A 69872-nucleotide genomic window follows, 5' to 3' on the forward strand; every position below is an offset into this window, starting at 1 on the left:
AAGAGGAAGCCTGGGTTTGCGCTCAACTCAAGTGTTCAGGAGCAGAGATGTACAGAGAAGTGATGAGGGGCATGGAGGGGGCCAGGCTGGGGTGGGACGAAGGTGGCAGGAAACCCTGGGCACGTTGGCAGGGGCTGCTCGGTGCACACTGGCTTCGGGGGAGGTGGGTGCCCCGGGCCGAGCCAGCCCTCCTCCCTGAGCTCCGCCTTGGCTGCAGCAGTTCCGCTTGGTGGGATGGAGCAGGTGCACCTGTCTCTGCCCAGGACAGGGCAGCAATACCCCTGCTGGCAGGTGTGTGGCCTCTGGCGCCGTGACTTCTGCCTCCTGATGTGTTTTATGCTCATGAAAGCCCAGCCACAGGGCTGGCTACGGACTGGCGGTTTCTGAGGAGAGCGCCCACGGCCACTGGGAAGTTATAGACTCACCCAAGAGACGATATACAAAATATCCAATAAGTTTTTTGTGGGGTACTTGGGATTGAACCCAGAAGCACCTAGCCTCTGAGCTACACCCCTAGCCCTATTTTATTTTCTCTTGAGACAGGGTCTTGTTAAGTTGCTGAAAGCCTCACTAAGACTCTGAGGCTGGCCTTGAACCGGTGACCCCCACCCATCTCAGCCTCCCAAGTACTGGGATTACAGGCTTGCATCACCATGCCTGGCTAAAATAGGCAATCATTTTTTATGTGTATGTTTTAATTTGCTTTATTAAAAGCGAATCCCTCCAGTTGAGTCAGTATCCAGTGCGGCGGGCCGGGGTTAGCCCTCGCCGATCTGTGCGCGTAACTGAGGATGGCTCGCTGCCTGCATCACTCCATCCAGAGCTGTCCGTCGCTTTCTTGTGTTTCCTGTGTCTTCCCTTCTCTCCCGTGGCGTCGCCATTGTCCTGGAGCCCCCTCAGCTGTCCCCGCAGTAGCCTTCTCATCCCTGTGAAATACAGCAGGAAACGGCAGGACCTCCGTGAGAAGGCGTTGGGCCACTTGCCTCTGAAATTAAGTCTTGCCCTGTTGTTGCTGTTTGGTAGGATGGGGAAAATGGTCGCATAACAGTCTTTCTGCAAGGTTCAGTGTCACAATTCCTCTGCACCTCTCCTCTGCAGAATGGAGGAGGAGGTGTCGCTCCCAGGGAAGACAAGTGAGGCAATGCAGGCGAAAGCTTTGCGCACCTCGGGCAGGAGGCTGTGCCGGCCCGTGAGCCTTGGCCGCAGGAGGAGGGTCGGTCTGCAGACTGTCCTTCTCCAGGCCGGCCTTCTCTTTCCCCAGCTCACCCGGGCCGTCCCTCTGGCAGTCAGGGAGAGGGGCTTTCTGGGCTCCTCGCCCAGCACACTCGGCTGTGCGGGGCTGCCCGCCAGTGTGCCCTGCAGCTCCTTCTGGGAAACTAACAGCCAACACTCCTCTTAAGCTTTGTGCAGTGAGCCCCATAAGCCCCAAAGCCCCAGAGGGAGGGAACGAACGTTTCCCGCACTTGCTCCAGGTCGCACAGCTAGCCAGTGACGGCCTCGGACACCATCTCTTCCGGAGTCTGTGACTGACCACCGAGTCACGAGGCCTCCGGCCGGCGGTCCTCGCTCAGGCTCCACGTAGACCACCTTGAGCGACCGTCCCTCCGGAGCGTGTAGACCTTCTCCTGCGGTGCCTGCAGCTGTGAGGCTGGCGGTTTGGATTAAGAAAGGCAGGCTGGAGGGCCGTCGCCCCGGGGAGCCCGGGCCGCCCCGGGGTCTGGGTCCTGGCCTGCAGGACTGCTCAGAGCGCCTGCGTCCCGAGAGCCCTGCGCGCGGCTGCTCCCTTCACGGGCGCCCATTGATCCAGCCCTCCTGTCCTTCGCTCTCTTTCCTTAGCTAGGGTTCTCATCGCACCGAGCGTCCAGCCCGCGGAACAGTGCAAAGCAGCGGCTCAGGGGCCCTGCGGCGCCCAGGCTCACCGCGCTGCTTCTCCTCGCGGTCGCGGCCAGACTTAAACTATCTAGATGCTTCTCTCTCTCTCTCTCTCTCTCTCTCTCTCTCTCTCTCTCTCTCTCTCTCTCTCTCTCTCTCTCTCTCTCTCTCTCTCTCTCTCTCTCTCTTTCTGGGTTTCTCCACTTTTAACAGAGCTTATTGGTTTTTCCCCATAGAAGAGGAAGAATTTAAGTCCTATATTGCTTTGCGTTTTTCGTTGCACACCTGTGTTTATTTTATTTTTGGTGTGGGCTGGACTTGGTGCTGTGGACATACGGAACTTTTGCTCCACCTCTGAGCTACACCCCAGCTTTACTCTATTGGATTTTAAATCATATGTTTTGATTTATATGTTTGGAGAGCGCCCTTTTTTACCATCTCAACCATGGGCAGTATTTTTAATCTGCTCTATACAATGAGGAACTTGCTCCCAGCCCCAGCCCAGCATTTCTACCACTATTCTTTTTTTTTTTTATTCTGGAGATTGAACTGAGAGGCATTCTTCCTCCGAGTTACATCCTCAGCCCTTTTTTAAAATTTTTATTCTGAAACAGGTCTCACTAAGTTGCTGAAGCAGGCCTCAAACCTGCGGTCCTCCTGTCGCAGCCTCTCAAGCTCTGGGATTACGGGCACCGTCATGCTGGCGTGCTCTACCACTTGTATGCTGTTTAGGTTGGTGGTGCAGACATCCATTATGCACGTTAAGCCCTCTGTGTTTTGTTTATGCTTACGTTGAAAATCAGTGAGTGTTTACATTAGGGTTCCGTGATTGTTACTCTCTTCAGCAGCAAGGAGAGTGATTAGGCCACAGCCCGGCTGCATTCGCAGCTTGTTGGGTCTCCTCCCCTCGGGCGGCCGCCCAGGGGCTCTGCTGGGCTGTTTCCTGTGCTTGCTCCAAGCCCCGAGTCAGGAGGTGTGTTTTATTTTCACATATTGGCGCTGTGAATTTCACTTACGGTGCACTGTTCATCTTCCCCGGGACTCCTCACCGGCCTCCCGCTCCTGTTCACAGCATGATGCTCTCGGCCACTTGCAAAGGGCCATCCGGCCTCTTCTTCCCACGGCTCACTGCAGGAAGGCCCTGGATCTGAAGACACTTTCCTGGGTGCCCCGGCTTGCCTGCATCCCGCTGGCACTCCATGCATCCAGGCTGCTCTGGGGTCGGGTCTGGGCGCCTCCGCTGCTGCTGCGCCCCCGTGGGCTCTGCAGGGGCTGAACCAGTCTCCCACGTCTGTGTCTGCGCCCGGTCCCACCCCTCGATGGGGTGGCTGGAGCTCCAGCGGGGGCCGTTCTCCCTCTGAGCTTTGATTTGTAGCAGTCAGTGAAGTCCATCTGATCGCGGCTGTTGTGTGGGAGATTGGTACCGTTTTGCCGTCTCTTGGGAGCTCCCAGTGCCTTTCACTTATCTTTCTTTCAACCACTGGGATGTGTTTGGAGCGGGCGGTGCACGCTGCAGCACTGGGAGGCGGAGGCGGAGGGCTTGCCGTCAGGCCGTTTCTTTGACTTGTCTTCCAGTTGTCCCGTTGACCTTTGTCCTTGACAGTAGACTGGTCTGCAACCCAGCTTTCTTCCATTTCTTGCTGCCCGATGTTTTATTTTTATAGCAATGGTTTTTGTTTTATGGATATAATACCTCTCTGGAGCTCTCTGAGCACACCATGAGAATGATTGTACAAGTGCTATGTTTTCTCTGGGGCCAGTGTGTGTGTGTGTGTGTGTGTGTGTGTGTGTGTGTGTGTGTTGTGTGATGTCGACTTTTCCCAAACATCTAGAGATCTTTGAAAGCATATTCACCATTTTTAAGTTGAAGAGCAAGTTGGTTAATTTTGGAGGCCAGCCCCGGTTTCCTTTGTGGCTGTTTCTTCACGGGGCCTCTTTCCTGGGGAAAGTCAGTTAACGTCACAGAGTCCTTGCACCACGCGGCCTGTTGTCTTAAGATCACAAGTGTCATATTCATTATGGGATAACCCACAGAAATATGCCAAGAATTATGAGGGAAAATGACAAGGAACGCAGTTGGAAGACCCAATTTCGACGGCAGCTTTAGAGATGGCTTTCTGGGGAAGTGTCATTTATTTTACACTGGGGCCTGAAGGGTTGGTTGTAGCTGCCCGGCAGAGTAGATGTACAAGTCTTCCAAGCAGAGGAGACAGTGTGTGTAAAGGTCCTGGGGCAGGAAAGAGCATGACACTTCTAGGCACTGAAAGGAGGCCTCTGTAGGTTTTTTTTTTTTTTTTTTTTTTTTTTTTGCGGTACTGGGGATGGAACCAGGGGCATTCAACTCTGAGCTACACCAGCAGCCCTATTTTTTATTCTTTATTTTGAAACAGGGTCTCACTGAATTGCAAAGGGCCTCACTAAGTAGCTGAGACTATCCACGAGCCACGATCCTCCTGTCTCAGCCTCCCGAATGCTGGGATGACAAGTGTGCGCCATCACGCCCAGCTGCCTTTGTAGTTTTGCTGAGGTGACCAGGGGTAAGAACACCTCAGCTTAGGGTAAAAGTAGGCAGAGGCCGGACGGGGCTCTTGAGGGCTGGCCCATGGGAAGAGCGCTTCTTCCTCAGTGCCGTGTAAATCGCGTAAGGACTTGAGCACGGGGTATGCCGTAAAAACAACATCCCGGCCATTGTGTGGCTGAGGGGATGGCCTGGTAAGAGTGGACAGGGGAAGAGCCGGGAGGTTTTCCAGAAGTCCAGACATAGAGGACGGCGGCGTGAGGCTGAGCATAGAGGAGAGAGGCGGCGAGCAGGCGAGACGCGGCCCGCAGGAGCGGGGAGGAGGTTCAGGGCGACTCCTGGGCTTCTGGAGGGTGGAGATGGCCCGGAAGACTGAGAACCCTAAAGGCAGCAGGCGTGGAGGGCGGCCGTGGGTCCTGGCGGGTCATGGCTGTGGACAACATGTACGCGGCTGGCCGCCCAGGACACCTCCTGTGCTTGGCCGGGGAGAACCATGTGGCGTTGGGAGGGCAGGGCCGGCTAGCTGCGGTGCGCGGTGGAGAAGGCCGCCTCGGTGGGTTGAGTGTGGCTAGCGCAAGGAGCGCAGGCGCCTTGACCGGAGCCATTTCATCGCTTTCACCTCCCTCGGGATGCGCCCCAGGGTGCCTGCTGGGTGATAAGTAAAATAAAAAATTAATGTGAGTAAAATAAAAAATAATGTGAGCATGGCGGAGTGTGAAAAACACGAGAGAGGTCCGGTACACATGGCATGTAAAGTTTTAATTGCACGGCTCTCCCGGGGATCAGGGCAAGGTACCATGGGGCCTGTGTGCCTGTACGAAGCTTGAGGACGCGGGCTCTCCTTTTCAAGGTATGCATCTTGCGAGATGAGGGTTTACTCGCAGGAACGCCCAATTCTCGCGGGGGTTTCAGCCCCTCCCTTGCCCTGCAGAGGTCATGTGACACAAAGTCACATGAGTGCAGGACCCAACTTATCATCCCAGCCTTTTGATGGTAGGGATAATGGATGACGTTGGACCCTCTAACTTCTTCCTGCTGTCAAGGGGCGTCATCAGGGGCCCCAGGCCGGGAGGAGTCGGGAGTCCAGTCCCCCAGAAGGGGGTGCAGGTGGGTGCATAGCTGCAGTGCGAATTGGAGGTTACCCTGGACAGCTTAGTGATGTGCGGTTGAGGAGGCTTGAACAGGCAAGGGCTATTAAAGAAAAAAACAAATCATGAGATTGAGCAGGCGACCAAAAAGGAGACTGGCTTACTCAGTACCTGGAGAGCTACCCTAAGCTGGCAAAGAGGATGGAGGTTGAGGGATCCAGGAGCCGTCAGTCTTCAGCCAGGCTGAGTAGGGCCAGAGGCAGGGCCTGGTCTGGAAAGGTGCTCCCCCTGTGTTGAGGCACCTGGGGCTCATCCTTTTCCAAGGGGCACAGTCTGATTGGTGGGTGTGGCTTTGCCCCACTTCAGGCAGGCTCCTGGAGGTAGTCGTCGTTGCAGTCCTCCACACCTAGGTGGCGCTCCAGAGGGCTGAGCCGCCACCGCCAGCCGAAGGGCAGCTACCAGGGATCCGCTTTTTGGCAAAGTCGGAGTGTACACTCCATCTCCGCCTGTTTCTCTTCCATGTTAAGGTTCTGTCAGCTGCAACGGACCTACACTCACACACAAAGAGCGCATCCCGGGGCGGGCATCCGGCAAGAATGGCAACGCGGACTCCCCAAGGGCAAACAGAGGGTGTTGCCCCAGCCCTGGCCTGGCCCCGGCATTTCCTGCAGCACCTAGGGCGTGCCCAAGCGGGCCGGAAAGGGAGCCAGAAGCCAAGCGCATTTAGGACCGTGCGGAGCGGCCGGGCAGCCGCCCAACAAAATTGCCGTCTGGTGGGGGCCAAGATGGCGACTGTGATGTCACCAGGCAGTGACTGCGCGCCATCACAAAATGGTGGCTGGTGGGAAAATAAATGGCAGCTGATAGAGGAGAGCATTTGGAGGGATACCAGACCGCTTAGAAAAGTTCCCAACTATTCCTGGGCCACCGCAACCTATTTCCCAACTCGTATCAAGGCAGACAGGCGCTCAGGGCATCTGCTAGTATAAAGGTTCAACTTCCCATAATTGGTTCGCGGGCAGAAATGAAGAACAGGAAGTGGGCGTGCCCGATTTCCCTGCTCAATCATTTGGAAACAGAGGTTAAGAGATAGAGAAGAACGTCTTCATCCCTTCTCAAAACCGGAGGATGACCTGGTCATCCGGAGGGTGGTCCCAGTGGACCGGGGGACAATGGGTCACCAAGCACTTGGATTTTGGGGTCCCAGTGGACTGGAAGACCCAAGTCCGGAACCCGCTAACCAAGGGAAGGAGGCAGTTTACCAGAGTGAAGCGTTGCCGGCCAGTGCTGGCTGCAACAGAAGCGCTGAGAAGTTGCTGGGGGCACGGTGGAGCTGGGGCTCGTGGATGCTGGTGGCTGGTGTGGATGGCACTGGCGGCTGGCGCAGGCGGGATCAAATGGTGGCACGCAGGCGGCATGGCTTGCCGGGTTTGTGGCGTGGAGACAAAATGGCTTCCAGACATGCAGCGGTCGCTGAGGCTGGGCCCCGAGGAGCACCACCAGTGAGCCTGGCTTGGGCGGGCGAAACGGAGCAGCAGCAGCGAGTAGAGCTACGCCTGGTGCGGGTGACTGTGGCAGACACCGAAGCCTGCTGTGCGCCGCCCAGTGAGCCTGGCTCGGGGCAGGCGGGGCAAATCGGCCAGAGGTCCCGGCAGTGACTGGAGCGCCGAGCTGGAACGGCGGTTTTAGGAGGTCCAAGCGGCAGGCAGAGGTACTGGCCCGTGCAGGAGGTTGCCAAGCAGAGCAGGTGCCAGCATCACCCAAGGAGCCTGGCTCCGGGCAGGTGGAACTGGCAGCCTGGTGGCCGGCGGAGCCTGCACGCCCCGGCAGTGGTGGCCGCGGCCGCCGTGGCAGTGGAAGATGGCCGCTGGCACTCCGGAAGAGAGCACGTGGGCGGGAAAAGATGGCCACTGGCTCTCAGCAGAGCTTGGGGCTGGAAAGATGGCCGCAGGCTCTCAGCAGAGCTCAGGGCCAGAAAGATGGCCGCAGGCTCTCAGCAGAGCTCAGGGCTGGAAAGATGGCCACCGGCTCTCAGCAGAGCACGGGATCAGAAAGATGGCCACCGGCTCTCAATAGAGCTCGGGGCTGGAAAGATGGCCACCAACTCTCAGCAGAGCGCGGGGCTGGAAAGATGGCCACCGGCTCTCAGCAGAGCGCGGGGCCGAAAAGATGGCCGCAAGCTCTCAGCAGAGCTCGGGGCTGGAAAGATGGCCACCAGCTCTCAGCAGAGCACGGGGCCCGAAAAGATGGCCGCGAGCTCTCAGCAGAGCTCGGGGCTGGAAAGATGGCTGCGGACTCTCAGCAGAGCCCAGGGCGGGAAGAAGGCCGCCGGCTCTCCCAGAGAGCGTGAGGCTGGGGAAGAAGGCTTATGGTCCGGGCAGGCACGAGGCAGCAGCGGTGGCAGTGGTGGGAGCAATGCCTGCAAGCGGAGCGCTGGTGTGGGACCTCACAGTCGAGCTGCTGGCGGGTCGGAGAGTCCGGGGCTCAAAAAGAGAGTAAAAATAAAAAGAGAAAAAAGAAAAAAAAAAGAAAAGAAAAAAATGGGGAGGGACCCAAGAGTTCTCCTGGGTCTTGGCACCAAATGATAAGTAAAATAAAAAATTAATGTGAGTAAAATAAAAAATAATGTGCGTACGGCGGAGTGTGAAAAACATGAGAGAGGTCCGGTACACGTGGCATGTAAAGTTTTAATGGCACGGCTCTCCTGGGGATCAGAGCGAGGCACCGTGGGGCCCGCGCGCCTGTCTGAAGCTTGAGGACGCGGGCTCTCCTTTTCAAGGTATGCATCTCGCGAGATGAGGGTTTACTCGCGGGAATGCCCAACTCTCGCGGGGGTTTCAGCCCCTCCCTTGCCCTGCAGAGGTCATGTGACACAAAGTCACATGAGTGCAGGACCCAACTTATCACTGGGTCTTAGGCAGTTTTATTTCTAATGTCTTAGGGAGCGCCGTGCCGCTCCCACAGTGGAGCCCCAGCTGCCTCCCTCCCGCTGCCCCACTCCTGGTCAATGCTTGTCGTCTTCTGGCGTCGTGGCTCTGTCTCCTGGATCTTCACCACGGCCCTTTTTGTTCACTTATTCTGTGGTTCCTCAGCTCCTTGCTACATAAAATACAATGTACAGAGAACATGGACTGTGGCTTGTGGTAGAGCAACAGAAAAAACTTCTGAAAACTAAAGAATGTTTTTGTGGTTGTTTAAAAATGTAAAATATTGCTGGGCATGGTGGTGCGGGCCTGTAATCCTCGTACTTAGGGGGCTGAGACAGAGGGTCACAGGTTTGAGGCTAGCCTCAGCAGTTGAGTGAGGTCCTCAGCAGCTTAGCCAGATTCTGTTTCAAAATAAGAACTGCTGGGGAGTATAGCTCAGAGGTCGACTGTCCCTGAGTTCAATACCTGGTACCAAGAAGGCATGGCTGTGCACACCTGTGATCCCAGTACTTGGGTGGCTGAGATAGGAGAATCGCAGGTTTGAGACCAGCCTCAGCAACTTAGTGAGGCCTTCAGCAACTTAGCCCTACTTCAAAATAAATAAAAGTAAAATAGGGCTGTGGTGTAACCCAGAGACAGAATGTCCCTGGATTCAAACCCCAGTACCACACACACACACACACACACACACACACACACTCCAAAAAAGTAAAATATTTTAATTATTCTTCCGATGAATGAAGTGGTAATGTAAATGTAATAGAGAACCTGTATAATCTTGAGAGGTTTGCAGAAGGAAACAAAACACCTCAGAACGCATGACCTGGAATTAATCATTGTTTGAATTCTGCCGTGTTTCTTCCCAATCTAAGAAATATCTTTGAGAAACCCACTTTTAATTCTACTTTGGGTTCACCCGAGACATTGAAGGAAGCGTGGGCAGTGCTCCCGGCAGGCGCACTCCATCCCACGCCGGTGGAGGAAGGGAAGTCTAGGCTCTTTTTAAAATCCAGCAGGAGATTAACAATGTGGCTTCCAGAGGGCCTTCGCCCGGTTGCCAGGCCCCTCCAGTGTCTTATGGAAGGCCTTCCCCTTTCCTATACCCACCGCTTCAGTCCTGGCAGTAGACACATCTGTGCTATTCACTAAACTCGAAAATAAGCACCTCAGCCCACCTTTGAGGTGACCAGTATTTTACAAAGGAGCTTAGTCAAGAACAAGCCAAGACCCCACACCCTCTTCATTATCGTCATTGGCCCAGGACTGTGCTCATTACTGAGAAAATAGCAGGAAGGAGAAGAGAGCAAAGGTGGGAAAGAAGGCCTTCAGGAGCCCACGGAGAAGTCCTCCCATAACCGCATCATTAAAAATGTCTGTGGACAGATGTGCTCTTTAGAAAACCCCAGGTTCGCCGGGCGTGGTGGCGCACGCTTGTCATCCCCGCGCTTGGGAGGCAGAGACAGGAGGATTGCGCAGGTTCGAAGCCAGCCGCGTGCGCTGGCTTAGGAGACCCTGTTTCCAAATAAAAATGTTAAAATAGGTCTGGGAGTGTAGCCCGGAGGTAGAAGGGCTTCCAGGAACCCCAGTACCACCAAAAAAAAAAAAAAAAAAAAAAAAGAAAAAAAGAAAAAAAGAAAACCCCAGGTTCTTACGGCTGGCTGGTGTCAGGCTGCGCCCAGAAACCAAGCACATGGCCGACTTCCCTACGGAAGCTGGAAGAGTCGGCGTCCGCGGGGGTCTGAGGCCCAGAAGGACTCGTGGGCGCAAGCCAGCCTCCGGCCTCTGCCCGTCTTGCACTTCCCAGCTGCATGGCGGCCTCCTAAGCCCCACAGCGTGTCCTCAGCAGACGCACGTCACAGGGGCCCGGATTCCATGGCACGAACGTTGGTGTTGGCACAAAGCACAGACATCTGGTTCTCCGCACTGCCAGGGCTCACGGTGGACATCCTGGATCATGAGGCCGTGCCAGTCAGTCAGGAGAGAGCTCCTCTAGTCACCCACCAGAGAACGATGGTGGTATGAACAACTCCTATTTCTAGGTTGTTGGTTTTGATTGTAAAATTTTAGCCCGGCTTAATGCAGATTTTGCATGTTCTCATGTCTTAAAAAGGCTATCAGAGCTGAACCTGGTGGCATACGCCTGTAATCCTAGTACCTGGGAGGCTGAGACAGGAGGATCGTAGGTTTGCAGCTAGCCTCAGCGACTTAGCAAGGCCCTCTGCGACTTAGTGAGACTCTGTTTCAAAAAATAAAGAATAAAATAGGCTGGGGTGTCGCTCAGAGGCAGAATGGCTCTGGGTTTGATCCTCAGTCACCAGGGAAATGGAGCTGCTCGAGGGGCCCTCGGAGGCGGAGGCAGGAGGGAGAGCTGCTGGAGGCTGCCTTCCCCCTCCCTGCTCGGTGCCTGAGCTGAGCCTTTCCACTGTGCCCCCCCCCCCCAGCGTCCCCACCCCCTCCCATCTGCAGGCTCCCTCTTCTTATCAAAAGCGGCTCCTCTCCTCCGGATCATGTAATGCCCGTTGCCATAGCACCCGGGTGCTTCACATTATTAAGACAATCTCTTTATTAGTAAGCCTGCTCCTCCCAGGAAGCCAGGCGCTTGGAGCCCGCTTGACAAGATGATGAGCCTGTGTCTGGGAGGCTCAGAGATTTGTCAGGGGGTCAGGACAGCTGGGTCCAGAGGGGCCGGCCCGCCCTGCTCCTGGCCAGCGCCTCCCCTCGCTTTTGGAGCAAGGAGGCTGCACACCGCAGCCTTCCTGCCGCTCTCTCCCCACCCAGCACACGCAGTGATTTTCCACCGCACCTTACAAAAGGCTTTCCAGCACAGCCCTCCCCCAGTCCTCGCGGTGTCCCTGTGAACTCGGGACTTTGCACTCCATTTCAGTAAAAGCTAGGCAATGGTGGAAGCTGGAATCAGAGGGCTCTGGAGCCCAAGGCCACGCAGACACACGAGCTGGGGCTCAGCGGCAACACAGCGCCCCGCAGGCAGGTCTCTGGCCACAGAAGCCGGGGAGACTGGCAACAGGCAGGCAGGGGTTCAGAGGGACGACCTGTGCCTGGCCTCTGGGTGTGCACGCTCTGACTCAAGGTCCCCTTTCGAGTCCCATGTGAGGTTTTGACGCACTGTCCCTGGCTTTGGAGTACTTTGCAGTAGAGGAAGAGGTTTAACGTGTGTGTGTGTGTGTGTGTGTGTGTGTGTGTGGTGTGTGTGTGTGTGTGTGTGTGTGTGTGTAAGTTAAGCACCTGTTACAAGAAGGCACAGCTCCAAGCTTGGGTGCTCTGCCTCCCCTACATTTTCTTGGGGCCAACACAGGGTGGATGGGACAGGGTCTGTTCGCAGCTGCAACCCCAGAGTGGGGTAAAGGTATTCATTCAGCAACTGTGGATTCCCTGCCAACTCAGTCCCAGCACTGGGGACGCAGAGCTCTATGAAACCCAAGTGGGCTTTACCCTCAAGGAGCTTTCTGCCTGCGGAGGGAGATGATGTTAATGGCTGGCTAGACAACTATTTAATCAACGACAGTTATTTGATGACTACTGGGCTGGTGATAACGTAGGCAGCAGAGTATACAGAGAAGCAGTTTCTGACTTTGGCCAGGAAGTGAGGACCGGGACCCGCAGGAAGAGCTTTATAAGGGAGAGACTTTGATCCAAAGAGGTGGGGTGACATGCCGGGCCACTGGGAAGGACCCCGAGCCCCCGCCGCCTTGTGGTCAGGCCAAAGCCTTGTGCAGGGTGAGGAGCCACAGTTAAAAGAGCAGAAGGGCCCAGGTGTAGGTTTTGGCGGCAGTAGGTCAGTGATATCAGTCTGCAAGTGTCCTTCTTATTGACAAAGCCCCAGGGTCACACGGTGAAGGAGGTCGAGTGTCATAAACAGGTTCACGTTGCTGGGGTGGGGTGGGGTCAAGAGCAGGAAGGAGCCAGGCGTGGTGGGCACGCTTGTCATCCCAGAGTTCGGGGGTGGAGACAGGAGGATCGTGCTGGTTCAGAGCCAGCCTCGCTGGCTTAAGAGACCCTGTTTCCACATAAAAAAGTTAAAAAGGTCTGGGAGTGTATCCCAGAGGTAGAAGGGCTTCCAGGAACCCCAGTACCACTAATAATAATAATAATAATAATAATAATAATAATAATAATATAAAAAAATAGAAAGACTAAAAAAACAGGGCTAGGGGTGTAGCTTGGAGATAGAATGCCCCTGGGTTCCAATAAATAAAAGAGCAGGAAGGGACAGAGGGACAGCAAGGGAGGTGTGCACAGATACCATGAAGGAGAGGCGAGGGGAGAGGACTGCGCTGGAGACTCCTGGGTGGGAGGGGCAGGAAGCTGGGCGTGATCCCTGGAGAAGAGCAAGCTGGGGTGGGCTGATGTGGCAGCCAGGGGAAGAGGCATTCTGGGAGGGGAAGACAGTTTGAGAAAAGCAGGGGCTAAGTGAGAGGGAAGTGTGTTTGTGCCTTTTCTGTAGACTGGAACGTGCTCGGTCAGGTGCAGAGCCAGGGCCTGGAGAAGAGATTGACCCAGCGTCGATGCCCCTGCGGGCAAAGGGCGCCGTTAATGGTATTTGGTCTGAGGAGCCGCATCTGAGCTGTGCATTAGCGGATTAATGTGTCAGGAGCTCTGGATGGATGGGAGGGGAGGAGGCTGGCGGCACCCCTCACCCCACGGGTGTCTTCCTGCTCTATCGCTGGCAAGACAATAACTGCAAGTTGAAGACAGTCCTCTGCCCATCTCGAATGGACAGGGTGATTCATTCTTAGCACTAATCTTTATCATAACTAATTATCCCTTACCAGGCACGAGTGGTCTTTCACCTGTGTGGATGGGCATGAACCCCGTTCCCTAAGCAGCTGGGGACAGAGTGGGTGGTCAAGGACTACCGGGGGTTAGCTGAGTTCCCTCCCTCCTTGCTTTCCCTCTGGGTGGCCTGGCACCCTGGGGGCTCTGTCACCTGCCAGCATGTCCAGAGGAAGTCCTCTCTGTCACGGCCGCCATTTGCAGACTGGGATCAGGACATCGGTGCAGGACCAAGCTGCTGCTCCTGGGAGGCTGCGGGGCAGCTGCAGCCTCACACACAGGCTGTGATTTGGCGCCACAAAGGCTCGGGTCCCTAAATATCTAGTTCCTGAATACCAGCCTGCTGACATGTCTGAAAAGCCGGCGTTCATAGTCACCCATGTTTGGCCATGTCAGAAATAGCATGGCGTCCCCAGCAGCTGGGGAAATCATGGCAGCCGGGAGGCCTCCTGTCTGCATGCCATCCCGTCCGGAACCGGGCACTGCCTCTGGATCTGCCCCCTCTTCTCTGCCAACCTGCTTTGTCCCCCGGTTTTCAGAACTGGAGACCTTCCGGCCTCGTTTTCTACCGAGCCTTGCTGAGACAAGCCCCTCCGCGCTCCCACCTCACCTCCACAGCCAACACACTGCCCAGACCTTCACCTGACCTGTCTGGGGCCTCCTGCTCGTCAGAGACGAAGGTGTGGACAGCTCGCAGGTTGCCTGTCTAAGATGAAACTAGGAAAGTGAAGACAGCCCAGAACCGGGAGTCAAAAGAACAGATTCCTAATTTCTGTTAAAATGCTTAATAACTGGTGTCAGAAGATCACATGACCGAGGTAATGCCAGCTCTCTGGGGAACAAGCATGGTCTCTGACACGAGGACGCCACGTGGCCGTCTGCAGATCCAGTCTCTCGACAGTGCTTATAGGCAGGGTGGCGCACGCCTGTAATTCTCGTATGCGGGAGGCTGAGATAGGAGTATCGCAGGTTCGAAGCCAGCCTCAGCAACTTAGTGAGGCTCTCAGGGACTTAGGGAGACCCTGTTCCCAAATAAAAAAGAAAATTGTCTGGAGGTATAGCTCAGAGACAGAATGCCCCTGGATTCATTCCCTGGCACCACAAAGAAAAATAGAGTGTTCCTCTCATCCCATGCTCCGAGGACTCTCCTGTGGAGCGTGTTAAAGATACACATGTAGGCATCTGTCAGCCCCAAAGATTCTGCTTCTGAGACGTGGAGCATGACGGATCCCTGCGCCTGCCCAGCGGGCCCGGCCTGCTGCGGGCGTCCCAGAGCTCTCCTTTCTCCTCCTCCTGCAGACTCTCTCAAGTGTCATCAGCGCCTCATGGCTGACACCATCCAAATCGGATCCAGTCCTCTAGTTTAATGCACTAAGTATGGAGCTTTCTCCAGCTCTGATGTCGCGGGACATTCTGGCTTGGAGACCGTCTCTGTTTCCCGGGAACTCTTCCTCTGCCTGCAGCTGTTTCTCCTCAGCTTTGCTACTGGTCAGAGTCACCTTGATTCCAGGGAGCACAGCTCCCCTTCGATGCCTAGCTAAACCAAACGCCTCTTGGCCTTTGGGCCTGTGCATTGTGCTGGTGCTTGCCAGTGAGAAGACTGCGGCCCCACTGAGTATTAACTCCGAGGCCTCCCCGCTGCAGAGAAAGTCAGTCCTCTGTGAGGACGATCGTCTTCTTGGATTTTGCTTCTAATCATATTTCATACTCACTTATAAATGGTCTGCAAGGGCGCACTGTAAACTCTCAGGTGTTATACACGTGAGATGTTATGATTAGAGTCCACACAATCAGCAGACCGCCGTATGATAGAAATACCACGGAAGGGGCAGGGTGAGTTCTTTCTAAGTCCTACCTTGTGGCATTAATACGCTTTGCTCCTGGGTATTCAGAGGGGACAACATGGTGGCTTTTACGGCCACATAAAGCCCATCTCTGGAGCCCTTAAGTGAAAACCAAGTCAGATATAACAGCCATTGGCCCTCGTGTAAATATAGCTGTTCAGGGGCAGGGGCCCTGGAATAGCCGCGCCCAGTGGTGAGGTTTCTGCCGTTCCTGTCTGCCCTGCCCCGCTCGGCTGCCAGCGATGCTCTCTGCTCTCTGCCTCCTGCTGTCCTGGACGGTCTATTTAGAGCCTCTCCTCCAAGAGTCAGTGGGATCTGAAAATAGACCGCGTTGCTTGTGCGCGATCGGGTTGCAGCCTCCAAATTTTCACCTGCGTATATGAACACACATGGTCCGCCGCCAGCATGGAGTCCAACCCGTGTCTGTCCCTGGAACTCCGGTGATGAGTGCCCGTCTCAGAGGCAGGCCTCTGCTTGACAGAGTCTGCCTCCCTCCCGGGGGACCTGAACTGGCTTCCTGACTCTTCCCGACATCCGCCTCCTTGGCTAGCACGCCTTGCATCCGGTCAGCCTGGATTAGAGCAGCCCATATTTGCCCCGCCAGCTCCTCTCTGGAGGGGACAGATGTTTTCCCTGGTCTCAGAGCATTCTTCTCACAGCACGATCACAGTTGGTCCTCATCCCAGGAGTGCCCACGTGCCGCGCAGCTGTGGTTGAGTTGTTTACGACAGGGAGGGCTCCGTGGTCATCGTGTGGCTGGGGACTGAGGGACGGAGGCATCTGCGCGACAGGTCCTCCGACCTCAGAGATCGACCTCACTCCACCCGGGCAGTCATGAGCTAAGCGCACGGTGGAGTCTGCCCGCTCACGATGGTTACCTCGCATCCCTTCCTTAGGCATTCAGGAAGCGCTTACTCGCACGAGGCAGAGAGCTAGATTCCTGATGTAGACAGACGGGTGAGAGCCTGCTCAGAAGAGGCTGCAGCTTAGCAGCGCTTCACGATGCACGGGAGTCGCACTCGTGCAGAAACAGGGCTTGTCACCTTTTGGGAGACGGTAGGAGTGTTAAGTTCTGGCCTTCGGTGCGCATGACTGTGCCGGCGCGGAGCCTGCCCCGCCAGTCCCCCGCTCAGCCCACCCATCAGGCATCCACGGCCGCTTCCCCTGCACAGGCCTGGGGCCATGCGGCACCCCAGCAGAGGCATGGCCCCAGAGTCTTACTGGCTCTTTGGAGCTGTCCTGCCAGCGGCTCCTTCTTAGTCCTTGTTGAAAGGACGCTCTCCCTCCCAAGTCCGTGGCTCCCACCCTTAATGGGTCCAACCCAGACCCCGCTGGGCCAGCCACGCAGCCCTGGAGTGGCCCAGCATCAGCGGCTGCTTAGGCTTCCTGGGTGATTACGGTAGTAGATGAGTCTGCACACTGCATCCTTAAAGACCAGCCACCCGGTCAGCTGGCTTTTCCAGTGTCCAGACCGGTGAACTACTAGCTGGACCCAAAGCCAAGGACGACACCTTGGTGGTAATGAGTGCCTTTGGACACATTTAGGTGAAATGGGAGTGGCCCCCATTCTTTTTCGAAGTGTGAGGCCGTTCTATTGAAGCCAATCAGTGCTCTCTGACTTAGCATCTTGTCCTATAGGATCTGAGTTTCCAAATCCAGACTGCGGTGCCGTGCTGACCCTGCGGCTGAGCCGTCTACATGCGAGTCTGTGACTAGGACTGAAGGGTCGCAGGTTCAAGGCCAGTCTCGGCAACTATGTAGGCCCTCTGCAACACAGTGAGACCCTACTTCAGAACAAAACAAAGACGGCTGGAGATGTAGCTGAGAGGTAGAATGCCCCTGGGTTCAATCCCTAGGACCACAAAAAATGTGACAGGTGGAATCAGGCGTGGTGGTGCATGCTTGTAATGCCAGTGGTCGGGACTGAGACAGGAGGATCGCAGGTACAAGGCCAGCCTCAGCAACCGAGTGAGACCTGCTTCAAAATAAAATGTAAAATACAAAGAACCTGGGGTGTAACTCAGCGGTAGAGCATTCCTGGGTTCAATCCCCAGTACCAAGGAAAAATAAAAATGGAGCCTAGGAACAGACACTCCTGTTTCTTCATGCCCAAACCCCAGGGCGACATCAGAGGCCCCACACACTCGACCCACTGTCATTCGCAGGCCCACACCTCCCTGAAGAGTTGCTCGGATGTGTCCAAAGTGTTAGATTCTGCTGTAGGGGCTCCAGGTCCACGGAAGTGAGCCAGACTTAGATGGCGGCTGCCCAGAGGATTGACATGAGGTGGGCCAGCCACAGGCCCTGGGGGTCCCTGGAGAGAGCTGTGCGAATGGAGGCCACCGAGGGGCCCCCGTGAGACAGGCCTCGTGGGGCAGGCAGCCTTCGGGCGGACAGCAGAGGGGGTAGGGACAGGCGCGTGAGGCGGGACTCCTGGGGAAGTGGCCAGTCGTTTGTGTGACCATCTTGGATAGGAGACCCAGTCGGGAAGGGAGGAGTCCCAGCAGTACCGAGCTCAGAACCCTGGAGGAGATGCTGGAGTGACGGCGCCCTGAGTTAGATGGCAGCCGTCTAACTCGGAGGCCTGAGCACTGCCTAGCCACCTGCAGGCCCAGCTCACCTCTTCACTCAGCTGGAAGGCCCGCGGTCCACCTGCCGGCACCGGGCTCAGCTCCCGGGGATCCACAATCCTCTAGCGCTGAGCGCAACCTCTGCTCCTCTGAGGAGTTGGCCAACATCCAGCTTAGATCCCTGCTGGAGTGGCTCAGCTCATCCCGTTCTCTTCTTTCCTGGCACTCTCAGGGTTGGTAGGACACATGTGTCTGTGACAGCTGATATCCATGTCCTCATGGGCTGCAGCTCCCCGAGGTCAGGGACCGTGGCCGTCTCCCTTAGTGGACCCCACTGACGACACATAACAAGCTCCAGTAAGTGCCGCTGAGAATAAACAAATGAGCAACAGTGGGGCGGCTCCCTGCCCCCACGATGGGAGTGAGCCCTTGGTGACAGGAGGGGCTCCCTGCCCTCACGATGGGAGTGAGCCCTTGGTGACAGGAGGGGCTCCCTGCCCCCATGATGGGAGTGAGCCCTTGGTGACAGGAGGGGCTCCCTGCCCCCACGATGGGAGTGAGCCCTTGGTGACAGGAGGGGCTCCCTGCCCCCACGATGGGAGTGTGCCCTTGGTGACAGGAGGGGCTCCCTGCCCCCACGATGGGAGTGTGCCCTTGGTGACAGGAGGGCCCAGGCTATGGTGAATGACACCCGGCTAGGAGGAGTCACGAGTCATGGCCTGGGCTCCAGGCTATGCCTGTCACACCTAGATGTGAGACCACACCCCAAATCCAATTTGTGGGAGTAATCGTCTTTGCCTCTCTGACTTCAGAGTCTTGGGGTCAACTCTCAAGAATCAAAATAATGAAACTTATCTTACTTAACTCTAATAAACACATTGAAGCTTAACGTACTACCCTATAGGTAAAGCACTACAAAATAAAAAATAACCCCACTGCATCAGTATGGAGAGATTTGCATTTAATTCTGTAGCTAATGTTTATTGGCAATCGTCAAACCAGTGCTTTGGGTTTTTCTTTTGTGTTTGCTGTAAAATATTATTTCATCTCACCAATGGTCCAAACAGATAAGGAGCAGGTATAGCTCTATCCGCTGACTTCTGGGGTGAGGATAAGATATTACTGTTTGAGCTCATGTCAAACATACTAGTGACAATGCATCTCTTTTTATTTACTCAAGGGCACTACTTGAGTAGTGTGTATATGTGGTGTTGGAAATTGAACTCAGGGAAGCTACACCTCTGAGCTATATTCCCAGCCTTTTATAATTTTATTTTATTTATTTATTTGGTACTAGGGATTGAACCAAGAGGCATTCTACCTCTGAGCTACACCCCTGGCCCCAATTTTTAAAATTTTTATTTTGAAACAGGGTCTCATTAGGTTGATGAGAGTCTCACTACTTGCTGAGACTCCTTGAACCTGTGACCCTCCCGTCTCAGCCTCCCAGGTACTGGGGTCCCAGGTGTGCACCTCTGTGCCTGGCTATGTCCAGCATGTTTTGATTCAAAAATATTTATTGAGTCTATTAGTATTTATGTGGGGAAAACGCCGCAAAATATCCAGCTGCCATCTTTGAAGAGTTAGCAGTCTTGTTACGAGGAGGCATATCATCACGGCACATGGTCTCCACCCGGCTCTGCGGGGCGGGGCAGCACAGGGGGCCACACGCTCGCCGCGGCAGCCTGGTCAGTGAGGCTGGGTCGAGCTCGGCTCAGGGAGATCTTTGTAGGTAAGTGCGGTTGTGGTGGGCGCTGAACTGGAACCTGAATGATAGGTAAGACTTTGACAGATGGACAGAGTTAAATGGCACGGATGGTAACCAGAAGTCAGGGTGAACATCTATTGCTCCCACGGTTGGCAAATAGCCAGACCAGAAGGAAATGCCCGGGAGGCAGGGGAGGGAGACGACGGGGCAGCAACGCCTTGTGTTTATTCCTTAAGGTATGGCACAGAACGCTGCAGTGTAAAAGGACAGCCTGAGCCAGTGGTGGTGGCACACGCCTGTAATCCCAGTGCTAGGGAGGCCGAGACAGGAGGGTCACGGGTTCAAGGCCAGCCTTAGCAATTTAGTGAGGTTCTCAGCAACCTAGAGAGATCCTGTTTCAAAATAAAAAAAATAAAAAGGTCTAGAGGGTTGGGGGTACAGCAGGGAGGTAAAATGCCTCTGGGTTCAATTCCCGGTACCAAACAGCAACAACAACACAAAAACAAAACACACTCAATTCCTATCCCACATGATTCACAAAATGAAGACAAGTCCAGAGACCACGGGGAAGAGGGTTGTGGTGCATCTTCTGCAAGGGTGCTGAGCTTGTCCGGGCAGCTGGCTGCGGAGCTGCCTGCCACTGCCCAGGGCTCTTTCCTCCAGACGGAGCCCAAGGAAGAGGTGAGGGCACAGGCGAGGACTCCCCGTGCCCTGCTTTGACATCTAATTTTACGCTGTGGGGAAAAGAAGCAGGCGGTGCACCTCGCTAGTGAGAGGGGCAGAGAACACCCCACAAGCCACCCCAGGTCGTTGGACAGTGACCCTGGGCGGTGTTCTGGAGGGCTTTTGAGAACTCGAGTGCTTGGAACAGCCTTTGCAAGTCCAGGTTTGCCCAAAGCCCACTGGAATATAGCTCACCCCTTCCCCGGCAGGCATCCGGTGGACAGTGGTTTGTACTTCAGTAAGACGCTTGGAGAAAATAGATGATTGAGGACCAAGGGGCAGAGCAGCTTGTGTGCACGCTTAAGGTTGAAGGGGATGCTGGTGACTCCTCTAGCCCTGCGCCAGAATTTTCAAATGAAGAAGAGGAAACGAGGAGAATCGGCCTGCGGAGGGTCCTGTCGTGAGCGGCCGACATGCACTGAGGGCTCACAATGCGCCCGGCGCATCCCAAGGGCTCGGCCTGTCTGTGTTGGCGTTTTCACCCACAGCATCTCTATAGGGAAACTGAGGCCCGGGGAGACCCTGCAGCTGCAGGTCTCGCCAGGCTGCAAGCCACGCAGGCGGACTTGCGGCAGCAGGTGTGGTCTCAGCAGAGCAGAGGGTCAAAGGCTGGCGGGCCGCCGAGTGGGTGCTAGGAGGCGCTGTCTCTGCGGCGCTTCTCAACATTTGTATCCGTGAGTTGGAGAAGGCATGTAAAGCAGCTCATCTTATTTTCAGAAGTTGGGAAACGGGGGCAGGAATAAGAAATACACACTGGACAACAGGAACAAGGACCCGAAGGCCCAGAGCGCTGGAGGAACACGCACGGGAATGTGCAGGCATTGCATCCCAATCGAGCCCCCAGACCAGCTGCCGAAGACAGAATGAACAATCACAAGCCCCCACTACCTGGGAGGCGGCGACGGGAGGAGCACAGGTTTGCGGCCAGCCTCAGCGACCTCGCGAGACTCTGTCTCAAAGTAAAAAATAAACATGGCTAGGGATGTAGCTTGGAGGTAGAATGCCCCTAAATTCAGTCCCCACTAAGTACCAAAGAGTGAGTGAGTGTGTGTGTGTGTGGGGGGGGGGTGAGGAGAAAGAAAGAAAGAAGAAAGAAAGAGGGAGAGAAGGAACAGGCCTTGGGGCAGGAGGTCTTGTTCTCCCTCTCTTGGAGCTGCCGGCCCGGCTCCACTGGCCATCACTCCTGGGTCCCTGCCGCAGCACACTCTGGGACCCAGCCACCAGCCCGGAGCCCAGGCTCTCCCAGGCGGCCCGGGGCTGGGGTGGCTGGGTCTCTACCTCCTTTCTTCTCTGGGCCCCTCTTGGCCCCTTCTTGGACCTGTTCCTGCCTCTGGCTCTGTATTGTTTTTGTTCTGGGTTCTCCCAGCGTTTGAATATTGATTTTGTTCTCTGGAACCCTCTCTGGCCCTTGTCATCCAGGGCAGAGCAGAGGCCCCTCTTCCTTGCCACAGCCCCCAAGCTCTCCCCCTACGCTGGCCCCAGGGCGTGGCCAACAGCACGCTGCCACCCTGCCTACAGTACCCCGGGGGCTGGGACCTTTGTGAAGCTGGAGTTCTGCTTCCAAGGTCACCCCTTTCCCGCCATGACAGTATCATTAGAAACAAGCTAGGTTGTGGATCGATGGCGCCTTGTGGCCCCGGGCACCTGGAGGGAGAGTCAGCATGGCAGGCAGTGCCCACAGCCCTCTTGGGTGGCTCCAGGCAGGATCCCGGGCCTGTGGACAGAAGCTGTTGGGAAAGAGGCAGCCTTCAACTCAGTAAAAGCAATGTTTCCTGGTGAGAGGTGTGTAGGGACTGAATGGGGTGGAGGGGCTGCCGGTTGCTGGGGGCATTCAAGTACAGGCCGAGCAGTGCCTAGTTGGGAGAGCAGCCCGCTCCAACTGGGGGTCCTGCTGTGCCCCAGGACTCAGTGGGATCTTGGTACAGATGCCTTGGGCACAGTGGTACCCGAAGTGGCCATATCCTTCAGCAAGCCGCAGAAGACCACATGGTCAGCGACACTGCAGGCCAACCTGTAAGTTTCCAAGTGAGTGGGTCTGGCTCCTGAGGGCTCCTGTGAGTGGCCCTCTTAGGTGCACGCAGCCCATGGCCAGGCAGACCGGAGGGGCTGCCCCGCAGGGCGCCTGGGCTTCAGCCTCCTTGGCTGGGCGCATAGTCTCAGGCTTCCCCAATTCCGCGCCTGTGAGAGGGCTCTGCTTACCCTGCTCCCCTTCCAGATCAAATACCAAGTGCGCCGGGCACAGAGGAGCCCAGTGAACAAATGCACTTTAATAAAACCCCATTGATTCTCGTGATTGGCGTCAAGGCGGAGGCACCTAGCGTCCCCCGCCCCGCCTCCCCCTTCTGACCTACTGGGGCGGTCACACATCGATTGGCTGTTAGATAATAGATCCCGCCACCCGGTGGGGATCTCTGCAGAGAGCTGGAGCCTGGTGCGCCGCAGCCCAGCCCCGAGTTAATCAAAGTAGCAACAGGATCTCCGGCGCGGCGGGAGAGGCGCTGCTGCTCCTGCAGCATCATGCGTGATTACTGACAGGCGGCAGCTGCCACCACGGCGGCTCCACACGCCATGTGGACGCCGAGCTCTCCAGGCAGAGCCCTGGCTAATCCCAGCGGGCCGGCCCAGCCCGCGCTGCCCGGGCGCGCCGGCGATGCCCACGCTTGTTAGCCCAAGTTGAGGGAGCGAGCTGCACAGCTGCCCGAGCGCCCAGCGAGGCCGGCGGATCTGGACGGCGCCAGAGGACCATGCGCTGAGGAGTCAACATGTACGGAAATTACCCCCACTTCATGAAGTTTCCTGCGGGCTTCGGCGGTGAGTGTCTCTTCTGCGCTCCGGGACCTGTCCAGAGAGGCAGAGAGGAAACGGGGAAGGGAGCCTGGGTCGGAGTGGCCTGGGGAGGGAGTGTGCTTGTTTACACACCAGGGAGAGAGCGTGCAGCTCTGCGAGGGGGTGTTTGCACACCGGGAGGGGTGGGGGCAGCTAAACCCACACTTGAGACCAGGTCTGAGACAAAGACACACTAAGAGCGCTGTTGCAACCCCACATGTTTGCACGGTGGGGAAAGTGGAAGGGGGCCAAGGAGTTACCCAGACAACCCATTATCTAAGGTGTGATGGGGGATGAATTAAAAAGCCTTCACCCATGTCAAGGGCCTCTGAAATACTTTGTGAGCAGGGCATGGTGATTTTTTTTTTTGACTTCACAGCAGATTTCCCTGGACTTGTCTTTCCAATAGCAAGCAGAGCCCTTTAAATTGCCACCCTCTTACTTTGCGGGTAGCCTCTCCCTCCCCTGCTCCTGCCCCGCTTCCCTGGGGCTCTGCTGTCTTGCCCTCTCTGGGGCAGATTCCCTGGGGTGGGGTCTGGACTCTCCAAGATCCAAGCCACCTCAGGGAAGCTTCTGGAGACGGCTCCAGGCTGCCCCATGCCCAGGCGCCCTGTCCTGTCCCAGGCTCCCTCCTTCCGTGACAGAGCCGGCTGCAGCTGGTGAAGGGAACCGACAGCTGCCCCACGGGCCTCTGGCTCCAGATCCTGGCAGGTATCTCCTCCATGTTCTTGGGGGCTTGCTTTTGAGCCCTGGGTTCTGGCAGCCAGGACAAAGCAGATTATTTTTGTAAGGTCTTGAAAACTGAAAAGTCCCTGTCCTCTCAACCTCCTGGGTGGACAGATGACCAGTTCACCTGCAGACATGGGGATAAAGTTTGCCGACTTTGCTGGCAGAGCACCCCGAGGCTCGGTGGACACCGTAAAGCGGATGCCGTCCTCATGTGAGGCGCTGGCCAGGGGCTTGCTCTTGCCCCGGGGTTCATGGTGGTGTTTATGAGCTAAGCCTGGTGTTAAGCACAGGGAGTCCATGTGTGGAGACTGGGTCTCTGCCTTCTGGCCTGGGGCAGGCTTGCGAGGCAGATGCACACACTCCTGTGTGATGGGAGCCCTATCGGGGCACGGGGTTTGTGGTTCTGGTGGGGGGCCAGGAGATGCCAGAGGCTTGGGCTATCTGGCCAGGCTGATGGCCGAGCTGGCTCTTCTCAACCTGCTCAGAGCAGGGAGTTGCTTTTTTCTTGGCAGCCGAGTCCCGTTGTCTGGGGAGCGGGTTCCTCACGGGGTCTTGGGACCCCCAAGGTCACTTGGATCATCCCTTCACTGATGCCAAAGACACGCTGAAGGTGTAGCCTGAAACCCTCTGGGGTGGTCCGCTGGTGTCTTGAAGGACCTTGAAGAGCATCTTTGGCTTCTCATCTCATACACATGCCCACTAAGGACCGACAGAAGGCGGGAGCTAGTCCCAGGTAGTGGAGGGCTGGGCGCTTCCAGAAAAGTCCCCGTGCCAACGATCTTGTACGCTTTCGTCTGCTGCAGAAGGAGCACGGCGGGCTGGGGACAGCTGAGTCTGGCTCCCAGTTTCACTGGCTAGCTGTGTGTCCTCTGGCAAGCTACAGCAGCTTTCTGGGCCTTATTGTCTTCTGTGAAGTGGGATTCACACTCTCGTCCTCTGCCGTGAGGCTTAAACACACGAGTACAAGCAGCAGCTGCCCATAAGTTTGATACCAAACACAAGTTAGAATTTTCCTCTCCTACATCTTGCTCAGAATTTAATGCAAATTTATTTAAAAATCAAGCATCCTTTTACTAATGAAATAAGACTCTGGAAAAACAAAACCAAATCCTCAAAGGCCCACATAGACATAGTTTGCTGCTTGGATTTTTGTGTTTGGGGGTCTCTGTACTGTGTAGCAGGATTTGTTTTCAGGTAGGAAAAATCATGAAGTTGTAGCCATGAAGGAAACGGTCTTTACGTAACCTGGGGCGGGAGGAGCAAGGGCCCTGCAGCTTGTCCCAATGTCTTCTTCTAAAGCGACTTTCCCTGTCGTTTTGGAGAGGGGAGAGCAATTGTTTTGCTAGGTTCTGTTGCTGCCTACCTCTGAGTTATAACCCCAGCCCTAATTTTTATTCTTTATTTTGAAGCAGGGTCTCACTGAGTTGCAAATGGCCTCACTAAGTAGCTGAGGCTGTCCATGAACCGCGATCCTCCTGTCTCAGCCTCCCTGTCTTCTGTTTTATCTGCACGTACCAGGGCCCACTGCAAGGGAGTTGGACTCAGGGCCTGAGGTTCTGGGGGGGACGAGGAGGACCCCACAGGCAGGGACCTAGGGGTGAGGGGACAGAGCCTGTGGCCTCTGCCAGCCTTCGCCTGCAGGTAGCCAGCCGTGCTGTGCTTTCTAGATCACTTGGTGGGCCCCCCTCACCTGTCTACTTGGTAACACATGGAGCCACAGAGGCCTCCATGACATGTATGGGAATCTCTGGGGAAGGACTGTCACCCTTGGGAAGCAACACCTGGGGTTTGTTTGGGGCAGGCTCACCAGATGTTAGAGCATCGTCTGACTGGTGAGCAGAGTGGCACAGGCGCCGACTCCCAGGGCGGGCCCTGGCCCGAGGGTGAGCAGCTGCCCTGAGGGATGAGCCCTGCCCCGAGGGTGAGCAGCGAGTCCTGCCTGAGCCAGCTGCTCCAGTTGAGGTGTGTCTTCTTGGGATGAGGCAGTTGCCGCCTCTCAGATGGCAAGACAAGGCCTGTAACCCTGTCCAGTTGTGTAGGGCCCCTCGGTGAGACCCGGGGAGAGGGGGCTGCTCTTATTTTACTTAACAAGTGTCCTGTAGCCTGGATGCCAGCCGCCATGCTGAGGTCTCTGCCAGGACCCAGGCATTCAGTCCTCCCCTTATGGAGGGGGACACAGGGGTGAAGAATGGTCAGGTCTCAGAGCCGGAAAATGGCAAAACCAAGGGCTTTTGAGCCGGGGAAGTCTCTCCAGAGTCTAGGCCCTGCTCAGCTTCCTGGGGGCTTCCTGCGGGCTTGCTCTGCGAGGCTGGGAGCTGAGCCTGACCCTTGGCGACATCTGGAGCCCTGCCCCAGTCCTGACTGGTGGCTGGGACTCAGCGGGGTGGGCCTTGGGGTGTCTTAGGAGCAATAGCCATCTTTGGAGAATTAGTTGGTGGCTTCCTGGAGACCTATTGATTTTCAGGAGTCCTGCCCGGCTGACATGACTCTTTTCTGCCTGAGAATAGCCACAGAGGAGGTTGGAGTTGGGGGACTGGTATACATGTGTGTATATGCCGGAACAGACTTCCCCTCCACAGACGTGTGGGTGGCTGATTGGAACCCACCATGGCGTAAGCGGTTAGGGTTTATGTGGGAAGGAATGACTGTTTATAAGATTTAGGAAGGAACATATTTAGTGTAAACTATTTTCTGAAACATTTACAATCTTACCAAGAGAGAGAGCTGAGAAGCAGCTGCAGACTCACCCGACTCCTCGTCCTCCCTCTCACGAGGAGGCGCTGGGTCTGCGGGCCCAACCAGCCTCCGGCGGCTGCTCTGTGGGCCAGAGGAGGCCGGCGTTTTCACCTCTGGTGGGAAAGCCCAGAATATGGGGGCCCGGGGAAAGGCAGACATTTACTTTCTGGTATGCCAGGGTTTGGGTGTCTCTCATGAGATGACTCAATCCTGGCTCAGGGGCCTCACAAAAGGCCAGTGAGCCTTTATTAGGCGCCTGCTGTGTGCTGTGCTCTCTCCCAAGGCATTGGCGCATCCTGTCAGCTACAGAGCCAAGGACTTGGAGGTGACACAGGTTGGTTATCACCCACATCCCCAGGAGGCTGGGCAAACTGCCCCGCGGGGCTGCAGGGCGGAGCCTTCCCCAGCCGGCAGCCTCCTGCCAGGGCTGGGGCTTGACCTGCACCCTGCTAGCCAGTCCTGGGGCGCAGGAAGGGGGCAGGCGAGGGGCAGAGCCCAGACCAGCCCTGGGTGGGACCAGGATCTTCTGTTTCCCTGTGTCCCCCACAACTTACTTGTGAATCAAAGTCCTTCCTTCCTTCCTTCCTTCCTTCCTTCCTTCCTCCTTTTTACTCTTCCTCCTCTTCCTTTTCCTCCTCCTCTTTTCCTCCCCTTTCTCTTCCTTCCTTCCCTTCCTCCCTCCCTCCCTTTTCCTCTTCTTCCTCCTTTCCTCCCTCCATTCCTTCCATTTCTTCCTCCTTTTCTCCTTCTTTCCTTCTTCCTCCCTTTTCTTACTCTTCCTCCCCTTTCTCCCTCCCACCCTTCCATTTTTTCTCCCTCCCTTTGCCTCCTCTTCTCCTTCCTTCCTTCCTTCCTTCCTTCCTTCCTTCCTTCCCTCCCTCCCTCCCTCCCTTTCTTTCTCCTTTCCTCCCTTCCTTCCATTTCCTCTTCTTTTTCTCCTTCCTTCCTTCTTCCTCCTCCTTCTTCTTCCTTCCTTCCCTCCCTCCCCTTTCTCCCTCCTTTCTTTCCTTTTTCATGGTACTGGAGATTGACCCCAGGACATTCTACCTGCAAGCTAATACCCTCAGCCCTTTAAAAACGATTGTTTTGTTTTGTTTTGAAACAGGGGCTCACCCGATTGCTGAGGCTCGCTATGTAGCTGGAGCTGATCTCAAGCCTACGGTCCTCATGTCTCAGCCTCCTGAGTACCATATTTTTCCTTTCGAACATACGTAATCACAGCAAATGTATAAAGTTACTGGGAGAAAGGCAGGAAACTAAGTGAAGGTTAATATTTTTCCAGGTAGACCACATTTTATTTTAATATGGGGAAACAAACTGGCCGCTCTGGGCGAGGCTGGCAAGCCTTTCCTCTAGAGGGTAGGACGGTAACTGCGGTGGTCCTTGGAGGCTGGGCCACGTCTGCGATGAGTACTTGCAGGCCCCCTGTAATAAAAAGGCAGTCTTAGGCCAGTATAAGCTGAGGCCTGGAGCCATGGCTGTGCTACAGTATGTTTGCCAGCTCCTAGGGGGTTATTCTGAACATTTATTACCATTTTGGATTGGGCTTCTGACAGCAGTGAACCCCAGCCCTTCCTTTGACTTCCCCATTAAGGAGCTGCTGGACTTGCGGGGCGTGGGGTGAGCCTCAGAGAGCTGTCCCCACTCTCTGGCAAGATAACTCCATGCAGCCGGGCGTGGTGGCGCACGCTTGTAATCCCAGCATTAGGGAGGCTGAGACTGGAGGATTGTAGTTCACGGATAGCCTCTGCTACTTAGTGAGGCCCTCCGCAACTTAGTGAGACCCTGTTTCAAAATAAAGAATAAAAAATAGGGCAGGGGGTGTAGTTCGGAGGTTGAATACCCCTGGGTTCCATCCCCAGGCCCACAAGAAAAAAAAAAAAAAAAAGATAACTCCATACTACTGACTGCATGGGAGAGGGCTGCCCTACAGTGGAAGTGTTACAATTTTAAAGGCCTGGAAAATTGTTAACACACAGTAAAAGTTTGTTTCCTTTTTTCACAGAAAATTTGGAGACTGGTATTCAGTTAAATTTTTAGTGGTGGGTACTGGGTGTAGAATCCAGGGGGGCTCTACCTCTGAGCCCTACCCACAACCCTATTTTACTTTTTATTTTGAAACAGGGTCTTGCTAGGTTGCTGAGAGTCTGCTACGGCACCGAGGCTGGCCTTGGACCTGTGATCCTCCTGTTTCAGTCTCCCAAGTACTGGGATTGCAGGTATGTGCCACGGTGCCTGGCTTAGAATTTTGTGTGTACATCTTTTTAGAAGAGGTTTGCCTGTTCTTAAAGTTGGACTGAGCACCAGGATACGTTGACAGAGTAAATAAGACAAGGATTCTGCTCTGGAAGGAATATGAGTTTCAGAAAATCACATTTTAACACGTTGTCTTAGGCTGGCAGCTCACGAGGGAGCTGTTACCAAGAGACTTCTGACCCCTGGAGTTCTCAGAGGACCTTGTTCCAGGCCAGTGACCTTGGGAAGTCCTGACCCCTTCGGGTTCCTCAACTGCAAACTGATCGGCCTGGAGTTCCTGGCTTTTATCAGCCCCTGGAACAAGACAGGAGAGGGGCGAGCAAAAGTTTCGCATTAAAGACCAGTCTCAGGCTCCAAGGGCTTTCACCATGAACTCCAAACGTTGAAGATGGAAAAGTCAGTGATCTTTAGCTCAGAAAACCTTTACAAGAGCTCGGCGGAGCGTCAAAGTGCTTAATAAATATTTGGGATGTTTCCTCTCTGGCTGGCTGCCTGGGTTTCCTTGCTGTGACTCAAGCATCCTTCGTCCCCCTTTTCACTCGACTGGCCGCGGGCGTACCAGGAAGGCAGTCCCCCGGGCGACTGGGCGCTCGTAGCATGACGCTTCCTCAGCCCAGCAATGCAGCTAAGGAACAGGCACTGGAGGGCAGGGAAGCGTTCCAGACTAATGGGGCCGCGGGGCCTCTCCTTCAGCACATCCTGGCTAGGCCCTGCCTTGTGGGAGGCATGGCGGGGTGGAGGCCCACCACTCGCCCAGGAGGGCAGGACCAGCCACAGGCTCTGACACTTCAGAGCCTTGGAGATTAATCGCTGCTGACACATTTTCCCCTTGGGGCTGTTTAAACAAATAGGACCCAGAGGATTTAGGTATTTGGAGTCCAGAGCAAGCGACCCCGGGCGTGTTGTACAGTGGTACCGCTGGCTGGGAACAGGCCTCAGCATATTTTTGGAAAGAAGTCAGTCCTCAGTCCTCGTTTAGAGGGCTGGGCAAGCCCATCGGAACACGGAGTCCAGAGACGGAGATAGGGACAGATGTGATGGACTCGAGAACTGGCGTTCCAGGACCTCAGGAACAGGAGGTCCGCCTGCGGTACCCTCAGGGAACCTGGCATTGCAGTGGACGGGCGAGTTCGTGGTGTGCCGGTGGACGGAGCAGGCTTGGAGGGACAGATGCCTCTTAGTGGGTCCCTGGGTGCCTCTCGTTTATTAGGGATGGCATAATATCTGTCTGCACCGGCAAGCTTGTAATCGGTCCTGAGTGGGGAAGTGGTATGCAAGCCCCAGTTGTCAATTACGTGTGGAAATGTGGACAGACACCGCGAGAGCAGACTCCCATCCTTGGTCTCCCATTGTTCACGGCACTCCACCACCCCGCACCTTGCTCTCCTGATCTGTCCAACGGGGCTAATTCTGGCTTGTAGATCACTCTGAGTCCGATGGACAGAGACAGTGGCCTCCAGAGGGATCCGTTCTGTCTGCGGTGCTTCCTCTGGGCCTGGCACACAATCAATGCTCAAACATTAGTTCTGAGTGACAGAACCAGTGACTGCCGTGGGAGTCACAGCACACGTTCATGAAGAGTCTGAGACACCGCAGGCATAATCGGGGGACCGCGGGAGCCTGACTCCAGGGCCGGGGCCATGTTTCTGCTCCCAGGGACCGTGACCAGACCTCTCAACCCCGCTGGATTCTTCCCTCTTCTGTGAGATGAGGTGGTTCTTTAAGTCCCAGGAGCCTGGGTTCTAAGCAAAAACAATATGGTCTTATTAATTTATGACCGAATTAATTTGGAATGATGATTAAATCGGTCGTGGTATAAATGAGTTTGTATTTGCTCATTCATAAAAAGAATAATAAAGTAAAAGAGGGTTTGCTAAGAAAATGAGATGGCAGAAGGAGGGTTGAGCCCACTTAAGACACATCTGTTTTCCAGCAATTTAAAAAGCATAGTAGGAGTGTCATTAGCATATTAACGGGGTGTTAATTACAAAAGAGTCTTTTAAAGCAGGTTTTATAAAGTCCCACTTAGTAACCATTAGCTTGTGGTACTTGGAACACAAACTATTCACGTGTATTACTTAGAAGTAATAAAATTGTAATTTAAAAGTAATCTGCCAACTTGTCACGGGTTTCGACTGATTTTTCTCTCAATTGATCCAAATGAGTGAGGTTTTGCTATAATTATATATAATGCTGGTGATAATGAGGCTGATTATCAATCTTCCCCTGCTTTTCAGGACTCCATCATTGCGGATTTTAGGGGGGGGGAGGGAAGGGGAAGACTGGGGGAGGGGAGTGCTGAGGAGAGAGGGAGAAGGAGCTGTCATTCCTCCCCTCCCCCAAGCAGCCAGCTGCCCTCACCTGAGCAGCTCAGTCCTGGTGCTGGTCCCGGTCCCAGGGCTGTAGGGATCCAGGGGGGACTGCCCTGAGCCAAGCTCAGGCTCCCTGCATGCCCCGCTGAGCTGCCAGGGCAGAGGAGAGTCCGTTCCAAACAGCTTTCTTTTCTCCCTGGAGGAAGCCAGACCTGCAGCCTCTGCATTGGCCCCCCTCCCTGGGAATCTAGTGGCTAATATCTGTGGTCCACATCCTTTAAGATGCAGAGAGAGTCTGCATCAGTGAAAGGGGAAAAGGAGCCTAAGATCCCTTCCTGCCCAGGCTCAGGGGGTCGCAGCCCGAAGGATTGCCATGTGACAGGAGGCAGATAGTGGGGATGCAGGGCCTGCATGTTGCCAAATCCCACGGAGGGGCTGGGCGGGGGGCGTGCTGAGAGGGGCCAGGGCTGGCTCTCAAGTGTGAGGGGCTGGGGTCAGGACGGGGTGTTGGGCCAGAAAGGCTCAGAGTCAAAACGCACAGAGAGGCCAAGCGTTGGACTGGGAGGGGCAGAAAGGCTTCCCCGGTGACTGCTAGGCTTCACAGAGTGCTACCCTGTGGTCCCTGCAGGGGCTGGGATACACTCCAGACCAGCCGCTCTTCCCAGACTCAGAGCACACGACTTGGGCCCCACTGACGAGTGACAAGCCACGCTCCCGTCCTCTGTTGGCAAGTGATTGGTTTCTCTGCCTCCCAGGCTCTGTGCCTGTCGAATAGGGATGCGAAGATCACCAGCCTGCAAGAGGGGCAGGGACCTTGGCAGCGTGTCACTGGCGGAGGGGACACTAAGCACCAGTTAAAGCCCCTCCTCTGGGGTCCTCGCTCCGAGTAGGGAAAGGGTCCCAGGGACTGTCCCCAGACAAAGAACGAGCAGGTGTCTGAGCATTCTGTGCCTGTCAGGCTCTTGGCGGAAAGGGGCGGCTTGGCGTGGACTGTTCCCACTGTGGAGAGGCGGGGTGGGCGAGGACCCCGCTTGCCCCGTCACGTGGAGAGCCCTCCCGCCCTGAGGGGAGAAGCCGTGGCTGGGCCCCTGCCCCCGTGGATGATGGCTTCCAAGTTCCCTGTCCCTCCTGGAGGGCGCTGCTGAGGAGTGCGTGCCCTGGCACCACAGCACAAGGGTGGCAGCCAAGCCATTTGCTCCCTCTGCCCAGTGGCCAGGACGGCGGGCTTGGCATTTCACTTTCATTGGCCGGGGACCAGGTTGCTAAGCAACTTCCTTACCTTGGTAAGAATTCTGTACCTCTCAGTACTGGGGCTTCTCTGTCCTCTTTCTCCATAAGCATCTCTTTCTCTTTCTCCTTTCCTGCACCTTTGCTCACACACACACACACACACACACACACACACACACACACACACTTCATTTGTCATGGAGAGATTTCACAGATTTTTTAGTTTGGGTAAACATCAGAAACATTGATTTTTATGCGAATCATTTCTGCTGATAGACCCCACCTCTAGTAATATACAGTAACAAATATGAGACAGTTCACTAGCCCACAGGCTGTCTTCTGAGCATCTACCATGTCCTGGCACAGTGCTAGGTTCCATGATGACCCTTACTGGCAAAGGGGTGAGATTCAGAGTATGTGTCCACCGATGGGGCCCCAGGAGTTCAGGGTGGAGGCCAGCTCAGGGACCTCTGTGTGTGGGGCGGGATCCTGGGGAGGCCTGGGGAGCCCAGGGCCTGGGTGGTGTGATGATTGGGGCCCTCTGGGCTCTGAGCAGTGACTACTTAACCACTGGGAGGATTCCGTGGCATAGCCCGCTGGCGCGTCTTGGCACTGATGCCCTCAATCACGCATTTACAGTTCGCGTGGATGAGGCCTAACTCCACATTCACGGCCTGCCGCAGCGTCCACGGCAGGTGCAGCCCCCAGCCCCCAGCACGGACGGTATAGTAAGTGAGCACAGGCCGCCACCCGGCCAGTGGCTCAGGGACCGCTCGAGCCTCTGCACCAGGATGTGCGTCTCAGTCTGGCTGGGACACCGGCCTCAGAGTGGTCAGGCTCCTTGCTCAAGTGAACATGGCTGGAAAGCTGGAGGCTGGAGCCCACTGAGGACCGTGGGCTTCAGCGTTCTGTCTTTGCAGCACTGCACACAGGTGCCTCGGCATCCACAGAGGCTTTAGGAAGCACTCTGGTGTTAGGCTGCGGAGTCCCGTCCCAGGCCGGGCTCTGGAGATGCGCAGTGTCTCAAACTGCACTTTCCAAACGCTCGAAGGTCCTGCTGGTGGCGGCAGGGTCCCCGCAGTACATGGCTCAGGCTCGGACTATCACAGACCACGGCTGCTGGCACTTCCTTCTCCTCTGTGCCAGTGGGCTTCCTAGGCATCTGGGCCGGGGGCTGTGCATCGCTGGAAGACCAGGCCAGCGAGGCGGACAGAGGCAGAGCCCGGTCCTCACGCAGAGTGAGCCAGGCGGGGGGCCGTCTCAGTCCACCCGCACTCTGGAAACAAAGTTCCTCAGACGGCTTCATGTATAATAATGCACTGCTCACGGCCCAGGCAGATCCAGTGGTGAGTTTTCAGATCATCTTTCCTAGCTCTGTGAAGAACGATGATGGTATTTCGAGAGGGATCGCTCTGAATCTATAAATGTGTTTTGGTAGTGTGGCTACTTGGACAATATTTATTCTGCCTATGCACGAACATGGGAAGTCTTTCCATCTTCTAAGGCTTTCTTCAGTTTTTCTCTTCAGGATTGTCTAATTATCGACGTAGAGGTCTTTTACCTCCTTGGTTAGATTTATTCCTAAGTACTTTATTTTCTTTTCATTTTTTTGAGGCTATCGTGAATGGAGTTGTTTTCCAGATGTCTTTTTCAGTGGACTATGGTTGGTAGGTAGAAAAGCTACTGGGCTTGTGTTTGGTTTCGTATCCAGCCCAGACGGGGCGGCTCCTAGCTCACCTGCCACACTCTGTCTCGAAGATGGCTGTAGGTGTGCCGCCTCTAAATGCCATGGCCCGCCAGAGCCTCAGGAGCATTTAACACTGCCCTTCCCGGCCAGTGGTTCTGGGAACTTCTGGTTCTCCTGGCTTGAGTGTTTGGAAGCTGCTCTCCCGCTCTCCTTCAGGTGAACGTTCGGCTTGAGATCCCTTCACAGCTGAGTCATCGTGGTTTTGCGGGCGGATGGCTCCCCACATCCTTCTTGCCGTCCTTGACGGCAGACGCGGGAGCGTGTGGGCGCCAGGCGGACACTCTGAACCCAGGCTTTGCTGTTACCTTCCCAGGCAGTGCCCGGCTCTGTGCTCAGGATGGGAGAAGAAACAGGACCTGGTGTTTTCCCTTGACAGTTAGTGAAGACAGGCAGTAGGCTCTCAGTAATGAGTGCACGTCGGCTTGGGTAAAAAACACAAGAGGTGTTGGAGCTGGCTGGAAATGCAGGGAAGGCTTTCTGGAGGTGCCACCCTATGTTTGCCCTTGAAGGATGAGTAAGACTTCGTGGGCCATGGGGCCATGGACCATCCTGGGGCTGGGAGCTGCAGGGGTGAGATGGGCTCATGTGTCCTCATTTGCAAAGGGCTGAAACACCCCCCACGCTTATTGTCGGGATAGAGAGGTCGCGTGGGAGCTTGCCTGGTGCCGTGGAGGGCGTGTGATCATGTCTGGCACACTGGCTTTGCCCTTTGCCGTTCCCGTGGTGATCCCGGGGTGCCATTTAGGACTTGAGGTCCTAGACTTAGCTGTGAGGAGCTGTTCTGATAGCCGGTAGAAGGAGGAGAGGGCCACAGTTCCCACAAGTAGACTCCGCTCAGCTCGAGGAGCTCCCGGGGAGTCTCCATGTGTGTGCAGCACACTGTGTGAGGAACGGCGCCCACCGCTCGGCATGCAGCACCCCAGGGTTTGCAGGAAGTTGAGCCTTACGCTCAGCCCACGTGTGCTGGGCGTGGGGTCTGGCTCAAGTGTTTGAAACCTGGGCAGCCTCCTGCAGGCTGCAGTCCTCTGGTTTTGCATCCACGTGGGCCGGCGCCTCCGCGGCCGAGCTGAGTGCGGCTTTCCCCTTGCATGTGGTTCTGGCATCTGATCTAGTGGGAAGCAGCCCAGGGCCGCTGTGCCGTCTCAGGTGGGCTGCCGGGCTGTCTTTCCCAGGTTCTGCCTGGTGGCGCAGATCCTGAGGTTTTGGAACTCGGCTCTTCCAGAGAGAATGGTAATGCTGGGCTCCCAAGCCAACAGGAAGGCGCCCCCTTCTGTTTCATCTGGAGTTAGCCATGGAGAAGGGGGCACCAGTGTGCTGGGGAAAGCAGCACCAGACCACCTGCTGGCGATGCTGCCATGTGCCCCCCCAATTCACCCGGGGGGGGGGGTATTGGTGCATCCCTGGAGGCAGAAATGATTTCTGCATCCTGTCTGCACCCGAGCCCGTGCTTCGCGGGCCTCTGGTGATGTGGCCGTGGCCAGCCACAGGACTTATTGACCCTGTGCTGTAGAGATGTGCAGGCCCAACGTTTTGCGGGTGACAAACTCCAAAAGACAAGGGGCCTGATGACCTCCCCCGGCTTCTCCATCCGCACCATGGGGCGGAGCTCCGGACGGCAGGCACCGTGTTCTCTTCTGCTCCAGATCCCAAGCACCTGGGCAGTACTGGGTGCAGGCCCCAGGGAAGGGAGGGAGGCGTTCTAGCCCGCCCCTCCTCAGAGCGCCCTGAGTGAGACGGAGGTGGCGTCTGGAGCCGCGGGCGTCCGCTCACTCCGTGTCCCTGGGTTGGGTTTGGTGCTGACTCTCCTTTCCTGTCTGCTGGTCTGAGCCACAGCCACTCAGGCCCAGGGTGTGTGAGCTGTGGACCCACCAGTCCGCAGAGGATTCCAGGGGCCCCGGGAGCTCTAGCGTTGAGTATTCCTGCCCAGGGCGGCCCTCTCTGCCCTGTGCTTGCATCCCTGCTGCCAGCTCGGGGCGGGGTGAGTATCCAGGTGTGCCCACAGGAGGGAGGCCCTGCCGTGCACAGCGCCCCTCCGGCCCCTCACCTGTCCGTTTCTCCCTGCAGGCTCCCCCAGCCACGCCGGCCCCACATCGATGAGCCCGCCGGCAGCCTTGGCCACAGGGAAGCCCATGGACGGCCACTCCGGCTACACGGACAGCCCCGTGAGCGCCCCGCGGACTCTGAGCGCGGTGGGCGCCCCCCTCAGCGCCCTGGGCTCTCCGTACCGCGTCATCACCTCGGCCATGGGCCCACCCTCCGGAGCGCTGCCGGTTGCCCCTCCGGGCTCTCAGGTGGGTGTCTGTCTTTTCATCTCTATGGGCCCACCCGGGCTGTTCCTGGAGCCCGCCAGGGTCAAGCGAAGGCGGGATTCCTGTGGTCCAGGAAATGGTGACCAAACAGGAGCTTTCCTGGGGGCTTATTTCTGACTGACTTCCGTGTCTCTTGGTGTTTGTGTTATCAGTAAGGTAGACCCCTTGATTCTCCTCAATCTGATGGGTATCAGGTCATTGTTAAAGGGGATACAGGATGACCAGGTCTTGGTCTCTGCTCCCCAAGCGCTCTTTGCTGAGAGAGGAAGTGGGCAGGTATGCATGTGGGTTAATCTAGAACAAGCAGGCCTAGGTATCTGTGCGTGCGCTGCCTCTGGGACTGTGGGCAGTCGGGGAGGAAGCTGTCTTAACTCCAAGTGCCTTCTGTGCTGATGGAGGGCCGTGCACTGCTGGGCGGGGTGGTGCTGGGAAGCGCTCGCACAAGCCCAGTGCCCTTTACCCCCTTCCAGCAATGCCGTGGGTACCACCTCCCCTCTTGTGGTACTCATTGTTGCAAAAGCTGTAGAAACAAACTCCCAAGCCACGGGAGCTCTGGGAGCTCTGGCCTCCCACTCGTCAGTCTGTGCTGAGGAGGACACCTCACATGGCGGGAGCTGCTCTGCTCCTGGGCCCGCACATGAGGGGTGGGGCGGCAGCTGCTGGACCTGCTTTCTCATGGTGCCTTGTAGGAGTGCCCCGGCCGGGCCAAATCCTGGTGGCTCAGAGAAGCCTGTGTCCACGTCACAGCCTAGAGAGCCATGTGACTGAGGCCAGTGTTGACAGAGCAGGGAAACAGGCTGTGTTCGTGCTGGTGGGTGGGACTGTAAAGCCCCAAGGACAGCCAGGCGTGGTGGCGCACACTTAGAATCCCCGCACTTGGGAGGCTGAGACAGGAGGATCGCACAGGTTCGAAGCCAGCCTCAGCTACTTAGTGAGGCTCTCAGCAGCTTCGTGAGACTCTGTTTCCAAATAAAATATAAAATAGGGCTGGGAGTGGAGCCCAGTACTGCACGCACGCGCGCGCGCGCGCACACACACACACACACACACACACACGGACAGGAAGCATTAGGAGGGGCAGGAAATTAGGAGCAATAACCCCACCTGCCTTCCTCCCGAAAAGCCAGGCCCTGCTCCCCCCAGCCTAGGGGCAGGCTCTGTAGGTCTTTCTTTTTCTTTCTTTACTGTTTTGTATGAGGGATTGAGCTGCATCCCCGGCCCTATCTTATTTTTATTTGGAAACAGGGTCTTATTAAATTATTGAGGAAGCTCACTACATCGCTGAGGCTGACTTAGAACCCGCAACCCTCCTCTCTCAGCTGGGATTACAGGCATGCATCACCATGCCTGGCTTCAGTAGGTCTCTGTGATGGTCCAGACCATTGGGTGCTTGAACATTTGGGTAAAGATTATTCTGGGTGTTTGGGGACAAGATGAACGTTTAATTAGGTAGTCTAAGTAACGCAGCCTGAAGGTCTGAACGGAACAGAAAGGCGATCCCCCCAAGTAAGCAAGAACTCTGTCTGGTGGCCTGCCCGCCTTTGAGCTTGAATGGAAACACCTGCTCTCCCTGGGTCTTGCAAGCGCTCCGCTCCCTCCAGACTGCGCGACCTAAGCCTCTGAAGTCTCCCGAGACCTTCCTTTGTCCTTTATAATCCCCCCCCCCCCCCGCCCCAGGATCTTGTGCGGGAGGCCCCTGTCCTGCGGAGGCTGCAATGTGGCTTTGCGTGTGGAACGCAGGGGAGCTGGCCAAGGGAGCTGGCCGGGGCCTTGTGAACTGCCTGCCCTTGCACCTTGACCCCGAGTGGGTGTGGGCGGCCGAGGTGTGCAGGCTGGGGCCAGTGCCTAGCCATGCCCTCCCACCCAGTGCAAGTGCGCTGGCCAATGCCGGCCCTGCAGAACGCGCCAGCTTCCTTTATCGGATTTCTCTCCTGGGACTGGTTTTCAGGAGGGAGAGTGCACGCAGCAGTTGGAAAGATACATTACAGCCTTGGGTGGAAGCACAGCTTTGCAAAGGGCGCTGGCCCCACTCAAGTCTCAGTTGGTGAGGACCTACTCTGTGTAGTGCTGTTTGACTCGGATCTGGATTTTTGGGCCAGAGTCTTTGCTCTCAGTGAGTATACCATAGCAGTCACCACAGACCCAAACCGGAGGAATAAGCAAGATGGTTTCAAGTAGCAATCTTAACTCCATGAAGAAATGGAACAGGGCAAGCTGCGGGACCCTGGGGTGGGAAGCGGCCAGCGCAGCCCTCCGTGGCTGTGCCTGGCACCGGGAGCCCACTGAGCCAGCCCTGGCCAGCGAGTTCAGCCTGCGGCCTGGGAGGCACGTCTGCACAGAGGGACGGGGCTGAGAGGTCAGCAGAAAGCTCTGGCCCTGGCCAACTGGGCTGTGTGCGGAGGCCGAGCCAAGCCTGGCCTTGGGGAGCTAAATTAAGCTTGCCATGTGCTGGCAAGGTGCAGTGGCCTCAGACGCAGAACCGCGCTCTGGGCTTGGGCTCCGAAACCACACAGCTACAGGACTCGGCTGGTTGACCCGGTGACGCCGGGCGGAAGGCCTCGGTGCTAGCTGCGGTGGTGACCTGGGCTCTGAGTCCTCCGGGAGGTCCTTTCTCCCATCCTGCCCGTGCCAGGACAGGTCTGCGAGCCCTTGACGGAGGCCTGCTCCCATGACCCGTAGGTAAGCAGGGCTCCTGCGGAGAGCGGCGTGTGGCCCGCAGAGCCGGCCACGCTGCTGTTTGTGGCTCTCTCTCTGCTGGTTGGGTTTTTGATCTGGAAGAAGGAGCAGTGGGCGGTGTCCATGGAGGCGGGCCTGTGACCTTCTGCAAACCACTCCAGTGATTTCAGTTTGACTTTCTGTTTCCTGCTGTGGGCCTGCAAATACTTTCCCCAATTACCTGGTAGGAGATTTTATGTCACAGCACAGGGCTTTGCAGAAGCACTTCTTGGCCGTGTGGTGTTCTCTGTCAGTCGGGTGGGGGACAGGATTACTGTTCCTACATGACATGGGCTATACACCTGGGTGATGGCAACTCCGGGGTGGCATACTGGCAGAGGCTCCAGAGAGGTTCATTTCCACGCGCAACCATTGAACAAGGTCCAGCACCAAACGTGGAGATAAGCAAAATAGGTAGGACAGTGTCTGCCCCAGGAGCATCTGAGTGGGGCAAGCAATTTCCAAAAACACCAAATATATAATTGGGAAGATAGTTACGTGTTAGATAAAGTGATCTAGGCTACAGTTGTGTGTGTGTGTGTGTGTGTGTGTGTGTGTGTGTGTGTGTGACACACATCAGTGTGCTACTTGCTGGCTGGACTCTGAAAAGTTCTTTCGAGTGTCTGGGACCCGCTCACCACCTCTTCCTCCCCTCCAGCCTCGCTGCCTGAGCGGGCGTCCCTGCTCATTTCTGCTTAGATTATTTACCAATAACTGAATCATTATCCTCTCCAAACTGTTTGCATTTATATAGCAAACACCTAAAGGGTAGAAATTGCTAATATGAGAGCTGGAATAGACCTGAAGGATCATCTAATCTGATAATTATTTCTTTGAAAAGTTAAGCCATTCTTCAAATGGAAACATTTGGAAGTGGAATAGATGTGTTAAAGAAAAGAGATGGGGGGGGTGAACCGGGCGTGGTAGTGCACGCTTGTAATCCTTGCGCTTGGGAGGTGGAGACAGGAGGATTGCGCAGGTTCGAAGCCAGCATCACTGGTTAAGAGACCCTGTTTACAAAATGGGTCTGGGAGTGTAGCCCAGAGGTAGAAGGGCTTCCAGGAACCCCAGTACCACCAAAAAGAAGAGAGAGAGAGAGAGAGAGAGAGAGAGAGAGAGAGAGAGAGAGAGAAGAAAGATAGATTTGGTTGAGCCAGGTAGAGAGATGTGGCATTAACTTCCCTGCTTCCCAGACACACATGGACACCTACAGGCACACATGGACACACACACATTCCAGATGTGAACACCATCGATCTAATCTCTGTGAAGTGAAGGGCCAGGTCGAGTGAGGAAGGTTCAGACCAGGCCCGGGCCGAGGCCCACGCCCACCACTGCTCATGGCAGGACCCAAGGAATACTCAAGGGTGCTGCGACGGGGCTCCACCTGGAGCAGGGTGCCCGCTGCAGCCTGGCCCTTGGTGGAATTTTTTGGGCGGGAGACGGCTCAGCAACATGAAACCTGATTTCTGTGATGTCTGCAGAGGTGGCCGGAAGCCTGGGGGGCCTGGAGGCGGGTGCCCACCCAGAGAAGGGAAGCCAAGCCGGCGTATTTCCATCTTCTTCTCAGAGGGCCGTCTGCTTGGAGCGGCAGGCCAGACCACCTGGTGCAGCCCTGCTTCCGTGCCGGCTTCACGGAGCTGGGGCTGGCAGCTGATGGTTTGTATCTGGCAGTCACCTGCCACCACGCCTGCCATTGCTCGGAGCCCACACGAATCCCAAGCCAGCCAGAGCCGGAGGGCCGTCAATGCCCCGTCCCATCCACTCCATCCCCATGCCATCTTGACCCACGTACAGGGGCTGGGGAGGGGCTGCTGTGCGCCCTGAAGCAAGTCTCTCTCTCAGGGGTCCTGGCCCAGGCGCTGGGGTGGGAGCTGCCTGGCAGTGAGGACTGAGGACTCAAACAGCCATAGCAGGGTTGAGAAGGTGGGGCCATGGCCTGGGACCCACAGTACACCCATGAGCCCAGCCCCTGGGCGGGGAAGCCCAGGTCTCCTCGCCCTGCCTGCTGCGGCCTTGTGCCCTCCCTGAGACAGACTCAAGGGCAGCACCCCTCCTTACTGCCTCCTGAGGAGACCCCCTCGCCAGCAGGGCCCCCTCGCAGACATCACGACCCAGCTCTCAGCCCCGCCACCCGCCTCTGTGGGCGTACCTGCTCCGCACCTGCCTGGGCTCCCTCCCGGCTTTGCCTTTGCACACACTTGGCCCATCCAAACCCGACCCATTTGGAAGGCTCAAATGCTGCCTCCTGCAGGAAGCCTTCGGTCTCAGCGGGATGCATTTTCCTCTTCCTAAAGCACCACTGGTGAGCGTCCCTGGCCAGTGCCTGCCTCTCCTTCCTCCCTGCATCTACATGGTATTTCTTCATGAGCAAAGGAGTACACCCCATCAAGGCTCCATCATGTCCTCGTCTGAGATGCAGGGAGAACTCGCAGGGCTGTCGCGAGGCCTGAAGGAGTCGCGCAGCGCGGGTGAGGTTCCCTGGCTGGTGGAGCAAGTCCTCATTCTTCTGTGGTCAGCACTGCAGGCAGCACAGGGTGGGCCCTGCCCTGCGGGAGATGGGGTGGGAGGGGAGCAGGCAGAGTCCTCTGGGGTGATGGCAACCTCCTCCTTGTTCCCATGAGCTTATTGTCCATCTGAGACCCTGGGATGGAGCCGTGGTGGGCCAGAGGCTTCTGACCTGTTTGCTCCACTTGTGAAGCTTCTAGTGCAAATGTCTATTTTCTTAGTACTCAGGAAAAGTCGATGCCCTGAATTCACATTGGCAGAACCACACCAGGTTCTTTTTTTCTTTTCTTCTCTTTTCTTTCTTTCTTTCTTTCTTTCTTTCTTTCTTTCTTTCTTTCTTTCTTTCTTTCTTTTGCAGTACTGGTGATGGAACCCAAGGACATTCTCCCTCAGCCCTATTTTTGGGGGGGGGTACTGGGGATAAAACCCAGGGACATTCCATCTCTGAGCTACACCCCCTGCCCTATATTTTGTTGAAACAAGGTCTCACTGAAGTAGCTGAGGCTGTCTGTGAACCCAGATCATCCCATGTCAGCTTCCCAAATGTGGGATTACAAGTGTACTCCACTACACCAGCTACCAGTCCTATTTTTTTAATTCTTTATTTTGAAACAGGGTCTCACTAAGTTGCAGAGGGCCTCACTAAGTAGCTGAGGCTGGTTGTGAACCTGCGACCCTCCCAAGTAGTAGGATTACAGGCGTGCGCCACCATGCTCAGGGACACAGGTGGTTCTTAACAGTGGCTGCACAGTAGAGCTGGTGAGCTGGGAGGAAGGCGGACCAAGGCCCCTCCTCCGGGCCCTGAATCAGGGTCTTCAGGTGGGGCCCTGGCAGCTTCTCCGAGTCTCCAGCGCGCCAGGGTGGAGATCCACTGCTCTACGTCAAACAGAGAACCCTGCCCGCAGGTCCCAGCTGTCTGTCCTGGCCTTGTGCGAAGGGGAGGGTCACTCACCCATCATTGCCATTGGTGTTTCTGTCCATTAGACAAATTAGTGTTTTGAAAATTCCCAGTGACACTGATATCGAAGCAGGGCCCTGGAGGCTGAGTTTTCCTTTTCTGTATCCTCCCCGCATTAACCCAGAACCTCTGTCCACCTCCTCTACCAGTGAGTATCTGAAAAGCCAGTGAACTTAGAAGGACTCTAGCTGGGGTCCTGTTGCAGTTTGTGTTTTATTGGCCCTTCCTTCCGTCCAGGCCCTGAGCAGAGAAGGCTCTCCTTCCTGTGGTTCAGCTAGAGAACAGCAGGCCCCGCCTTTGTGTCTGCACCGCAATCCTTCCCGCGCAGGGGCGCGGCCCGCCTGTTTTGCACCTGCCTGTATTGACACCTCAGAGGGATCGTCTACTTTTGGGGCCCGAGAGACAGACTGGGTTTTGCGCCTCCCTTCACAGTGCCTAGAATGTGGTGCTGTCCCCACCGCACCCAGATCTTCTGATCAGACGACTGTTTCCCATTTCTCCAACTCCATCTCTCTGGCGGGCACAAAGCCCTGAGCGGCAGCTTCTCGGTCACTTCCATGCACAGGGGTATGGGGCAGGGGCTCCTGTGAGCTCTGGTGAGGTGTGCGGCTGGGGCCGGGGCTGGCGACGCTCATTCAGCCCTCCAGATCTGCCAGCCCCAGGCCCAGGAGCCAGCAGACCGTCTCTGGCCTGTGGATTTCATGCTTTCCCAGGAAGACAATCCGTCAGCTATGAGCTAGTTCAGGAACCCAGTCTGGGGCCTTCTGCCGCAGTTTGGTGCTGCCTGCTAAAGGCTTTGAGCACAGGGACATCGGCTCCAGAGACGACTCCGCACTGCCCTCTTCCACTTTTCTGGGAACCCCTTCCGAGTGTGCATTTCTACTTATCTTTGTACCTGGTACGTGAACTGGAATTGCAAGCATCAGGGAGTGTTTGTTGATTGGCCAGTGAATGGATTTGCATTCCTGCTTGCCTCTATAGGAGTCCCAAGTCTCTTGCTGAGGGCTGTACCTGCTCTCAGACACTGCTGAACCAGTGCCCAGGAGCTGAAAAAAGTTTGAAATGCACAGCGTGGATTTCTAGCTTAGGCCAAACACCCGAGTGAAAAGAACCCAAGCAGAGGCTACAGAGCTGCAGTGGGAGGTCAGGGCAGGTGTTAGCTTCCAGACGTGGCCTTGCCCCTTCCCTGCCTTAAGTCACCAGAGGCAGCTTCCGAGACGCTGGGCCTGGGAACTTCCTGGAACAGAACTCGCCTCTTCTGAAGCGTGCGCTCCTTGGGTTGGCTCTACTCTGGCTGCACTTACGTGTCTTTTTCTCTTGCAGCTAAATGTGGTGAGCAGCGTGGGCAGCTCGGAGGACATCAAGCCCTTACCGGGGCTCCCCGGGCTTGGGAACATGAACTACCCGTCCACCAGCCCGGGGTCCCTGGTGAAGCACATCTGTGCCATCTGCGGGGACAGATCCTCAGGTACACGGAGCAGCAGCCCTCGGGGGGCTGGGGCAGGGCCCCGAGGAGGCCTTTGCCCGTCGCCCTCCTGGATACTTTGCACCCAGTGAAAGAAAAATGCTCTTGGGCTGGTCCAGCTGGGCCCGGCCCCAGCTTCTTCCACCACTGGGCTCACAGCCTGCAGTCCCGGTGAATCTGAAGTATGGCTCTCAGCTTTGAGGGTTAGGTTGCAGGAGGTGTTTCGGAAGTCCCTGTGGGTGACACTATTGCAGGGGTGTCTGGCATAGTGAACCTGTCATGATGCTCAGATGTCCCTTGCTCGGTCTTTAATACTTAAATAGGTGCATTGTAGCCCCACATCATAATGCAGTTGATAGTGAGGGGGACACACGTGCACACAGCGCTTGGCGGCTTCCCCCGGCTCCCTCCCCATCCCCTTCCCCACACAGGTCTGAGCTTGACTGCGGTGTTCTCATACGTGCATATAATATGGATGGGCATCCTTCCTCCGCTGGTCTCCCCCTCTGCCCCTCACCCCGCTCCCTGGTTCGCTGGAGTGTCTCCTCCATTACCTAAGGCCCTCTGGTGCCCCAGCTGCTCCTTCTGCGTATGAGAGAAAGCATATGGCCATTCGCTCTCCTTTGACTGGCTGACCTCACTTAGCATAGCCGTTTCCAGGTCCACTCACTTTCCTGCAAACGACATGATTTTGTTTCTCTTTATTGCTGAAAATATTCTTTATTTTCCACTGTGTGTATATCCCATAATTTTGTAATCTATTCATCTGTTGATGAACACCTAGGCTGCTGCTTCATGCTGAGTCTCCTCCTCCTCCTCCTCCCTCCTCCTCCTCCTCCTCCTTCTTCTGTCCTGGGGATTGAACCTAGAAGCATTCTACTTCTAAGCTACACTCCCAGTCCTATTGTCTTGCTGAGGCTGGTCTGGAATTTGCCATCTTCCTGTCTCAGACTCCCAAGTACTAGGATTACAGGTGTGCACCACCGTACCCAGCTTCCTTAAGTTTTTGAAAGCCACTTTTAACATCATAAAACACCCAAATAAATGATTATGAAAACACATTCCAATGGGCATAATTTGGAAGAATTGGAAAAGTACAAGTTAAGGTACAAAATTACCCATAATATCCCCACAAAAATAAGCCCTTTATTATTTCAGCGTATTTCCATCTACAGTGTTCTAGATTTTTAACATGTTCCTATAGGCACAAAATACATATTTTCAGTAGTTTATCTTCTTTTATCCTCTTCAGTTTTTGCTTTTATCCTCTTTCCGGCCTCTCTCCTTTCCTTCCGTCCTTCCGCCCCACGTCCCTCCCTACCCATTTTGAGTACATTCCACTCTGATTTGAGCATTTGGAGGGTGAGGCGATGAGGAAGCTTCCTTTCTTTCTACAGCTGCCCACAGTGGCTGCGATCGTTCCCTCATCCTCCCACCCCCAAAGCGACTGCAGAGGCTGCTCCGTTGGGAGTTCCAAGGCCTGGAACTCCTGCAAAATTCAGTTCCAGATCACACGGGCTTGGCCGCCCACGCCGTGTGCCGGCCATGGCCCACCAAGTGCTTCCTCTGCCTAGGTGGTGTCGGTTGAAGGCCTGCCAGGTTCTTCCCTGGCTTGTGAAGCCTCGAAATGACTGTGCCATCGTTTTGGGGTTGGTTCCATGATTCTCAAAGATGAATCATTCAGAGTTGGGAGCCTTAGGATGAAACCCTGCACCTGCCATTGCTGTGAATCCAGGCGTGCTCAGCTGAGGGGCCCCGGCTGTCTGCGCATCCGTCAGCCCACCTCGCCACCGTGCCACCCTAGGTGGCGTCCTCAGAGATGTGAGCTCTGGGCTGCAGAGGTTCACACTGCCCAGTTCTCAGGGCCTTCGACTCATTCACTCTTCTTTCATTTAACCATTCATTTCGTGGAACTGGGGATGGGCCCCAGGGGCATTCTCCCTCTGACCTACACTCCTCAGCCCTGTTTTATTTTTTATTTTGAACCAGGGCCTCGCTAAGTTCCTGAGGCTGGCCATGAACCTGTGATCCTCCTGTCACAGCCTCCCAAGTACTGGGATTACAGGAGTGCGACACCACGCCCAGTTTCAGCTCATTTTAATATCAACCTAACTAAAACAAACTAGAAAGTCATGGGTCTGTAGCAAAATGGCGGCACATTGTATTCAAGGATCAGAGCTGAGAGTGTTCTGAGTGATCTTTGTGTGTTTTCAAGTCCCACCACTGCCTGGTGCCTGGTATTGAGAAGGCTTCTGCACACTTCTGCACAGAGAGAGTGTGGTGGCGGCTTCGTGGTCCCGTGTGGGATGGGCATGGTGTCCCTCATGGCACAAAGGAGCCATTACTGCCATGGCGTGGCAGGTGTCAGGCAGGGACACACGCCACAGATTACTCGGGAACACACAAAATCACCTTCTTTCAGATCTTTCTGTTGCATCTCAAGATTGGGTGCCATGTTATGTTATGAAGATCCTATGCCAGTTTATTCCAGCAGTAGGCAATAGCACCTACAAACTGATAACTCAGAGCCAGGAGCACTGGTGTACACTGTCATCTCAGTACCTGGGAGGCCGAGACAGGAGGATCACAGGCTTAAGGCTTAGCGGGACTCTCAGCAACCTAGGCAGACCCTGTTTCAAAATAAAAATTTTAAAAAAGGGCCGAGGATGTAGCTTGGAGGTAGAATACCCCTTGGCTCAATCCTTACTGCCAAAAACAAATAAACAAACTCCCCCAAAACAAAAACACAAAATCTCAAGTGTGGTGGTGCACACTCGTGCTTGGGAGGCTGAGATGGGAGGATTGCAAGGCCCTGAGACCCTGTTTAAAAATAAAAAATAGAATAGGGCTGAGAATGAATATTAGTGGTAGAATGGCCATGGCTTCAACCCCCAGTACAAAAAATAAATGAATAAATAAATAAAGTCCTGTTAAAAAAAGAATTGCTAACTCAAGATTCTATTCACAGTTTATGATAAAGATTGACTTTTTTTTTGCATACTGGGGGATAGAACTCAGGGGAATTCTACCTTTGATTTATGTCTCCAGCCCCATTTTTTATTCTTTATTTTGAAACAGGGTCTCACTGAGTTGCAAAGGCCTCACTAAGTAGCTGAGGCTGTTCGTGAACTCTGATCCTCCTGTCTCAGCCTCCTGAATGCTGGGATCACAAGTGTGTGCCCCCAGCCCAGCTAAGGTTAACCTTTTCAAATGGCTTCCCAAGACCTTGGGCCTCAGTTTTGGAGAAATCTTAGTAAAGCAGCGGTTCTCTCCTGCTAGCTAATGCATGGCAAATCAACATCTTTTTGTTTTTTAGGGACACTAAAATCTCAAGCCGAGCAGGACTTGCTTAACCAAATCTAAGGGTTGGCCTCATAAAATAACTGTAAATAAAGCCTTAGGTCAGGTGTGTTCTAACGGGCTCTGGAAGTAGAGAGGAAGGAGGACGCCAGGAGAGACGTGTTTGCCGTCTATCTGGGCCCCACGGCAGGGCCCACATTCTCTGCTTGCTGCCCTTGGCTTTTGGCACTGGCGCCCAGGTGATGTGCTGCTCCGGGGCGGAGAGCGGTCCAGCGAACCCATAACCCATGGCGTGTTGGTCTTTTGCTCCCAGGAAAGCACTACGGGGTGTACAGCTGCGAGGGCTGCAAGGGGTTCTTCAAGAGAACCATCAGGAAGGACCTCGTCTACACGTGCCGGGACAACAAGGACTGCCTCATCGACAAGCGCCAGCGCAACCGCTGCCAGTACTGCCGCTACCAGAAGTGCCTGGTCATGGGCATGAAGCGGGAAGGTGAGGCCGTCCTGCCCGGGAGCAGCCGGAGACAGACAGGGAGGCAGGGGCCCGAGGAGAGCCAGGCGGCCGAGGGGCAGGGCCTGGCTGGAGGCTGGGGGCCTCGCCTTCGGTGCATCTCCAGGATCCAGAGGGCGCAGGCGCCTCCCTCCTCAAGCCCACATCCCGGGCTGGACCTTGCCTTTCCCATCCCGAGCAGCCAGTCTCAGAGCCGAGGTTGCCGACCCTTGCGCGGTGCTCTGCCGACTAGACCTTGAGGTGGGGCCGCCTTTGCCTTCCCAGGCCTGGCTCTGGGCAAACGGAGGTGTGAGGGCGCGCTCTGAGCTTCGGCAGCCTCTGTTGGCTGCACACCCTTCCATGTGGGCGCATCCCGTGGTCTTGGAGGTCGCGGGCATTCCCGGGTCTGACAAACCTGGCCCTCTCAGTGAGGCCGCCATCGTGCACTTTAATCTATGGTGAGGGTTCTTGTCGGAGGGAAACAAATCTAAACGTGATTCTTTTGGTTCCCTTAAAAGACTGAAAAGTCATTCCGTTAAGTAACGCAAATGAATTGAAGTGGGCAGTTATTACCCAGAGGACACGTGCAGCCGTGTGGTGTTGGTGGAGAATCTTAATCAGGTTCCAAGTGAGGAAGCGCTGCCCTCCCTGAAGACAGGAGCACGGCGGGTGGCGGGTGGCGGGTGGGGTGGCGGGTGGCGGGTGGCGGGTGGCGGGTGGGGTGGCGGGTGGCGGGTGGCGGGTGGGGTGGCGGGTGGCGGGTGGCACCAGCCCCAGCAGCTCCTATAGACAGGGCTGTTGGGCAGCGGAGTGGAGAACACTGGTGTGCGCCATGCTAGGAGCGGCCACCCACAGAAACGTGGAGAGAGGTGGCCCCGAGTCACCTAATCGCCGGACCATCTCACAGAGCAGGAAGTGGCCCAGAGAGGCGCGTGTGGTCTCCAAGGGCCCCGGCTGGGCGGTGGGTGGAGCTGGGCGGCCCCCTCAGGCCTGCTTCCTCACCAGGCTGGGCAGGAGAGATGGCCTTGTTCCAACTTCTGACGGGAACCTGGCGACCCACAGACCCGAGCCGAGCTCTAATCCCCCGCCCCATCTACTCAACACAGGGTCTTCCCCATCTCAAAAAATGGCTCTCAATCACTCTGAACACAAAGCCTCCGCTTCCCCACCTCTTCTCAACTCGTGCCCTGGGCGAGGGAATCTTGTCTTTCATTCAAAGCGTGTCCAGAACCGTCTGTCCGTGCCTCACACCTTCACTACCGCCACCCTGGCCCAAGCCACTAGTTGTGGCAAGCTGGGAAGAGTCCTCCCGGATCGCCCGCTTCCATCTCTGGATCCCGTGGTCCCCACTCAGTGGATCACCCAGAGCGAGCTTTGCACAGGAGACCAGTGGCCAGGGAAGCCCCCGCCAGCTCCTCCCCGGCCCTCTCACTGAGCAGGGAGGCAGATGCTCCTTAGGACTGGATGCCCCCAGCCTCCGGCCTCTTTCAGGTCCTTGGACCCACCAGGCCCCGTGTGCGCTGAGAGGCTCCTCTGTGTCGCACGGAGTGCCTCCCTCTCCCACCCGTCCCCCCAGCTGGCACCTTGCCCTGGGGCCTAGAGGCCCCGTTCTGGTCCCTTGCCCACAGCAGTCACACCTGGGCCAGAAGGCAGGGGTTCTTCGTTTTTTAACTGCTGTGTCACCAGTGCCGAGCACTCCAGGCCCACACAGTGTGTGCTGAATGAAGGGCTGGAGGGAGGCGGATGGCAGAGCTCTTGGAGGTGGGCGCGCCTGGAGACGGCTCTGGTTTGTAATATAGGTTGACACAGAGGAGCCTCTCAGAGCACACACGGGGCCTGGTGGGCCCAAGGACCTGATTTAGCAATTCGTTTTTTAACAGGAATTTATTTATTTATTTATTTATTCATTCATTTATTCATTTATTTGTTGGGGTGGAACTTGGAGGCAGAATGCCCCTGGGTTCAATACCCAGCACCACGGGTGGGGGGGGGGAGAGAGAGAGAGGGAGAGAGAGAGAGGGGTCTGTTTTCTGCAAGAATAAACAGAGGTTCAGAGGAGGGAGGGGTGAGCCCAGGCTCAACAGCAAATGAGAGTTGGCGGGACGGCCCTTGAGCGCCCAGGCCACCTTGGGAATCCTAGACACGTGGCTTCCTTGACTTCTAGTCATCTGTGTGCGTCTTCCAGATCTGAGGATGGGTCACCCCTAGAGCCAGCCGTGGGCAGCGGTGGCGTGCCTGTAGCTGGCCGTGAGGGCTCCACCTCGCCCTAGCTCTTGGCGCCAGACATGCGCCTCAGCTGCTCAGTGCTCTTACTACGCTGAGCTTATCGTCAGCACTTGGTAAAATGGGATCTAGAGAAAGCTTGACACAGAAAGAGCACCATGCGTTCTGGCTCTGCAGGGCTAGAAATCCAGGTAGGAGCACGCTGGCGGCTGGCGGGGCAGATCCGCTGTGCGGCAGGAGTCTGGGGCGGTGTTAGACTGCCCGGTGTCCAGGGACTGCTCACAAGCACGGAGCCCCAGCTGCCCAGAATGTGCCATCTCAAGTCATCCCCGCAGAGCAGGCGGGGGCTCCTCCTCTAAGACTCCGGGGTGGATGCGCCTCCTGGTCCTGGCAAAACCAGAATTAGACTCTGCTTGTTTCTTTGAAACTTAAAGTTGTTTCTCTTGCATATTACAAGTCTGGAGAAGAAACTGACCACAAGTTGAGGCCAACCCTGTCTACTTTTAAAGTCAAGACAAATAAAAGCCCACTAGCTTACTTAAAAAACAAAACAACTAAGCTGGGCGTGGTGGTGCACACTTGTAATCCCAGCACTTGGGAGGCTGAGTCAGGAGGAGCAGGGCCAAGGCCAAAGCCAGCCTCAGCCAGTAGTGAGACTCTTACCAACCTAGTGAGACCTCGTTTCAAGATAAAATAAAATAGGGCTGGGGTGTAGCTTGGAGATAGAATGCCCCTGGGTTCAGTTTCCAGTATCACACACATGTGGTTAAAACAAACAAAAAGTGTTTAACCTTAGCCAGCAAATCCAGCGATGGGAGAATACACTGCATAGTCGTCCCGGTGGGTGGAGGGCGAAAACCAGGGAAGGGGACGAGGAGCCAGGATCGGGCCAGGGCGGCAGGGGTGAGAGGACCCGAGAGAAGCCCAGGCTGAAGTGCGGCCACGGGAGAGAGGGGATCCATATGTTCTTGAACGGTTTGCAATTATTTGGCGAATCCTGACAAAACCATGTTAACTAATGCTCTCCGCCCTGCTCTATAGATCAGCAGGCAGGTGCTGTAGGCTAAGTACCATGGCCAGGAGGTGGCAAGGCCACGTTTTGAAGAGTTCTTTGAGTGAGGGACACACGTTTGTTCCTCCGTCCTCTCCACTCCCTCTTCCTCTGCCCGGCCTTTCAGCCTTTACCCTTTCGAGTGCGGTGCTGTCCCTCGTCACACCCTCCCTGGCCGAACTGCCCATGGCGACCTCGGTGTCCAGCACCCACCCATCCCATGGCCCGCGTGGCTCCCCACCCTCAGCAGTCAGCGCTTCTGCAAGTGGCCTGCGTTGGGGCGGCAGAGGACGGAGCCCGCTTGGTGGCTGCGCTTGGGGCCTGCTTCACAGCGGCATCTGCTCCGCTCTGGGGATGGAGAGTGTGCCAACGTCGAATTCTGCTATCACAGCTGGAATGAGGCGGAGGCGGCAGCTTTCTGGCGATGGATGCTCAGCCAGCAGAGACCTTGTTACTAAAGAGAGAAGGGGGGCACTGGGGGGGCCTGCCTTATACCCTGACCTACAGAGCCGGCCTCCAGGAAAGCTGTCTGGGGGAGGCTGAAATGCCCCCGCCCATGCCTTTGCCTCTGCGCCCACCCCGCCTTCGGCTCGGCCACGCGGCGGCCTCCCCCTCCGCTCCCCAAGTCACATCAGGTGACCTCTTGCTCAGGCTGCTGCAAGCGAGGGCAGACCCAGTGCACGTGAGTGCCAGGCGGGCGCCGCACACCATCTCACAGAGGGAGTTCCACAGCGCCCCCTCTCTGCTTAACTGTGGCGTGTGCGGGAGCCAGTCAGGCGGCGGGTAGAGGAAGGTGCAGGGCCTGCGTGGGGCTCCTTGGAGAGAGGGTAGAATCGGAGTCGGGTACAGCTTTGCAGACGCAGCGGGGCTTCCATACGTGTGGGCAAGCACGTGGGCCAGGACCCCAGCTCCGCGCCGGTCCCAACGGGAGGCTCTGCTTTCCTGTGCCATCCGTCGGCATCACAACATCCCTGGCTCAGGCTCGGGACGACCCCTGCCTTATGTGTGGGGAAACTGAGGCTCAGGCAGGTACCTGGTGTCCTGCACTCGGTCCGGCGTTTCTGCAACCCCTGTGGTCTTGCTGCCTATCAGCTGTGCAGGAAGAAAGACAGAGGAGCCGGGAGCGAGCGGAGAGCGAGGCCGAGCGTGTGGGCGGTGGCCACGAGGACATGCCGGTGGAGAGGATTCTAGAGGCCGAGCTTGCCGTGGAGCCAAAGACGGAATCCTACGGGGACCTGAGCATGGAGAACTCGGTACGTGGGAGACGCGGGGGGTGTGTGCTGGAGTCTCAGTGCGGGGCCTGTCTCTCACGGTGCTTTATCTCTTTCTTGTCTGTTTTAGACAAATGACCCTGTCACCAACATATGCCACGCGGCTGACAAGCAGCTTTTCACCCTGGTCGAGTGGGCCAAGCGCATCCCCCACTTCTCCGACCTCGCCCTGGAGGACCAGGTCATTCTGCTTCGGGCAGGTAAAGCACGTCTGGCCTCCTTTTTCCTTGGGACGATCCTTGGACTGCCATTTTGAAATTACTATTTTTTTCTTTTTTTGCGGTTTTGAGGATTGAACCCAGGAGCATTCTGCCTTTGACCTACACTCTCAGCCCTGTTTTGTATTCTTTATTTTTAATCAGGGTCTCACTGAGTTGCGGAGGGCCTCACCAAGTAGCTGAGGCTGGCCGCAGTCCTCCCATCCTCCTGTCTCAGCCTCCCAAGGACTGGGATTATATGCGTGCGCCGCCACGCCTGGCTGTAATTATTCTTGGGAGCCTAAAATAAGCAGTTCAGCGAGGCTGCAGCTCATACCAGATGCGGAGAACGTTGTAGCCCGTCGACCACGAGGCCGCCCTCCGCAGGGCTGTTCTACACTACTTGTAGAGTCTTAGATGTGAATGGCCTTCCCCCAGAACTCCCAGTCCCCAAAGAAACACTGCTAGTGGTGGAGTGGGACTCTTTTCCCATGCAAACATCATTGTGGTTTTAGAATTTGCTTTTAATTCTCAAGGGCTCGAGTCATTTTTACTGGGGATAAATGGAAGCAGGGTCTCATTATTTGTGCTGACACTGGCAAGTGGATACACCCACATTTCACAGATGGGGTAAGGAAGCAGCGATGGCTGCCCGGGTTCATACCCGATGGACTTCAAGGCTGGAACCGCCCTCCATCTCCAATTCTGCTTTTTCCTGTGGGGCGATAACGGGCGCACGGGGTGCTGGTCTGCGAGGTGGGCGGGTGCTGGCCCCTCAAGACTCCGTGTGGAATTCCTCGCAGGGTGGAACGAGCTGCTGATCGCCTCCTTCTCCCACCGCTCCGTGTCCGTGCAGGATGGCATCCTCCTGGCCACCGGGCTCCACGTCCACCGCAGCAGCGCACACAGCGCCGGTGTTGGCTCCATCTTTGACAGGTGTCTGTCTCTGTTTGCCTTTGTGTGTGTTCACACCTGTGAGCGTGTGTGCAGGGCTGGGAAACGAGATATGCAGCCCAAACAGGTGCACATGATTATGTAGAGACCCTCAAACACATGGAAATATAAACCTGGGACAGGAGAAAGGGATTCAAAGAAAGGTTCAAGCTGGGAGTGATGGCGCATACTTGTAATCCCAGTATGTAGGAGGATTTAAACAGGAGGATCAAAGGTTTGAAGAGACTTCAGCAACTTAGCAAGTCTCTCAGAAACTTGTTGAGACCTGTTTCTAAGTAAAAAATAAAATAGGAGGCTGAGACCGGAGGATGGAGGTTTGCAGACAGCCTCAGCTACTTAGTGGGGGCCTTTGCAACTCAGTGAGACCCTGTTTCAAAAAAATAAAAAGACAAAAAGAATAGGGCTGGGAGTATAGCTCGGAGGCAGAATGCACCTGGCTTTCATCCCTACTAGGGCAGAAAATAAATAAATAAATAAATAAATAAATAAATAAATAAGGAAAGAAAGAAAGAAAGAAAGAAAGAAGGAAAGAAAGATAGGCCTGGGGGTGTGGCTTGAAGGTAGAATGTCTCTGGGTTTGTTTCCCAGCACCCCTCAAAGAGAAAAAAAGAAAGGCTGAGATTATGATAAAATGGAGCCAGTTGGGTATCTTTCCAAAGGGATGGTGATGATGATGATGATGATGATGATGATGGTGATGATGATGATGATGTGGTGCTGGGATGAAATCCAGGGGCCTTTTACCTCCAGGCTATCCTCCCAGACCTATTTTATATTTTATTTGGAAACAGGGTCTCACTAAGTTGCTGAGAGCCTCACTAAGTAGCTGAGGCTGGCTTCGAACCTGTGCGATCCTCCTGTCTCAGCCTCCCAAGAACTGGGATTATAAGCTTACGCCACCACGCCCGGCTTTCCAAAGGGATTAAAATCAGAATATTATATTGATACATGTGAAGCTAGGGATGTGAGAGGGACTTTAGACGAGGGCCCGGCGGGGCGATGGAGGGGTCTGGGGGAGGTGGGGAGGGAGAATGAAGGACATACTTCTGCTGATGTCGTACACGTATGTGAAGTTACCAAGGCCAACCTCAGCATCCCAGAGAGGGAAGGGAGGGAGGGGGAGGGGCCAGGGACGCTCACCAAGTCTGTGTGCATGTGTGTCCCTCGCATCCTGAATTACAATATGATGTGAGACTACAGTGCACCAATAAAAGAATAAAAGTATATTTTATAATATATAATTACACACACACACATATAATTTTAAATGGAGCCAGTCAGAAGCCAGCAGAGGGAAGCCTGGCGTGGTGGGCACGCTTGTAATCCCCACGCTTGGGAGGCTGAGACAGGAGGATCGCACAGGTTCGAAGCCAGCCTCAGCTACTTAGTGAGGCTCTCAGCAACTTAGTGAGACCCTGTTTCCAAATAAAGTATAAAATAGGTCTGGGAGTGTAGCCTGGAGGTAGAAAAGCCCCTGGGTTCCACCCCATTACCACACACACACACACACACACACACACACACACACACACACACGAAGCCAGCAGAGTTGCTGGGCAGAGGCAAGAGCCCGCGAGCACTATGGGTTCCTAAAGGAGAGGCTGGATCCTTGCTGTCAGGGGGTGGGGGTGGGCTGAGTGATCTAGGGGCCAGCGGTGGAGAGGGGCCAGGCCCTGTGCCCAGGAGGCCAGACAAGCCGGCCGGGGTCCTCTGGGGAGGCTGGGAGCAGCAGCAGACCTCCCAGTCAGGAGGCCGCGTCCCTCAGAGGCTCAGTCAGTGCCTTGAATGGTGCTACAGGAAAGAAGTAAATTAGTGAATTGGGGCAAGAGGGCAGAGGGCAGAGGGCAGAGGTGAAGAAGGGCTAGGCTGCACACAGTCTCTGTCCCGGCCGGAGCCCAGACTCTCTCCCACCCCGTCATATCCGCGCATGCGTGTCCACCAGGATGGCCCCAGTACCCTGCCTTTCCCTTCCCGTGTGAGCGGCAGGTGGCTCTGGAGTGCCGGGCGCCCCCTGCCGGCTGCTGGCCCGTCCACAGCCCTGGCCTTGGTTTCTAGTCCAAGTCTGGGCGCCTCCCCAGCCCTGCCGGGCTTGGCCCGCTCCGCGGGGCTCACTGCGGTGTGTGCTCTGTGTCTGTTTCTTCACTTAGAGGGTGGGCTCGAGATGGGGCCGAGCACGCGTGTCCTGCTCGGTGCCCAGGCCTGAGCGTGGTCTGGAGAAGGCGCCGCCGCACTCCACATGTTGGCAGTGGTGTCGCCGGCGTGCGGCTCCTCGCCACCGCCTTGTCTCCTGCGCAGGGTTCTGACCGAGCTGGTGTCCAAGATGAAGGACATGCAGATGGACAAGTCGGAGCTGGGCTGCCTGCGCGCCATCGTGCTCTTCAACCCAGGTGACGCAGCCACCCAGGCCGTGCGGCCCGGCTGAGCGCCGAGCAGGCCGGAGCCCGGGTGGGGCCAGACTCAGTCACGGCTGGGCAGCTGGGGAGGAGCAGGCAGCGGCCCGCGGGGAGTGAGGAGGGGCATGAGGGGCCGACTCTGGGCTGTTCCTAGGGAGGCTGGGATGGATTGGAGACAGGAGGTGAAGGAGACCCGGAATACATCTTGGGTTTTATTTATTTATTTATTTTGATATGGCTTTCTTGAACAACCAAGAAAAGCAAGTTTCCTTTTGCTGTGTTGGGAGACACCGCAGGGACCTGAGTTCGTCTTTGCGTGGTCCCAGGGAAGAAGGGTGGCAGAACCCAAGAGAATTGGATTCTGGGGGCCGGGAGGCTGGCCTGGGGGGAGAAAGCTGCAGAGCAGGGCTGCCGGTAGGCAGGCAGGGGGAGGCCCGGGGAGGGCTGGAAGGGGGAGTGGGCAGCTTCGTCAGAGGCCGCGGTGGGTCCAGGAGGACGGGGCTTCTGCTCTAGGTGGCAGTCCACACCTGCTGTGTCTCCTGACCTGCGCGGTCAGGTCTTGACGCAGGACACTGGGGCCCCTCGTGCTCACCCAGTCCAGGCCATGCTCAGCATACAGGAGGCGCCCCATAAATAAGTGCAGGCAATATTTCCAGCATGGCTGGACTCTTTGGAGCCAGTGGTTGGGGTCTTTAGTGATCAATAAAGTTTGAAATCTTCACCCCAAGAGCTTGGGAGAGATCGGGCAGTTTTGGGAGCTGGGGAGATTCGGCAGCGGCCGGCAGACAGCAGGCAGCGGAATGGGTTTCAGGGTTAGCGGCTCAGTCCAGTATATTTTCCAGATGCCAAGGGTCTGTCTAACCCCTCGGAGGTGGAGACTCTGCGGGAGAAGGTCTACGCCACCCTGGAGGCCTACACCAAGCAGAAGTATCCGGAGCAGCCAGGCAGGTGAGAGGCCCGGAGGGTAGTCGTGAGAGCCACAGCCGTCTCGGCTTCTGCGGGGGAGCTCCTGAGTGCAGAGGCATGGTCTAGAAGTTTCCAGCGCTGTGCATGTCCTGACACAAGCCCAGGCGTTACCCCCTGTGAGGGGTCCTGCCTGCTCCGTCACTATGAGAGTGCGTGCCAAGGCCGCAGCCGGGGGACCGCGGCTGTACCCCATCTGCATCCCTGCTTCCTGCCGTTCCAGTCACCAGTGACCAACCACAATCTGAGACACCATGTAGAAAGTTCCAGAAACAGTTTTCAAGTTTTAAATAATTTTGAGGAGAACACAGCATGGCAATAGTTTTCTCTGTGGCTATCATTGTTAATATCTTACTGTGCCAAACTTAGAGTGAACTTTACCGTAGCTATGTATGAATTTTGGAACGCATCCCATGGATGAGGGGAACCACTGCATTCAGGGGGGCGGGAGTCACTGCAGGAGTCAGCATCTCCGTTTCAGCAGCAGTGGGGCTCATGAGGCGCAGAGGTGCTGGCCGGCTCTCGGCTGGTCCTCACTGGCGGCAAGGCCCAGGCCAGGTCTGATTTCCACCCAGGTTTGATGTGATGGCATTTCTGCTCTTGTGGTCTGCCTCCTGTGGAAGCCACGTGGGTAGAAAGCACAGGCTTCGGGTGGGGACGCGGCTGCTCTCCCCAGGGCCGTCAGGGTGGCCTGCGGGGTCTAGCAGCACCGCCATTCCTGAGTCATAATCTCTGCAAATGTCTCCCTAAGCAAGCTAAGCATGCGCCTTTCCCCGCAAACTCTAAGCAAAGCAGGATCCTCAGATCCTGGCGAGCCCTGGAAAGATGGCTTAAAGACATACAGCCTTGCCTTAGGGTCCAAGTCACCTGCCCCTCTTCCCGCTGCAGACTCCTATTCCTCTGTGAAATTCGGCAGCCGCTCAGCTGATTGTCTGGATCTTTTTTTTTTTCCTTTCTTCTTGCGATACTGGGGTTAGGACCCAGGGGCTTTCTACCTCCGAGCTACAACCCCAGCTTTTTTATTCTTTATTTTGAAACAGGGCCTCATTAAGTTGCAGAGGGCCTCACTAAGTAACTGAGGCTGTCCACGAACCTCGATCCTCCTGTCTCAGCCTCCCAAATCAGCTGGGATTACAAGCGTGCGCCACTGTGCCCGGCAATTGTCTGGATCATAAGCAACTTCTGTCACTGGCCCGCAGAGGCTGAGCTGGCCTTTTGTCAGGGTCAGTGAGGAGAGGACCAGTGCGGGGTTGTGGCCCTTGGTGTGTCGAGCAGTGGGCCTTCTGCACTCGTAGGTGACGAGGCTGTAATTTCAGACCTGCTCAAAGTCGGCAGGTTTAGAGGAGGGCTGGTCCCTTGCTCTGATCAGCCCGGGTGGGCAGTCAGCACTGAGGACCAGCCCCTGCCTTCGTGGGGAGCAGTGCTCGGAGTTCCGACCTCTTCCTTCTCCTGGCAGAAGCTCATCCTGTGGCCTGGCCGACACTGCAAAGGCTGGGGCTGTATCCAGAGGAGACAAGTCGTGCTAGGCACCACTGGGTCTCCTCTCCTCCTGCAACAGGAGAGCGTTAAGGAGCCTGTCCAAGGGGGTGGGCTGCTGGGCCCAGCTTGTCTCCCGAGGGGGGCTGACGCTGCTTGCCCAGCCCTCAGGCAGCCTAGACCCGTCCTTCTCCTGGAACTGGCTCTAGGTCTTGCTGTAATCCTTAAAAAACAAAACTAATAAACACTCATCCCCCGTGCCACCTACAAAAGCAATGCCTGTTTTGATAGGAAATAAGGAAACTATTTAAGAAATAAATTGGGTCTGGGGAGAGTAAGATAGGAAGATCACAGGTTCAAGGCCAGCCTCAAGGAACTTAGCAAGACTCTGTCTCAAAATTTAGAATAATGATAAAAGGGGTGGGGGTGTGGCTCAGAGGTAGAAAGCTCCTGGGCTGAATCCCAGTGCAAGTAAATCAGGTAAGACAATTCATTACACGGATCCTGGGGTCTTTCATTCCCGAGCTCTTGCGTGTAAATGCACAACACACATTTACAGACCGTGGAACTAAGCCGCCGGGTGTCTGTCCTCTCGTAGCCGTCCTAGGGTTTTAGTGGATTTCGAGGAGTACAGCGATCTCTTTCAACGGTTTAGTGATGCTCTGCAGCGTGGGTGTTTTTACATTTGGTCATGGCGTCGCGGTTGACATGTAGGCTGCTTCTAGTGAATATACTTCAGGAAACGTGGAACTGGCTCCCTTTCCTGGAAGCCACGGCCAGGACCTGGTACTTCCTCCCAAGGCCCGCCAGGGTGGGGTCCATGCTCAGGCAGGTGCCAGCTACACCTGGATGCCTGGATGGAGTGGTTCTGACCCGTGCCACGGGCGCCCAGCAGCGGGCGCGTCAGGATGCCCCCTGGCCCAAGCAGGCATGCCACTGTGCGGCCGATGCAGAACTAGGGAGCATTGGGGATTCCAGAGGGACCCCAGTCAATGGAGGGGAATCTCAGCAAAGCTAGAAAGGAAGGGTAGGAGAGGAAGAAGGCTGAGGTTGGTTAATGGAGGAGCGACATCCGAGTATGTGCGTAAGTCAACCTGGACTCTCATTGTTGGGAGGGGGAGAGGGGACTGAGGGGGAGGGGGCACTCAGCCCTGTGTGAATGTACGTCATTTTCAGTATGATCCACATAAAAATAAAAAATAGCAAAAAGAATAAATTAAAAACACACTGGCTAAGGGTCATGCTCCAGGGCAAGGCCGGTCCTCAGTGGTCGAGGGCTGCCACCACGTGGACACTCTCAGAACTACGCCCGGGGCCAGGTTCTTGAGTCAGGGAGCGTGCTCTAGGGCAGGACCCGCTGGCCGCAGGCCCGGGACTCGCCCATGCACCCGCACCTTTGGCCCTGAGCCCAGGCCCGAGAACAGCGCATGGCAGACGGCAGGTGGTAAGACCTGGACTTTCTCAGAGGAAAGGATGACTTTGAGTTTAGCTCGTCTTACCTCGCACTTCACAGAAAAGCCGTTCCATTTGCCTGGCTGCGGTTCTGTGCCGGCCTCCGCACCGGCCGTTACTCGTGCAGTTTAGAAGAGTGCTTCCTACTTTTAAAGACAGGACCACTTTGTTTTCTCATAGAGCTACGTGTTCTTAAAATGTCACGTGACATGGATATGGAAATGTGCGCATTTTCAAGGGTCACTGGAATTCCAACGCAGAACCTTTCTGTGAAGTCACGAGGCACTCGGTAGAAAGAGTCCACTCAGATCAGACATCTCTGGCTTGGGGCCACAGTAAACTGTGATTGGGGTCTCGGTGCTTCTCAACGGAAGCCGAGAGCAGACAGGCTTGATTTCTAGCAGCACCGAGAACATTGCATGTGAGTTTCACGGGCAAGAAAGGGTTTTGAGAAGTGCTTGGGCCACGCAAGCCAAGTGCCTCCGCTCCGGGCCAGGAGGCGAGTGGGCGGGAAGAGCCCGGCTGGGCTGCAGCGAAGGGCTCGCCGTGCAGGAGTGCGAGCCAGGGCGTGTGAGCGGCCAGCTCTCCCTGCTCACTGTGCCTTCGGCCTCCCTGCAGATTCGCCAAGCTCCTGCTGCGCCTGCCGGCCCTGCGCTCCATCGGCCTCAAGTGCCTGGAGCACCTCTTCTTCTTCAAGCTCATTGGGGACACGCCCATCGACACCTTCCTCATGGAGATGCTGGAGACCCCGCTGCAGGTCACCTGAGCGGCACGGCTGCCGGGACCCCTCCCGGGCAGGTGTGTGCAGCCCCACCTGCACCCCACCCTTCCCTTCCTGCTCCCAAAATGTGATGCTTGTAATAAAGGAAACCTTTTTACACCTGCCGTTTTATAGGTGGAGCTTTGTATAGATGTTAAGGGGAGCCTTTCTTTGCTACCCGAGGGATGTTAAGGGGAGCCTTTCTTTGCTACCCGAGGGGCTGAGGTCTTTGGGGAAGTTCTTGGGAAAACCCATCAAGCCTCTGTACATATGACTGGCTTAAATTATTTTTTCACTTGCCATGGAAAGCAAACAAGGAATAAATAAATACATGTTGGCACTGGGCTGGGTGTGCTGTGCTGTGCTGTGCTGTGCTGTGCTGAGGGATTCTCCGGGCTGGAGCCCCGGTCCAGGAGCAGCGCTCCCAGAGCTTAGCTTGCATCTCACTGGGCTCCGGCCTGGCCAGCCTTGACCTCCTCAGCCCTGGGGAACCAGAGGGATGCCGCCCTCAGGGTGAGCTTGGGTTCTTGTTTTCGTCTTCCCCTCCTAAGAATGATGAGCCAAGAGAGCCTCGTCCTGCTGGGGGCAACTGAGTCAGACCAGAAAAGTGCTCTTTTCACAAATAAATGCTGGGTCTTGGGAGCAAGTGTGTTGGCAAAGGATTCTCTAAAACCAAACCAAAGCCAGAAATAAAAATTGCCCAGAGCACACAGTTTATTTCCCATCCAGTTCCAGCCCGACATGGCCAGTCTTGAGGGGGAGGTGGAGGGCTCTCCCAGCCTCTGCCTGGGCCTTGGGGCCCACCTGTTTGCAGGACAGTGAGCGCCTTGAAGGGAGGGCTGCCCACCACAGGCGGCCTGCGCAGCTCAGCGTCTTCCAGGCATCCTCTTGGCAGATCCCCAGAACTCTGCCGAGTGACGCAGCCCGCGAGGGTTTCAAGTGCTCTGCTGCGCAGGTGCACCTGACTGCCCCACCTCTAGAATCTGGTCCTCCTTAGGCACAGGGTCGTGTGTGTCCTTGAACTGGGTTCCACCTGCTGCCAAGAATTCCCTCAAGGGCAGTGTGGGTGGCAGTCCCCTTCTCTGTCAACAACCTGGCCCTGCAGAAAGCCTCAGGCCCAACTCTCCGGTCCAAACACTCTGCTCAGTGGCAGTCCAGTGGAGCCACCGGCCACTGTATGGCCGGGAAGGGTGAGTGACCCTGCACCTTGGGCCTGCAGTAACGGGAGCCTGTTGGCCGTGAACCTAGGACCCTGGCTGGGGAGGGAAGCAGGATCTCATCACCGGTCCCTGGCCTCGTGCCCTGCCAGCATGATTCCCCGGCACACTCAGCTGCCTCCGGCCAGGTGACCCGAGTCCCCCGCACCGTCCATCCCTCCTCACTGGACACCGCTCCTGCTTGCGGCCTAGCCCCGGCTGCCATGCTGTCCGCCATTGGCACCACACCCACAGCTGATCTGTGAGATGGCTCAGCCTGGATCCTGCACGTCTCAGTCTTTCCCTGCTCCGACTCAGTCCTGACGACCGCAAGCTAGAGGAAGGAGGAGTCCTGTGCTCGCGGTGCTGGGGACTTCCGTGGTGGCCGTCCACGTGAGGCCCGTGAAGGCTGAGGAGCACAAGGGCCCCGCGCACAGCAAGAGGCAGGAGCAGAGAGAGCTGACGAAGGGGTCCAGGGACAGAGGCACCCATCCGTCACCCCCTGCCTCCGTGACCACCCAGTAAGTCCGTGCAGTGGGCTCATCCACTGATGGCTCTGGTCCAGTCCTATCACCTCTGGACACCAGCCCACGGGCTCTTCAGGGCACGGTGTCTCGTCCACAGCCCGCAGCTCACAGAGCCGTCCTACTCCTGCTGAGCAGCCTGGCAGTGGGACTGGCTCTCCCGCCGTCCTGACCGCCTCCGAAGGGCTGAGTAGGCTCTTGATACCTGCAGAAGGCGCGCTTCCTAGGAAGTCTGCATGCGAGTCGGTCGTGTGTGAGCAGGGATTAGAGGTCCCCACAGGTCCCCAGAGCAATGGGGTTTGAGCCCGCGGGCGCAGGTCTGCTCCAAGTTTCCTGCGGCTGCGGCAGGCTCCCAGGGCCGGCATATCCGAGGACAGGCTGTCCCCGTTCCTCGTGCCTGACCCACAGGGGCGTCAGCTCTCCCGAGGCCCACAGCCCACAACATCCAGCCTGCCTCACACGCTGGCAGAGCGGGGCTCCAGCTTGGGTTCCACAGTGCTCTCCTGGAACGTGAACGGTGTCTGGGCTTTGGGCGCTGGAGCCAGGTGCGTGGAGCTGCCTGCTGTGGGGTCGTGTTTGGGGGCAAGTTGGTCAACCCACTGGCTCTCGCTTCCTTCATTCGAAAGCCAGATAGTAATGCCCACCTCCTAAAGACAGCCTCAGACGCTGCTGCTGCCCAGCATGGGACGTGGGCTTTGGCCTCAGACACACTTACGGGAGGCTGCGGTCACACCTGGCTGAGCCGTCTACATGCGGGAGCCGACGAGGGCAGAGCACAGCTCACTGACGGTCATGGACATGGTCAAAAAGGCTAATTTCTTTTTTGCCAAAGAGAGAGACGAGTGAAAAGACAACCCTGGGTCTTCGAGGGCTTCGAGAATACTCTATTGCACAGTCAGGCCACAAGCCTTATGAGGAGTCACAAATTCTGGCTTCTAGTTTGGGCTTAACTGTGGCTCTGGTTCGTGTCTTCACCTCGCCTGGGGTCTGTGGAGATGGCAGCCCTGTGCAGGCGGGGGAGCCCATGCCCGCTGGGGGGTCTGTCCCGGGGACCCTTGCTGAGCCCTCTAGGAAGCCAGCCTAGGAAGGGTGGGGAGGGCTCAGAGGCCACCGCCTGGAGCACGAAGGCTCCGTCCATCCCTGGGCGAGCCTGGGGGAACGGGGAACCTCTAAGATCTTAGCTCTGCGCTCTGGGAACCGCGACGCCGCTAGCACGAGGTAGGTATGTGGCGTTATTTGCGAAGCACCCATCTTAAAGATGAAGAAACTGAACTCGAGAGCCTCCTTGCCGGTCCCAGAACCACACGGAGGCCCGTGTGAGAACGTGGCCGCCTTCCCTGCAGGGGAGAGGAAGTTCCATGATATCCCAGGACCTCTGGCCCGGCCCGTGTCTGAGCAGGAGCTGCAGACTGAGGGCTTGGCAGACTCAAGGAGCAAGTACAGAGCAAGCAGCCATGGTGTTCTAAGGAAACGTGGAGCGGGGACAAACACACCACGCTGCCAGCGCTCCTTCAGGAGGCACCCCAAGGAGGTTTACTTTGGAAAGCTCCCTTCTACAGTCAGTCTTCTGGGCTGGCTTAGCGGCCACCTAAGAAAAATGATCTCACGTTTCTATACTAAAAGCTCGTTAAACATCAACAACAACAGTGGTTTGAGACAATCAGATTCAGGGGCCACCCCGTCCACCCAGACGCCACCGCGCGCCAGCCCCGGAGCCCCGGCCTTACGTTCCTAGCTTCATTTCCTACATTGCTTAATACATTTGGAGCTGAATAGTGTTCGACTGTTTCCAAAAATCAGACCTGTCCTTTGTGAGTGATAATTTGCTACCACCTCTGGAATTCCAACAGCTGGCTCTGTTCCGGAGGGGTCCTGCCTCGAAATGATCTCAAGGCTGCCGGCAACCAACCAAGAATGCCTTCCAGGAGAACGAGCAGGCCTTGTTATGGGATTAACTTAGGGCGTTCCTGGAGGGCTAAGTGGGGAGGCTGGAACCTCCTCTTCCCCTGAGGCAGGCTGGGAAGGCCGCTGCAAGCCTGCGGAGGGAATCCGAGCCCCAAACTCTCCGCCAGGGAGGAGCGGCATTCTCCTCCCTCCCTGGAAAACTCCACGGAAATGTCTCCCGTGACGGCTTTGGAGCACCCGGCCATCTCTGACCACAGACCACAGAGGAACTGGCCGCGGGCCCAGGCGCCCCACGGGAGGCTCGGGGCTGTGCAGCTGCGGGTGCTCCAAGCTTGCGGCCCGCCCAGCCGCAGCAAGAGGCCGCCAGGGAGGAGGGCTGGGTAGGGCGCCCTCTGCTGGCAGGGAGCTGCCTGCACTCCACCCGGACCGGTGCCCCTGAAAACCACCCCCCCCCCCCCCCCGAACGTTTGTTTGAGACGCTGGGCAAATTGGCTCCAAGGAGGAATGGTGGGGGGAAGGAGGATGGAGAATCTTTAGGCGAAAGCACAGAAACGCGGGTCCAGGTTGGGAAAGATTAACAGCCTTCCCTGTTGGCCGACCCCACACACCTGTGGCTGCCAGTTCACCAATGCTGCAGAAGCAATGAAGGACACGTCCATGTCCACTCAGGGCCGACTGGCAGTGCTTTTCCTCAGAGGTAGAGCTTGTCATCTTGGAGAGCGGCTGGGTGTCACTCCGGCTCGGTGGGACTCTGTTTGGGGGGAATTTTCATTGTCCGGTTTCCCCTGTCAAGGCCACGAGCTACAGCGGAATGGAGCCAGGCCGGCCCTTCCCCAGCCCGGAGCCAGACACAGCAGGCACATTCCACAGGAGCGAGGTCAGGGGGTGCGCTTAGGCCAAGCGAGGACCTCGCGGGAGCGGGCCAGGTCCGGTGTGGGCATCCTCTGCCCTCCTGCAGCACTGGCTGCCTGGCCTCTGCACGTCCCCAGTGCCGCGGGCCTCAGAGGGCTCTGTGGGGAAGTCAAAGACTGTAATCTCTCAAGATGCTCCTACCTTGCCGACTGAATCCACAGTCTTTCAGAGGTCGGTTGAGATTCTGTGGACTCAGGTGGAAGCAGGGATGCCCCTGACCTCGGGCCACTGTGTCCAGGGAAAGCACAAAGATCCTCTTTCCTGGAAAACCCAGAATCTGAAGGGTGAAACCCAGATTAAATATTATTAAATGTTTAGTATTTAAGTTTTAAGTTATTAAATTATTAGCACCTCTTCGGGTTCATGCTGTTAAGCAAGTCGTCTGACCCAGGTGAAAGGCATTGAGTTCCTCCTCCTTGGTGGGCGGTGGCAGATTCTAGGCTCCTCCTTTCCTGACTTTTTTCTTTTTCATCTGCTAGTTCAGATTCTAATTCCCCCTTCTTAATTTTTTCTAAGTGGGTCTTTGAAGATCTTCCTTTCTCGTTTTTATTTCCACATGTGACATCGATGGAAACGGCATAACATTATGCTGTGTTTTTAAAGCGGGCGTGGCCTTTCCATCGATCTCGTTTGATTCACCTTCTCTGCTGCGGCCGTGCCCTGTTCCGACCTCCAGTGGTGATGCTCTGGGCGGCTGGACTCCTTCAGGGCGCATGGTGCTCTGGTAGGTCCGCAGGTGGCCCGCGGTTCTGTGCCTCCAGGGGATGCTTCCCTGCCTCCGGGTTTCCTGTGTGGGAGTGCCTCTGGGCGTGTGCCCAGGAGCAGGTCCTGAAAAACTATGATAGTCAATACTCGACTTCACGAGTCCTTCCACAGCGCTCTCAATGTCCATGAACATCGGTACCGTAGATACTCACGCACACACTGGAAGGACGGATCCCATTCCACACACCCGTCTTAGCCTTTGGTAGGGTTCAAATATCTAGTTTTGTCAGTGTGCTGCATAGGAAGGGGCGTCTTTTCTAGACCTGTCTTTCTGTATTAGTAGAAAAGTTAATCATTTCTCTTAAAAGGACTAGAAATTAAGTTTGGCCTTAATAGGTTATCATTTTTTTTTCTTGGCAAATGCCTAACACACACACACACACACACACACACACACACACACACACACTGCGATGTGCTGAATGCTCTTGCCCCCCAAGACACATGTTGAATTCCTCACCCCAGAAGCCATAGTCAGAAGGTGGGGCTTTGGGAGATGACTCAGGTCCATGGGCGGGCTCTGCCCTCATGACCAGGGTTGGCGCCCGAGCGACCCGCAGCCCCTCCACAATGTGCAGTGATCACCTTCAGAAAGCCGGCCTCACCAGGCTGCAGCCTGCCAGTGCCTGCAGCTTGCCTCTCCTCAGAAATGGCGGAGTAGCTTAGTGCTGTGAATATGCCCACCCATGGGGTTCTAGCAGCCTGAACAGGCTAGGTCTGTTAGCTGTGTGTACGTGCGCACATCTCTGTAGAAAGACATGTGTATATAGATACGTATCTCAGCCTGCTCTGTGTGGGGGTGTGTAAGTCTTTCGGTTACTTTCCACGGTTCCCTGAGTCCTCCTTACTGGTCGGCAGGAGTTCTTTGAGTATTTTCCGGTGACGCCTCTGGAAGCAGTAGATGTCCAAGTCGTCCCTCCCGCTCTAATATTTTGTTAGCTTGAGCAGAGTCTGTAACTTGGCGCGGCCAAGCCAATCCATTTCTCACTTTGTGGTTAGGAGTCTCCTTGGAGCAAGCTCCTGGGCCCCAACATTCCAGAGTCACCGACTCATTAACCCAACGACCACCGCCCTCTCCCAGGGCTATGTGCCGCACCTGGCCCGGGTGTTCAGCACACGGCCGCCTCCTCGGGTGCTTCTGTGAGGGTGCTGCCACGATCCGCACTTTAGGGGTGAGGGTGTCTGAGTCAGAGAAGTTATCTAACTCAGCTATTTAACTCAATGCAAGGTCACGTGCGAGTCACAGGTGGAACCCCAACTCAAACTCAGGCATGCCGTAATTGGAAGCACACGCTTTCGGTCGCTGTACTCTAGCACAAAGAGGATGGTCAGCACAGGGAAGAGGACCGCCTACTCTGCAGGGCACAGACCCCCAGCCCTGCCCACTGCAGGACAGCGCCCGCTCGGTGCCGCCGCCTCGGATGTCTGTCCTGGCGGTCTGGATTTCTGCCCGCTCACAGACACTCCCTCCTTGGATCGAGCCGACCACCCGCACGAGGGAGCCGGCGTGATCAGGGGACCGTTATTTGGGGATTGTCCACAGCCGAAGATATGCTTTATTTGTTGTTCAGCTGAAGGAAGGATATTCTCCAAGTTGCCTGATTCCAAGCTGGCTAAACCACTTTTGTTCAGACTTTCCAAGCAGTTTCATCCCTGGGGTGGAAACAGAGCATGGATGACTTGGAGCAAGAGGACAATTTTTGGACAATTACAAGTGAGTGAAAACAGGAGGTTATAATGGAAGTTGTCTCTCAACCCTTAACTTTAGCATTTTGTAACCAGGAATCCTGTCTCAGGTTTTGGTGGTGGGAACGCAATGCTGAGCAGCTGCCTGGAACTGCTTCTAGCAGCTCAGTAATTAGAAACAGCCCCGCTGACTCAGGAGCCCATCTCTTGGACTGCAGAGCCCGGCGACGCCCGAGGATGGGGGCGGGGGATGCTGGAGAGCAGTAGAATAAAAACCGAACCGAAATATGTCATGTCCGTTTGAAAGGTGACTTGTGTTTCTCAAAGCTTCATGGTCAATGTCTGAGGTTCATAATTCCTGTATGTGGAATGAGCCGGAAGAGCGAGCCTTCCCGGCAAGCACAGAGGCAAGCCCCTACTTGGAGCATGCGGTCGAGGGAGGAGACAGTGTGGTTTAGCAGTAAGTCAGGGGACCAGGGAGGAAGTTAATTTGAGTGCAGAAATGTATTTTGAGAGTGGATCCAGGATGCGACCTGTCATGTTCCAGCTTCCTCAGAGATGCAGGGCTGGAAAACACCCAGCTGTTGTGTTCTAGACCCAGACGTGGCTTCCTGGAGACAGACGGTGCTTTTTGGGCATCCCTTTCTCTACCGGGATCTCTTGTCTTCCCATCTCTCAGCTGGTGCGATGACAAGGACCGCGTGGAGAATCTGCGCATGCGTGCGCACACTAACTAGGCTCCTCCAGGCAGCAGGCTGCGGAAGGACCAGCAGGAGGGAGCGCGGAGGGCAGAGGGGAGGCAGGAGATCCACCGCTGAGCGGGCTGGACTGGACAAAGAGAAAGGAGCAGCTACAGAAGGGCCATCTTGCACGATTCCTCCTACCTAGAGTAGGAAGCTTCTCGGACGCGGGAAGGCGGTTAGAGGGAGCGGGGCTGGGGAGCGGGCAGTGGGGACTACTGCTTGGCATCGCCAGAGTTTCTATCTAGGGCGACACAGAGGTTTCGGAGGTGGCCAGTGGTGATGTACAACATGGTGACTCTATTTAGTGCTACCGAATTGCTTCTGTAAAAACGATTACAATGGTGAACTCGTGTTATAAGACGTGCATTTTCTATGTATGTGTATGTACAGAAAAAAGAAGGAAGGGAAGGAAGGAAGGAAAGAAAGAAAGAAAGAAAGAATGAAGGAAGAAGAGGGGTGGTCTTCTGGTGGGACGGGAGGTGGGCGTGCGTGCCAAGCCTAGGGAGCTGGAGCTGTGCAGGAGGTGCGAGACCACCCCTGGGGTCAACACAGCCATCCCCCAGCTGCTGGCCTCAGTCACGCTCCTCCCTGGGCTGCTTTGGCTGCAGGGTGCTGTCTTGCCCAGGGCTGGCCCCTTCTGGGGGGAGACTGTGACCCTGGCCGCTGTCTGGGCCGTCACCTCGGGCTGGGCACCGCAGCTCCTGAACTCCCCAGAGATGGGCAGAGGCCTGAGGCAGTATCCTGGGGCCACGTCCCCTGCCCAGCTGTCCTCCAAGCCGCCCTCGGGAGCCCCCTGTGGGGAGCTTTCCTGCTCAAGGCCTGTTTCCAGGAACACCACCGCTGTGGTAGGGACAACTGGGAACTGCATCTTGTTTTCAACCTGGGGAGGGAGGACTGAGCTGAGACTCTGGGAGGTTGTCCCTGCACAGCCCTGGGGTGAGGTTTGAGTGGAAGAATAAAGGTGGGACTACGGCGGGAGGCGCCCAGCCCGCCGTGCACTGGCCAGAGGGCGGAGGGGGGACAGGGCAGACAGGAGAGGAGGGCAGAGGGGCGGCGGCAGCTGGCAGGTGGCTGCACTGGCGGCCGCACCCTGGACGTCCTCCTTGGCCCTGGCAGCGGAGCATTGAACCCATGTGGCGACGCAGGAAATGACGCAGTTTGGGGTGGGAGGAGAGTGACTTCAGGGGCCCCCTGACATGGGGAGGGAGGCCCCAGGGGAGGCTCGCCCAGGGAGGATGGAGGCCCGGGAGCCTAGGGTGTGTCCACACCGGAGACACCTTCAGGTTGCGCACAGGGGGGCGTGAACGTCTGCCCAGGAGGCTGACGGGAGCCTGGCGTGACCTCAGGGCTGCAGTGCGGTGTGCAAAGACTGAGTTTGCGTGTGAGCTGTGTGCCAACAGCTTTCTCAGGCAGAAGAGACGGGGTGCCCTGGCCACAGTGGAATGGGGCACCCGCTCCCTCCCACCCCACCCACCTGCGCCCCAAGTCCCAGGGGTGTACAATTTGAAACCCATGGGACCATCCTTGGCTTGACCCTATAAAAGTCATCCCAGGCCTGTGCAGCCATAAACATGTACCCGTACCACAGATGCACGGCCCAGTCACTGCCCACTGCAACCCCAAGGGCCCTGTGCCAGCCTCCCGTCCAAGCGCCAGCCCGGTGTTGATTCCTTGTCCTCTCTAGACAGGGCCATGCTGTGAACTGCTTTGGGGTCATTGTTTATTCTATTCTCCGGTGACACTTGTGCTGAGATTGTTAAATGTCCTCCGTCCAGAGCT

General features: G+C 56.1%; 1 protein-coding gene across 1 annotated transcript; it reads left to right on the forward strand.

Annotated features, from left to right (window-relative positions):
* Positions 1-22803: 22803 nt before the first annotated feature.
* On the forward strand, positions 22804-60368 carry RXRG (retinoid X receptor gamma; the record flags this gene model as incomplete). Its single annotated transcript, XM_080698617.1, has 10 exons — positions 22804-22852; positions 35942-36168; positions 43691-43835; positions 47446-47625; positions 51989-52149; positions 52238-52367; positions 53168-53300; positions 55614-55705; positions 56554-56659; positions 60221-60368. 10 exons carry the CDS (start codon positions 22804-22806, stop codon positions 60366-60368), a joined length of 1371 nt encoding a protein of 456 aa, XP_080554743.1.
* Between the last annotated feature and the right edge of the window lie 9504 nt (positions 60369-69872).

The sequence above is a fragment of the Muscardinus avellanarius genome (genome assembly GCF_963383645.1).
Source record: "Muscardinus avellanarius genome assembly, chromosome: 7".
Lineage (NCBI taxonomy): Eukaryota > Metazoa > Chordata > Mammalia > Rodentia > Gliridae > Muscardinus > Muscardinus avellanarius.